The 72,089-nt window shown below is 40.3% G+C and overlaps 1 protein-coding gene and 2 pseudogenes across 1 annotated transcript; 1 reads left to right on the forward strand and 2 right to left on the reverse strand.

Moving 5' to 3' along the window:
• Nucleotides 1-41,494: 41,494 nt before the first annotated feature.
• Nucleotides 41,495-42,268, reverse strand: LOC141418815 (mitogen-activated protein kinase kinase kinase kinase 5-like; annotated as a pseudogene).
• A 1,215-nt stretch (nucleotides 42,269-43,483) lies between these two features.
• On the reverse strand, nucleotides 43,484-46,084 carry LOC141418816 (mitogen-activated protein kinase kinase kinase kinase 5-like; annotated as a pseudogene).
• Nucleotides 46,085-49,250: 3,166 nt separating this feature from the next.
• Vpreb1 (V-set pre-B cell surrogate light chain 1) lies at nucleotides 49,251-49,782 on the forward strand. The gene is made up of 2 exons (XM_074060824.1): nucleotides 49,251-49,296; nucleotides 49,382-49,782. The coding sequence occupies exons 1-2, from the start codon at nucleotides 49,251-49,253 to the stop codon at nucleotides 49,780-49,782; spliced, it is 447 nt and encodes a 148-aa protein (XP_073916925.1).
• The last annotated feature ends 22,307 nt before the right edge of the window (nucleotides 49,783-72,089 follow it).

Consider the following 72,089-nt stretch of genomic DNA (forward strand, 5'->3'; position numbering starts at 1 on the left):
CAGCAAAATGGAAAAGCACTCTGCTACTGAATTACATCCCTAACCCTAGTTTTTCATTGTGAACTCTTCTTACCCACCTATTAGATTTTAATTTTCAAAGATTTTACCCACATGTATTGAGTATTTTATTGTACACATACTGTACCCTTCAGGATCCTCAGAGACAGAAATAAGGTGGTGAGGATGACTCCAGTTACTTGTTTCCACAATTCCTGCTTCTTCCCAATTTCAGGATGATGATGTGCTCATCTAAAACAATTGCTGGCATATCTCATTAAGAATTGTGGTCAATTTAACCTGCTTATGCTGTCAAAAACAAATAATTTGTTTCTCTTTTCTACATAAATGTATCCAAATATGAGTAGACATTGGCTTTTACAAACTGTGTATTTGCAATTTCATCCTATTTTATAATACAACTAACATAAAAGAAATGGGGGAAGGGAGTCAAATATAAGACCCAGTTAGCTGGAGAGGGTAGAGATGATGAATTTTCAGCTCATTAGAAATTCTCCTATACTCATGTATAAGATTAGCTCTCCAAAGGCTTGAGCCACTATAAGTGTCAGAATCATATAACGTTTTAAACATTTTAATAACATTAGAACAAATTGTACTAAATGTGTAACTGGATATATGGTCAAAGATGCATAGACTATTTAAAATGTACCAGCAGGTTACAAAAAGAAACTATCAGAACTATAAGAGGTGGTAGAGCATGAGCTTAGCATGTGTACGGACCTGGGTTTGATCCACAGCACCAAATACATAAAAAAAAAACCCTAAAACACCAGAAGTGAACAATACAAAAACTGAAACTAACAACTCATTTATGAGTAAGACCAAAAGATAAGAGATAACTGAAAAAAAAAAGAAATACATAAATGGAAGTTGGTCTTGGCATTTACTCCACTCAGACATTCAAAGAAATGGTATATTCAAATGGGTTAAATAACATGAAACACAAATTGAAGTTCTGATAATCTTTTTTTGGTGGTATTGGGTTTAAACTCAGGGCCTCACACTTGGTAGGCATGCACTCTGCCATTTGAGCCACTCTGCCAGCCCTGATAATCTTATTTTATTCAAAGTAACAAATGAAGAGAACAAAATCATTTCACTAACAATGACTGATTTCTTATATTTGACAAAACATGCAAATCCTCAGCTTTAGAAAACAAGATAAAAACCATGGAGTATAAATAAATAAAATACCCATTTATGGATGTAAAGAAAACCAAATGGAAAGATAAGAAATACCTGATACCTACCTTCGAACCACCAGAAAAAGCAGAACCAAAAGAAACTGAAATAATTGCCCTTCTTGTTCTAAAGTAAAAGGGTCTATAGAATTATAGGCTTAAACTTTTACTCAAAATAACGGTCAGTCAGCTTTCCATCACTGTGACAAAATAACAGAGAAATTTTATTTAAAGGAAGAATAGCATATTTTGGCTCACAGTTTTTGAGTTTTCAGTCTATAGTTAGCTGGCTTTTAGACCTGTGACCACAAAGTGGCAGGGAGTGGCAGATAGATCAAAACCGTTCACCTCAAGGCAGCAAGGAAGCAGACAGAGAGAGAGAGAGACAGAGAGAGAGAGAGAGAGAAGGTTAGGTTCCCAATATCCCCTCCAAGAACATGCCCCCAACTTCCTCTCCTAGAGGAAAGTTTCCACCATCTTCCCCAATAGAACCAAAGGTGGCCAAGCCTTTAACACATGGACCTTTGGGAGACAATTCAACCTATAGCAAACAGTGAAAATTAAGATGACTCTTCAGATAAAAACTGGGGTAATTAAGGAAACTGAGGGAGAATGATCTCAGAATGAAAAGTTGAGATGTCAGAATATTCACTAAATGTCAGTGAATGAACAGGCAGACAGAAATGAAAAATTCAAAAATAAAGTCATACTATTTTCCACATGGGAAGGAAATAATCATGCTGGAAGGAAACTATGACACAAAAGGTAGTGCATGGGGTAAGAGGGATGGTGATAAGGCTAAGTGCCCTTTTTTTGGAGTAAGGTAAATACACTGATTATTTTCCATATTAAGTTAATTTTAAATGTTAAATTTTTAAGAGTAAGAAAAATGGCAGTGTATAAATTCCACAATATTATAATGATAAAAATTACAAAAATATTTGTAGTGGGTCAATTCAAAAGAAGCAAAAAGGAAATAGACATGAAACCATCAGGACAAATAGTCTAAGATACAGTTGAAATAAATGGAAACATTGTTGGTGTTCAAACAAAATTTCAGTGTATTTAACATAAGGTTAAGAAATTAGGATTGGATTAGACTCTAGAAGACATACCTAAGCATCAGTACACATAAATGCTTCCATTAAAATCTTGTGACTATGCATTGTGCAAACACTAGTGAAAAAAAGTGATGATGGAACTTTATTAGCAAACAGCAGACTTGGAGATAATGTCTTTGGAAGGTCAATTCCTAAGAATAAATTGCACTGCCTAGCTTTGTATCCTCAGAAAATCACTTCTCCACCCAGGCCTTGTTTTCCAGATACCTTTCATGGCGGATAAATAATATAAGAACACTGACTACTCAGTTGTGGTGAGAATTAAGGAAGACATCTGTATAGTTGAGCCCTCCATGATTGTGAGCTCCTGTGATTCAGGGTGAGTTCTCAGGGAGCGAGGAAGTGTCCCGTTTTTTCAACCCCACCTTTAGGACTTCACTCAGTGCCAGGAGTACATCAGGGGGTTGCAGATCACTGAAGATGCTAATACTGAATCTCCATTTCTGCAGCCTAAGAGCCAGCGTGGCTCCCAGAACACCCCCCCCCCACCACACACATGTTTTTCCATCTGTTTGCCAACTAGGAGACAGAGCAGAAGTCCTGCCACAGCCTTGTATGCTGAAGTTGGTGGAGGCCAGTAGCAGCTGCTCCTTCTGGAGAGTGCCTCCTGATAAAGACTGGAAAGGAGGTGATAGGGTATAAGGAGGAATAGAAGTTCTCTAAAATTGGCCAGAACCCCAAGGGTCCCAAGTTACTTAGACAGCAGAGCTGGAATTCAACCTTTCAGCACTACTTCTAGCTGTGTGACTGTGGACAAGTCACTCCACCTCTCTGAGCAATGCTTCCTGTACGTCGGGGCTATTGAAAACACTGGCAGCCCCATAGGGTTATTGGAAAGTAGGTGAAGTGTAGAGCACACAGCAAGTGCTCCATAAATGCACTGCCCATTGCTGCCCCTCAGAGTGGTTGCAGTATAGCATTTTTTCCACACATGAGGCCCAGAGAGGTGCAATGACTTATTTGAAGTCGCAGATCTTGTGGGTTCCAGCTGTGGTCTTAGCCATTCTCCCTGTCCAACACCAAAAGAATGGGCAGGGCTGGGTTTAAGGAAGCGTTGGGCTGAAGGGTGGGGTGGGGAGAGGCGGAGGCAGCTTCCCCACTGATAGCCCTGTGTTTTGCACACACCTTGGGGCACTGGAGGCACCGGAAGCCTCTGATTCCTCCAGCAAGAATTGGCCAGGCCCAGGTTCTGATAGGGGTGGCAGAATCTCCCACAGGAAAATGTAATCTTTGTAGTGATCTTCCCTCTATCAAACCCACAGTTTCCAGGCATGTTTTGTCTGGGGGATATCCACAGACCTGCATTCCAAGTATGCCACCCACTAATCCTGTGACTTCTGATGAATTCTTAGCCCTCTCTTATCCTCCCTTTCCTTAACTCTGCTATGAGGAGACTTAGATCTTCCACCCATGAAACTCACTCATATCCATGGGAAAAGGTTTCCACCTGTGGGATGATAATGACAGTATCTGGTCCATGCAAACCTTCCCAAGATGCCTTTGCCAACGCTTTGGGGATTTGCCATATCTAATTCCCACACTTATCCTCCCAAAGGAAAGGGCACTGTTTGTCATTCCCTTTTACTGATATGAAAACTGAGATCCTAAATGGATGCATGTGACAGAAATGGGGTTTCTTCCTGCACACCCAGGCCTGTCTAGGGTCCTTGCTCTTCTTGCTGGTCACCACACCTCAGCAGACGGAGGCCACCTTCCTGCATTACCCTTAGGAATCTCCAGGGAACATTCCTAGAGGACAGGCAGCCCATGTGCCATTCACTCACACATAAGGCCATGACCCAAAGCTTCCAAAGCACATAGAGGAGGGAGCACTCACAGAAGTCCAGACCCCTGATTTTGGAATGCAGAATGAGATGAAGAAGTGGGGATTGTGCAGGGATTTGGAGAAAGAATGTTTTTCTGGGGGAGGGAAGAACTAGTGCAAATGCCCTGAGGTGCAGGTAGTTTCCACAGACTCTAAGCGGACAGTGTAACAGAGAACCTGGCTAGGGCTGTGGATGGAACACAGTTCATGCAGAGTGGTACAGGTCATTGTAAGGAGACTGGACTTGATCCTGAGGATGTTGGGGGAGGGAGGCATGGAAAAGTTGCAAACTCTGTGAAGGTGTGATCTCAACATTTCCCTCTAGACCTGTGCTGTCAAAATCGATCAAATTAAATTAAAATTGAGTCCCTCGGCCACACATGCCTAATTTCAAGTGCTCATTAGCTACCTATGCCTTTGCTAGTGAACACACAGACACTGCACATTTCCACCATCAGGAAGGTTTTATAGACAGTTCTATGCTACTGTGCTCTCTAGTGAACGCCAGAGAGCACTCAAGGTTTGGGGTGGAAGTGTTTTTGCTGAAAAGGTAGCCAATGAGGACAAATCCCAGGGATTCAGCGAGATGCTGGTGGCCAGTGCCTGGTATGGTGCCTGACACACAATAGGTGTCCTCCGGCAATGGTCACCTATCTCTGAGGCAGCCCCCAGCAACCCACACTTCCAAATAGTATGGCCTCATGCAGTCGTTTTCCTTGCTGAAACATTGCTGGCCAAGAATGGTCAAAGTGAGGAAACGACAGTGTACTTTCAAGACCAGATCATCAAAGTCATTGTAGCTCCTCCCTTGGTCTCTTGAGCTGGCTTCCCAAGGTGGAAGCTTAGATATCAGATTTCAGAGCTTTCTTTTTTTTACGAATATATGCACTCAGTGCTACATATTTCCTCTAAGCTCTGCTTGTATCACATTTCACACATTCTGATATGTTGTACATACATTTCATTTAGTGAAAAACATTTTTCTCAGGTTTCTTTTCGATTTGAGTATTTTTTTAATGTGTTGTTTAATCTCAAAATATTTAGGGATATTCCTGCTATCTTTCAGTTTTCTCTACTTCGAAGCCCATTCTGGGGATGACAAGTAGCTCAGTAGAAGAGCATGAGGCCATGTTTATTCTGTCTGATCGTTACAATCACCAGTGCTCATGACAAGGACAGAACCCCAAAGACACAGTTCTGACACAGTGGATCAGAATGTTCAGGGGACTCAGCAAACCTGGACCACCCCCCCACCCCGCCCACCGCGTAATTCTTATCCTCAGTTAAATTTGAGGCCAGGCTGGGAGGTAAAGTTGTTTAGATGTTGCTTGCCCAAGAGGGCAGTGGAAGCTGGAACCCAATGTGTGCTGTGTTCACCAAGCCCTATGTCCAGGTGTCCAGGATGCACTTTTGGAAAATGCTGCACTATGTGGTCACCAAGGTCCAATCTCTGTCTGACATTCTATAATTTGAGGTGGTGGTTTCTAAACATTGCAAGTGTGAGAGCTCCTTACAATGTGCTAAAATGTAGGCTTGCCTGTAGTTGGACCTTCCTGATTACTCTTGGTGGTCATCTCCGTCTGCCAAGGGCACTGTAATGAAGACTACGTGTCTTAAACAACAAATATTTCTCACAGATCTAGAGGCTGGGAGATCCAAGATCAGGGAGCCCGCATAGCCAGGCTCTTAGTAAGGGACCTCTTTCTGGATCGCTGATGGCTTTGCTTATGCTGTGTCTTCATGTGGTGAAGAGGGGCAAGAGGAGAGCTTTCTTGTATCATTTTTTTTCTTGCGGTACTAAGGATTGAACTCAGGGCTTCATGCTTGCTAGGCAAGTGTTCTACCACTTGAGCCACAACTCCAGTCTTTTTTTTTTTTTTTGAGACAAGTTCTTGCTATGTAGCCCAGGCTGGCCTCAAACTCACAGATCTCTTGTGTCAGCTTCTGGAATTACAGGCATGTACAACCACACCCATCTTGTGTTTCTTCTTACAAGGGTGCTAACCCCATCATGAGAGCTCCATCCTCAAGACATAATCATCTCCCAAAGACTTCATTATATGAGTTGGGGAGGGGGGCACATTCAGTCCACTGAAGCACTAATCAAACTTTTGGTATTGTTAATTACAAAGTATGTAACAGAGGTTCCTGTGAAATTAATGATGACTTTAAATGATTATAGTATTAAACATTGCTTCTAAAAATGTAAGCATTCATGTGAAACCTTATAGAAAGTGCCTCGTGCACATGTGGATTTATGCTCTCTAGGACGTCATGACCTTGGGAGTTATTTAAAGACTTTCCCTTTTGAAATTGAATCCAGAACTAGTCGAGAACATTGATCTCATTTAGTTGGGGGCTGTATTTCATCTTTGGTGGAAACTAGTAACATCCAGGTTGGTTGCTAACTATGTTCACCCGGACATATTGCTGAATATTTTAAAATTACTTCCAAAAAGCTAAATATACTCTCAAAAATTAAATAATTTCAAGTAATTGAGAACTCTCTACACACAGAAACTGTGATACTTTTTTATCCTTCAGAGTACTTTCTCCAGTACCACAAAAACTTCAAAAAATGTTTATTCAATCAAAAAGTAAATACACAACACTACTAAATTGTACACTTAGAAATGGTTTAAGAAGAGGATAAATATTTGAAAGGGAAAAAAAAGAAGAGCATGAGGCCTAGTATATGTGACCTAGGATGAGCCATCCCTAACACCACACACACACACACACACAAGTTTGGTCTGAGAACGTGTTTTGTACATTTCTATCACTTTAAATTATTGAGATGTGGCTGGTTTATTGGGGATTTTGTGACTTGGAGCATTAGTTATCTTGGTGAATGTTCCACATGGGCTTGAGAAGAATGTGTATTCTGCTGGATGAAATACTCTGCAAATGTTAATTAGATACAAAAGCCACTCATTTCACTGTCGTCATTGCTTTTGTGCCTACTGTACCTATCAGTTACCAAGAGAACAATGTTTACATCTCCAACTCTTAATAGTGGATTTGTCTATTTCTTTTTGCAATTCCCTCAGTTTTGACTCACGCGTTTTCCTGTTAGGTGTGTATAGACTTACCACTGTTATGTCTTCTTAGAGAATTGACTCCTTTAACATCATGTAATGACCTCCTTTCTTACCCCTGATAATTATCCTTATTCTGAAGTCTGTGTTGTCTGAAGTTAATATAGCTTTCTTTTGATTTGAGTTAGCATGGCAGGCATGTTCTTCTCCATCCCTTTACCTTTAAACTGTTCTTATATTTAAAGCTTATTGTTGGGCATTATTGTTGTTGTTGTTTAATCCATCTTGACAATCTCTTTTAAATGGTTATTTAGACTAATATCTAAAGAGAGATTATTGGGAGGGGGGACCAGCTCAGTCCTGGATAGTCTACTTGTCAAAACAAACAGCCAATCATTAACTCCAATCTCTGTGTTGCAGTCTGAAATATTAACAAATGATGATAGGCTCAGACTGACAGATATGTAGACACCACTTAAGGAAGCTCCCATGTAAGCTGAGTTTTGAAGACTATCATGAACACTTAATTAATGTGTGAACCACAGAATGTAAAGCTGGAAAGACTATTAGAAACCACCGAGGCTCCCACTGTGCATCAAGGGAAAAGGTAGCCTTTATGACTTATAAACTGTAAAAGGTAAGAGTGTCACATGAGGACCAATATGAACTTTTACAACTTACAAATACACATTTTGGTGCCATAACTTTATATAAACAATGCTATATTAAAGAACAAAGAGATTGCTAATATGGTTGGGTTGACACCTATCATATTTGAAACTGTTTTCTATTCATTGTCCTTGTTCTTTTTTTTCCTTCCACCCACCCATTTTGCCTTTTCTGGTTTTAATTGGGCATTACATGTGATTTTAGCACAAACATTATACTTTTTTTTAATTTTTCCATAGTTTCCCTAGAGTCCATAATATAAATTTATGAGTAGTCTAAGTTCACTTCCTTTTTTTTTTTTTTTTTTTTCATGCATATTTTATTTTATTTTATTATTTTTTTTTTTTTGTATTTTTTCTGATGAGTATTTTTTTTTTCATTTTTCTTTTATTATTCATATGTGCATACAAGGCTTGGTTCATTTCTCCCCCCTGCCCCCACCCCCTCCCTTACCACCCACTCCACCCCCTCCCGCTCCCCCCCTCAATACCCAGCAGAAACTATTTTGCCCTTATCTCTAATTTTGTTGTAGAGAGAGTATAAGCAATAATAGGAAGGAACAAGGGGTTTTGCTGGTTGAGATAAGGATAGCTATACAGGGCATTGACTCACATTGATTTCCTGTGTGTGGGTGTTACCTTCTAGGTTAATTCTTTTTGATCTAACCTTTTCTCTAGTTCCTGGTCCCCTTTTCCTATTGGCCTCAGTTGCTTTAAGGTATCTGCTTTAGTTTCTCTGCGTTAAGGGCAACAAATGCTAGCTAATTTTTTAGGTGTCTTACCTATCCTCACCCCTCCCTTGTGTGCTCTCGCTTTTATCATGTGCTCATAGTCCAATCCCCTTGTTGTGTTTGCCCTTGATCTAATGTCCACATATGAGGGAGAACATACGATTTTTGGTCTTTTGAGCCAGGCTAACCTCACTCAGAATGATGTTCTCCAATTCCATCCATTTACCAGCAAATGATAACATTTTGTTCTTCTTCATGGCTGCATAAAATTCCATTGTGTATAGATACCACATTTTCTTAATCCATTCGTCAGTGCTGGGACATCTTGGCTGTTTCCATAACTTGGCTATTGTGAATAGTGCCGCAATAAACATGGATGTGCAGGTGCCTCTGGAGTAACAGTCTTTTGGGTATATCCCCAAGAGTGGTATTGCTGGATCAAATGGTAGATCGATGTCCATCTTTTTAAGTAGCCTCCAAATTTTTTTCCAGAGTGGTTGTACTAGTCTACATTCCCACCAACAGTGTAAAAGGGTTCCTTTTTCCCCGCATCCTCGCCAACACCTGTTGTTGGTGGTGTTGCTGATGATGGCTATTCTAACAGGGGTGAGGTGGAATCTTAGTGTGGTTTTAATTTGCATTTCCTTTATTGCTAGAGATGGTGAGCATTTTTTCATGTGTTTTCTGGCCATTTGAATTTCTTCTTTTGAGAAAGTTCTGTTTAGTTCACATGCCCATTTCTTTATTGGTTCATTAGTTTTGGGAGAATTTAGTTTTTTAAGTTCCCTGTATATTCTGGTTATCAGTCCTTTGTCTGATGTATAATTGGCAAATATTTTCTCCCACTCTGTGGGTGTTCTCTTCAGTTTAGAGACCATTTCTTTTGATGAACAGAAGCTTTTTAGTTTTATGAGGTCCCATTTATCTATGCTATCTCTTAGTTGCTGTGCTGCTGGGGTTTCGTTGAGAAAGTTTTTACCTATACCTACTAACTCCAGAGTATTTCCTACTCTTTCTTGTATCAACTTAAGAGTTTGGGGTCTGATATTAAGATCCTTGATCCATTTTGAGTTAATCTTGGTATAGGGTGATATACATGGATCTAGTTTCAGTTTTTTGCAGACTGCTAACCAGTTTTCCCAGCAGTTTTTGTTGAAGAGGCTGCTATTTCTCCATCGTATATTTTTAGCTCCTTTGTCAAAGATAAGTTGCTCATAGTTGTGTGGCTTCATATCTGGATCCTCTATTCTGTTCCACTGGTCTTCATGTCTGTTTTTGTGCCAGTACCATGCTGTTTTTATTGTTATTGCTTTGTAATATAGTTTGAAGTCAGGTATTGTGATACCTCCTGCATTGTTCTTTTGACTGAGTATTGCCTTGGCTATTCGTGGCCTCTTGTGTTTCCATATAAATTTCACAGTAGATTTTTCGATCTCTTTAATGAATGTCATTGGAATTTTGATGGGAATTGCATTAAACATGTAGATTACTTTGGGGAGTATCGACATTTTTACTATGTTGATTCTACCAATCCATGAGCATGGGAGATCTCTCCACTTTCTATAGTCTTCCTCAATCTCTTTCTTCAGAAGTGTATAGTTTTCCTTGTAGAGGTCTTTCACATCTTTTGTTAGGTTTACACCTAGGTATTTGATTTTGTTTGAGGCTATTGTAAATGGAATTGTTTTCATACATTCTTTTTCCGTTTGCTCATTGTTAGTGTATAGAAATGCTAATGATTTTTCTATGTTGATTTTATATCCTGCTACTTTGCTATAGCTATTGATGATGTCTAGAAGCTTCTGAGTAGAGTTTTTTGGGTCTTTAAGGTATAGGATCATGTCGTCTGCAAATAGGGATATTTTGACAGTTTTTTTACCTATTTGTATTCCTTTTATTCCTTCTTCTTGCCTAATTGCTCTGGCTAGGAATTCCAGTACTATGTTGAATAGGAGTGGAGATAGTGGGCATCCTTGTCTGGTTCCTGATTTTAGAGGGAACGGTTTTAATTTTTCTCCATTAAGTATAATGCTGGCTGTAGGTTTGTCATATATAGCTTTTATAATGTTGAGGAACTTTCCTTCTATTCCTAGTTTTCTTAGAGCTTTTATCATGAAATGATGTTGGATCTTATCAAAGGCTTTTTCTGCGTCTATTGAGATGATCAAGTGGTTTTTGTCTTTGCTTCTGTTAATGTGGTTTATTACGTTTATTGATTTTCGTATGTTGAACCACCCCTGCATCCCTGGGATGAAGCCTACCTGGTCGTGGTGGATAATCTTTTTGATGTGTTGCTGAATTCGGTTTGCCATTATTTTGTTGAGGATTTTTGCATCAATGTTCATTAAGGAGATTGGCCTATAGTTCTCCTTTTTGGAGGTGTCTTTGCCTGGCTTTGGGATAAGTGTAATAGTGGCTTCATAAAATGTGTTTGGCAGTTTTCCTTCCCTTTCTATTTCATGGAACAGTTTAAGGAGGGTTGGTATCAGTTCTTCTTTAAAGGTCTGATAGAATTCAGCAGAGAATCCATCAGGTCCTGGACTTTTCTTTTTGGGGAGACTCTTGATTGCTGCTTCAATTTCATTTTGTGTTATAGGTCTATTCAGGTGATTAATTTCCTCTTGGTTCAGTTTTGGATGATCATATGTATCTAGAAATCTGTCCATTTCTTTTAGATTTTCAAATTTATTTGAATATAGGTTCTCAAAGTAGTCTCTGATGATTTCCTGGATTTCCATGGTGTTTGTTGTTATCTCCCCTTTTGCATTCCTGATTCTACTAATTTGGGTTTTTTCTCTCCTCATTTTAGTCAGGTTTGCCAGGGGTCTATCGATCTTGTTTATTTTTTCAAAGAACCAACTTTTTGTTTCATTAATTCTTTGTATGGTTTTTTTGGTTTCTATTTCGTTGATTTCAGCTCTTATTTTTATTATTTCTCTCCTTCTATTTGTTTTGGGATTTGCTTGTTCTTGTTTTTCTAGGAGTTTGAGATGTATCATTAGGTCATTGATTTGGGATCTTTCAATCTTTTTAATATATGCACTCATGGCTATAAACTTTCCTCTCAAGACTGCCTTAGCTGTGTCCCATAGGTTCCGGTAGGTTGTGTTTTCATTTTCATTGACTTCTAGGAACTTTTTAATTTCCTCTTTTATTGCATCGATGATCCATTCTTCATTAAGTAATGAGTTATTTAGTTTCCAGCTGTTTGCATGTTTTTTGTCTTTACTTTTGTTGTTGAGTTCTACTTTTACTGCATTGTGGTCAGATAGTATGCACGGTATTATTTCTATTTTCTTATATTTGCTGAGGCTTGCTTTGTGCCCTAGGATATGATCTATTTTGGAGAAGGTTCCATGGGCTGCTGAGAAGAATGTATATTGTGTAGAGGTTGGATGAAATGTTCTATAGACATCTACTAGGTCCACTTGATCTATTGCATATTTTAGATCTTGGATTTCTTTATTGAGTTTTTGTTTGGATGACCTATCTATTGATGATAATGGAGTGTTAAAGTCTCCCACAACCACTGTGTTGGCGTTTATATATGCTTTTAGGTCTTTTAGGGTATGTTTGATGAAATTGGGTGCGTTGACATTGGGTGCGTACAGATTGATGATTATTATTTCCTTTTGGTCTATTTCCCCTTTTATTAGTATGGAATGTCCTTCTTTGTCTCGTTTGATCAATGTAGGTTTGAAGTCTACTTTGTCAGAGATAAGTATTGCTACTCCTGCTTGTTTTCGGGGGCCATTAGCTTGGTAAATCTTCTTCCAGCCTTTCATCCTAAGCATATGCTTATTTCTGTCGGTGAGATGAGTCTCCTGTAAGCAACAAATTGTTGGATCTTCTTTTTTAATCCATTTTGTCAAACGGTGTCTTTTGATGGGTGAATTAAGTCCATTGACATTAAGTGTTAGTACTGATAGGTATGTGGTGATTCCTGCCATTTAGTTATCTTAGTTGTTTGAAGGTTTGATTGTGTGTACCTAACTTGATGTTACTCTCTACTGTCTTGCTTTTTCTTATCCTGTGGTTTGGTGCTGCCTGCCTTTTCATGGTTAAGTTGGGTGTCACTTTCTGTGTGCAGGATCCCTTGCAGAATCTTTTGTAATGGTGGCTTTGTGGTCACATATTGTTTTAGTTTCTGCTTATCATGGAAGACTTTTATTGCTCCATCTATTTTGAATGATAGCTTTGCTGGGTAGAGTATCCTGGGGTTGAAGTTATTTTCATTCAGTGCCCGGAAGATCTCACCCCACGCTCTTCTTGCTTTTAATGTTTCTGTTGAGAAGTCTGCTGTGATTTTGATGGGTTTACCTTTGTATGTTACTTGTTTTTTCTCTCTTGCAGCCTTCAATATTCTTTCCTTAGTTTCTGAACTTGTTGTTTTAATGATGATATGTCGTGGAGTAGTTCTATTTTGATCTGGTCTGTTTGGTGTCCTGGAGGCCTCTTGCATTTGTATGGGAATATCTTTCTCTAGATTTGGGAAATTTTCCATTGTTATTTTGTTGAATATATTACGCATTCCCTTCGCTTGCACCTCTTCTCCTTCTTCGATGCCCATGATTCTCAAGTTTGGTCTTTTGATGGAGTCAGTGAGTTCTTGCATTTTCTTTTCACAGGTCTTGAGTTGTTTAATTAATAGTTCTTCGGTTTTTCCTTTAATTACCATTTCATCTTCAAGTTCTGAGATTCTGTCTTCTGTTTGTTCTATTCTGCTGGATTGGCTTTCTGTTTTGTTTTGCAGTTCTGTTTCGTTCTTTTTTCTGAGGTTTTCCATATCCTGGCTGTTTTCTTCTTTATTGTTGTCTATTTTTGTCCTGAGTTCATTTATCCATTTATTCATTGTGTTCTCTCTTTCACTTTGGTGTTTATACAGTGCTTCTATGGTTTCCTTTATTTCTTCTTTTGCTTTTTCAAATTCTCTATTTTTATTGTCTTGGAATTTCTTGAGTGTCTCCTGTACATTTTGGTTGACCCTATCCAGTATCATCTCTATAAAATTCTCATTGAGTACTTGTAGTATGTCTTCTTTTAAATTATTCTTGTAGGCTTCATTGGGTCCTTTGGCATAGTTTATCTTCATTTTGTTGGAGTCTGGCTCTGAGTTTCTGTTCTCTTCATTCCCCTCTGGTTCCTGTACTAATTTTTTGCTGTGGGGAAACTGGTTTCCTTGTTTTTTCTGTCTTCCTGTCATTGTCCTTGGTGTTGTTACTGTCCCTGTACTGTGTGTAATTAAGTATTTTCTAGCTTGTAATAATAACAATGGTAATATTGAGAACGGAAGAGTGAGCTGAGATGGAAAGCAAGAAGTTAAAGAAAAGGGGAAAACAAATATACAGACAAGAGGGAGAAAGCAGAACAAGGTATCAGACAAGAGAGTTTCAAAGGTATAAACAGGGAGTGTTAGTGTACTAATCGACAGTAAGGTGAACAGACAATAGAGAGACAGAGAGAGGATTGAAAATCAAAGATAAAAAAAATAAATAAGTATATGAAAGTAATATCTATTTATAAAAATGAATTAAAATAAAATGGAAAATAGGAAATTAAAAAAAAAAAAACCCAAAAAACTTCCAAGTTTATATGCAATGCAATTTCAGTCTTAATAATTTGGATGTCCGTCTTAATCTCCAGTCCTGGAGTTGGTGCCTCAGATGTTGTTCTGTAGTTGTCTCATCAAAGGGGATGCATAAAGTAGAACAAAACTACACTCACACACACACAGAAGAAAAAATAAAAAAAAAGCCCCACCAAGTGTCCCCAGTTCAAATGCAATAGTTTCAGTAAGTTTTTCGGCTTGCAGGTGTAATTCGGTTGTTCTCTCATCAAAGGTAGGGAGAAAAAGAAAAAAAAGCGTCTGGAGACAGTTCTGAGAGTGGTATCTGCAACTGTGGCTTGCCTGCCTGCTGCTCTCAGCCTGTAGCTGGCGGCGTTATTTATGCAGATCTCTGGGGTGAGCTTAGCACTCACCTGGTCCCACAGGCTTTGTTTGCTCAGAGTTCTCCTGTGCGGGGGAGGGGGGCCTCTGCTACAGGCTTTTCCCTTTCCAAGCACTGGGAAAGGCGACACTGCCCCGAGTTGTCAGGCCTGCGTGTTTATTTACAGTTCACGTGGGAAGTGGGTCTTCCCTCCTCTCACAAGCGTCCCTGCTCCTGGTTGCTGGCGCGCCCCGCTCCCGCCAGAGCCTCTCCGGCCCGCCCGGCTCGTTTATTTACAGTCCCGGGAAGGATTCCCTTCCCCCAATCTTCAGCGCTCAGGGCGCCCCACCCTCTTTCCAGCGTGTCTTAACTGTTCTTATTGCTTAGTACTCAGTTTCTCTTTTTTTCCCGGGTGGAGGTCAGTCTGTCCAGGGGGCTATGCTGCTCTGGCCCAGGCTTGTCTGTGGGGGAACCGCGGTACCACGAAGCTCACCTGGTCCGCGTCTTCCCAAGCCGTATGGGCGCCGGCCACTGGCGGCCCGGGGGCCTCCTCGGTTCTCCGTTTAACGTGAAGTGGAGATTCTCTGCGCCGGCTGGAGATGTGGAGGAGTCAAAGTTATGCCTTTTCTCGGTGATTATGCCTGCAAAGTGTGTCTCCAGCGTCTCTCCAAGATTTCACTATAGGAGGCTCGCTTTCTGCTTCCTACCTCTAGCCCCTAAGTTCACTTTCAAATAACACTATACTTTTCCACAATTAGCACAAGTGCCTTGTAAGAGACTATGTCAAATTATTCCCCGTCTTTTATAAAATTGCCAATACTCATTTCACTTATCATTACCAAAGGCATTCAGGCTATTATTATTATGAATAAAATAGTTAAGAATAAGAAAAGTAGATATTTTTCCTTCTCTATCTTCCTTTTTTTGTGCATATCCACGTTTCTGACCTATATCATTTTGCTTATCTCTGAACTTTTTAGCCTTTCTTGCAAGGCAGGTATACTCATAACTGATTCCATTTTTTAATCTTAGAAAGTCTTTATTTATTCTTTGCTTTGGAAGAATAATTTCAATGGATATAAAACTCTATTTCCCTTCTGTCTCTTCTTGATTGCATAGTTTCTGAAGAGAAGCCCTATGTAATTTGCAGTCTAGTTCCTCTACAAATAAGATGACTTTTTCTCCTCTGACTTATTTCAAGGTTTTCTCTTTGACTCTGATGTTCCAAAGCTTAAATATGATATACTGAGTTGCCTTGTTATTTATCCTGTCTAGTGTTCTCTGAAGTTCCTAGATCAGTATGTCTCAGAAAACGTATTATCCATGATAAGTTCAAAGACTTCCTCTGCCCCTTCTACATCTGGTATTGTCTTTACTGAGATATTACACCATTTGCAATTGTCTCACTCTTCTTGAATATTTTTTGTTCCCTTCAGTCTTTTTTTCTCTTACTATTAAAATAGTTTGAGAAGTTCCCAATCATGTATCTTCAAAGTCAGAGATTCTTTCCTCTACACTGTCCAGTCTCTTGAGGGCATTCTGCATTCATGCTAGAAGGTTTGTTGTTTCTAGCATTTCTTTTTTATTCTTTTTTAGAGTTTCTATCTCCTTCCATACAGCACTCCACAGTTCTTGAGTGCTGTCTACGTTTCTCATTAGATCCATCGAAATATTGACTGTACCCAGGAGTTGTGGCTCACACCTGTAATCCCTGCCACTCCAGAGGCAGAGATTGAGAGGATGACAGTTCAAGGCCAAACAAGAGACCCTGTCTGAAAAATAAAGCTAAAATGGCTAGGCGCCCATGCCTAGCAAGTCCAAAGCTCTGAGTTCAAACCTTAGTACTGCCAAAAAAATAAATAGATCATAGTCCAATATCTCTCCCATATCTGAGTCTAGTTCTTAGGCTTGTTCTGCCTCTTCATTCAAGGTCTTAGCATATGAACCACAGTTTTGATATCATATTTATGTCTGGCTCTTGTCTCTTCAAACTGTGTAGGATTTTTTTTTCTTCCTTTCAGTATGCCTGGTAAATTTTTTCTCTTTGTTGAAAGTCAGCCATGATGTAGTGGCTAGGAGTTGGGCTGTGTTCACTGTTTGCTACTAGCAGTAGGTGTCCCTGGACTTTCACCTTCACACGTGCTGCTCAGCTATTTTTTCCACTCCCCAGACAAGAGAATGCCAGAGTGGGCTGGAGCTGGCTATTGCCCTTTCTAAGTGTGGAAGGCTAAAGGCAGCTAGATCTAAATATTTTCCTTTGTCTGAGCAAGTACAATACCGGTATGTATAGCCAAAGATGGGCAGGCTCTAGTAACATAGTTTTCTTTGAGGGCAGGTTTCAATTCCCTGAGGGTGTTTCAAAAATGATTACTTCTCCTACCCTTCCTACAGAAGCGTGAAGGAATTTTCCTCTTCATCCTTACTCTGAAATAATGGTGGGGTTGCCAGGGGTAAAACTCTGTAACTTTCCCCTTCCTCTGGAGTGTTTAACTCTTACACTGAGCCTCCAGAAATCACGCATTTCCGTTTTGAGTTTTCCTCTGGAGGTACTGGCCCCAGCAGAGGCCTCTGCTCAGTTAAGCTGTTATTCTCAGAAATCTGCCTGTGGCTCCAGTTTTTGAAGCACTGGTTTGCCCTGTGATCGCAATCATCTGATGCATATAAGACAAGAGCTGATCACCACTTTGTTCAGCTCTCTTCTTGTGAGGATGGGAGAGACGGCCGCTAAGCTCCAGATGTATTGGAGGGAAAACTGGAAGTCTTTTAGCCTTTTATCCCCTTCCATCTCTACTTTTAGAAAAGGGAAGGGATGTGCTCAAGCATGTCAATTAATGTCTTCCTCAGTTACAAAGCAAAAATGAGTTTTCTTCCCTTGTTCCTCCTGGCCCAGGAGCTTTGATGCAAGGCCTAGGCTCTCTGGGTAAGATATTCATGAAGGTTATTGTCCTAAGAGTTATTAAAAGGAAAAAAGTCAAAACAGAAATCACTACACTAATTCTAAGCATAGAGTGTGTAAACACTTGGTGGACATGAGGAAGGATCTAAACCCTCCAGGTCACACAGATTGGTACCTGCTCAAAAGCAAGCACAGGTCTCCTATTTATCCTTTTCTTAGGCCCACATGACCTTGGGCTCCCATCACTCAAATTCAATATAATTTTTAATATGTAGGTAATCGGTTCTTGTAGACTTCAAGACTACCCCCATCAGATGGGTAAGCAGCGTCTGTAAACATTTACAGCATCTGTAAACATGCAAACTAATGCTTTCTCACTCTGGATCTGCTGAACACAGACATATAAGGACAACATAAAGGGCCAGAGCAAGGTTTCATTACAAATTACACAAGGGTTCTGGGAATAAAATTGGAAGGTCTGAGAGTCAGCTATAGGTAGCAAGGGATGTGGTGCCTGCTCCAGGACTGGTGGGAAACAATCTAAGAGCCTCTGTGTAATGGAATGAGGACTCAACCACTATAACTAGACAAATGTCCTGGCAGCCTCAAAGGACCCGTCTCTGAAAGCAAAGCTTCAAAGAACCATGTAGGGGTGGGATGGTGTGATTTAGAACCTCCAGTTAGTCCCAAGATCAAAGAGGCCAGGATAAAACCTTGGGATTTACATCTTAAATGGGGTTCTCACAAAATTCATCCTGAGGGGAAGTGAACTCTGGGTAATTCTCCAGGATGCTTTTCTCAGCTAGCATTCAGCTCTTGAACCCCAGTGGACTATGCCCCAACTCAAATGAAGATGACGTGGTGGATGGCCCAACAGTTCTGTGTCCAACAGAATCTAGGAAAAGTGATAGAGGAGCCCTACAGCCTGAACTCCTCCTCCCTGTGCCCACCCAAAAATCTGGATTGCTAGGGTTTGATATCTGCATGAACTTGCGCCTAGAGGCAGCTTTGCCTGCTATGATACTAGGTCCCTGAGTAGAAATTAGGGGTTTCTTTGTGGGTGAACCACCAGGAATGGGAAAAAGAAAGGAGTAGCAGTGGCTCCAAACAGAATTATTTTTAGTGTGGCATCCCATTATCATGACTGAGATGACTAAGGGAAGTGTGGTGTTTAGGCCCCTAGCTTCTCCCATAGTTTTGTGTGGTGCTCAAGATCACTGTTTATTCTGCTATTATGCTCAGTAATCCGAAGGTGGAGATCTGAGGCCACCTCTTCCTCCCAAGGCTCATTGGTGCTTCTGAAACTGCTGACGTTGAGGGGGCTAGCCTTACCTTGCCAAATGTTGAGCAGGGCTAAAAATTGTTGGACCACCAAATTCAGGTGACAGCTCTAGGCATGTGGGTAGCAGCTGCAGAGCCAAAAGAAGTGAATATGCAAAGGGGAACACAGCCTGGGTAGCAGCAAAGGCCATCTAGGTGCTGCCATGGGTGCCCAGTGTGGAACCTGTGTGTAACAAAACCTCAGATGTAGAGTGTGTTGTGCTGCCCAATGCTGGACTGGGTTGGGACCAGGGTTAGATTGTTGCTGCCAAGTCCTTAAACTGAAGAGAGTTGTCAAAGGTGAAATTCCATGCAGCTACCCATCAGAGGCCCCAAACACAGGCTGTGTGTGACTCCAAGTTTAAGGATAAGTTTCCCAGTTTCTATGGAGGCAGAGGTAGAGATGTCAGTGGCTGAGGCTGTGCTGACACTCAGGGACATTGAAGCTCCTAGGCAAAGGGGAAGAAGCTCCCACAGAAGGTAACAGGAAACCCTAGGAGGAAAGGCTGACAAGGGGGAGTAAGGTCTGTGAAGTGATCCCAAAGTCAGATGCTGGCTTGGGAGTGAGCCAGGTCTGCCAATATGCTGGCCAAAGGGCTGGAATTGAGGTCAGAGACAGTGACTGACAGGTTAGTGGAGAGGATCTAAGGTGGGAGGTGGTCTGAGAGGAGGGGACAGGAGAGTCCACACACATAGATCTGGGACTGCATCTTGAAGGTGCTGGGGTGGCAGGGAAGACAGAATTGTTACTGTTTTGGCTGAGGTCCTGAGATGCAAAAGGTCAGGTTCCTCCTGATGCTGAGTCCCCCAGATGGGCTTTGACAGGATGGAGAAGCACCCTCCAAGGGAAGGAACAGGCAAGGTAGGTGGTGGTCCAATGATGCAGTTCTTGCCTGGAGCAGGACTATTAGGCTGTGGTACTTTAGGGAACAAGTTACTTCTGTATCTTCTTGGCCATAGGGAAAAAATGGGGTCAACAGGGGGCTTGGGCTGAGGACAGGAGTGTGCAGAGGGGCCGCAAGTGACTCTGAGAAGGGAAAGAGGGGGCAGGGAAACATTTCCTCTCAGATAAGGGATGCACAGACATCCGCTGCAATTGGTCTCAAGAGTCACTGAGCCCAGGAATCCTGCTCCCTCTTGCAGCTCCTCTACTGTGAATGTGCCAGGCAATGGCAGGGGACACCTGGGACTCACCCTGAATACACTGTTGGTGCACTGGAGCCCAGTCTTCTCCTCCCATCTTGGATTGGTGTAGTCACAGGAAAAATCCAGCCCAGTGGTAGTGGCACTGTAGATGGTCCCCTGAAATATATGGTACCCCAGGAATGTTGCTTTCTCAGGACCTAGAACTATCAGTGGTGAATGTATGATTCCTCAAGTTTGCTGTCTGCCCCTTGTTGCATCTGCCTCTTTCTCACACCTGATCATCTTCTGGGATAATCTCACAGCAACAAAGGAGACCAATGCTGTCCTCATTGACATTGTTTGAGTACCCAAAGGACAGCTAGAAGTGGGATGCACTAGAACTCCTCCTCTACAGTGACAGAAAACCTCAACTGGGGCTGTGTGACCTCATGATGGTATTTTGGGGGGAGGGTAGTAGCTCCCACATGAGGTCTGGGGGTTCTTATTGGCTATGTCATTAGATCTGGTGGATTTTACACCAACAGATGACTTATAGGTATGAAGTCCCCAATATCTGATTTGTTGTAGAAGACCTAGGTTAACACTGCTCCCATGACCCCTTCCAGAGACAAAGACAGAATCCCTAAAAAGACATTGGCATAAGGACAGGTGGCAAGTACTAATTTGGGAGTTAGTGCATTCACATGAGATAAAATGATGGGAATAGGAAATAAGGAGTTATGGTGGGGGCAGTCACTAGGGTGATTGCTTTATGATCTATTAGGTTCCACCTCTATTTAGGGTGTTTTCATATGATGTTTTCTGCTTTATGGGAAAAAAGTGTTAAAAACTGGTAGCAAGTGACTATTATTTAATGCAGTAGCATCCAATATGAAATACAGAACATATTTATAAAACTAATCTTTTAGCTATACAATTAAACATAAATTAATGACAGAGGACACTCGGAGAGACAGCTCCTGTCCTTTAACCTCATATCTGAGTTGATCTTCCACTGCTCAGGAAACGGAAGCTCCTTTGAACCCCAGGACTGCAGGTCACTGCCCTCACAGGAATCTGCAACACAGAGATATGGGGTCACTGGAGAGACACAGAGCTAGGGAAAGAGGGGCTCGCTGGAGAGGGTGTGCAAAAAATCATAAATGTAAGAAAGAGGGAATGGGGAACTGCTACAAAGAGGAGTTTATAGATAAGAAATTGAGCAAATAAGAAATACATTATATGCCCATTGCTGGTCCCTATATCCTAATCCTTAGTATCTGTGGAACAGATGCATAAGGGTGGTAGTAATGGCGATGGGGTGGCTTTGAGAAAAGGAAGGGTAAAGTCAAAGTCAAGGTGAAGCATGGATCCCTGCTACTCCGATGTCACAGAACTCAACCTCAGAGCTCAATTCCTCCTCATCTCTGTGCTCCTGTCTCAGGGACTTGACCAGCTCCCCTCTGAAATGCAGAAAGGTTCTAGGACATCCAGGTCTCTTCTCCTGTCCAATTTCAACCACTGTACTAAGGTGCAGATTTCTGCTTTGTCATCCTCTTTTTCCAAGAGGTCACTGACTCTGCGACTTTCTGTGTGTGATATTGACTCGCCTCTCCATCTTGCCTCCCTCATAGTGTCTGTCTCTTTTTCTCTCCTCCTTTCTATTTCCTTTCTCCTTGACAACCTTCACCACCATAGGTTTCTCCAGTGTGGGAACATTGGTGGAAAGATCAAGAATATATTGCCCTCCCAAATTAATCAATTAATCAACAAAACAATCCATCCAAACCCAGAAGCAACTGTCATGGGCCTAAGGTTTTGTTGCATTCTGTGTGGGAGAATTACAAACAACCCACAGGTCAAGAGAATTTTCTGGACCTGGGATGGCCTTAGGGACTTGTGAGACATTGGCTCTTTACAACAACTCCATAGCTGACTAGAAAAGATTAACACAATTTAGAGGTGAAGTCACTTGGTCAAATCCCCCTCGTCTGCAAGTGAAATCTACAGCAGGTGGATTTGGGGCCATATAAATAAATAAATGGCACTTGCCAAGGTTTGCACTGACCTGTGGAGGCACTGTAAAGGAAAACACCTGGCAGCTCTGAAGGCAGAGAGCAGGGTGAGGGGAGAAATAGGGCAGCACCCTCTGGCAGGAGCAATTAGGACTGAGAGAAGTAACCCCTGCTGCCCAGAAGTTCCATTCTGAATCTGGATGATTCCAGGAGACCAAGCCAATGGGACTGTGAGGGCCAGTGTATGCAGCCCTTTCCCTCATATCCTCTAAGATTCCTGCCTTTCCATGGAAAGGTTCAAGGTGCAGCTGGACACAGGCCTATCATTCAGAGAAAATTCAGGTTTAATTCCTTATCCCAGGATTTAGGAAGCAGATGAAGAGTGGAGGTGAGAATGAGATGGGGGACATGATTCTTCACTCTTCTGCAGAAGGACCTGGAAGGAGGTGCAGGAAGCCCAGAATGATGTCTGTAACTCATTCCACCTGGACAGTGAGTGTTCACAATATTCCTTTGCTTGTGGATCAGTACCCAAAACCCAAATCCAGACCTGTTGTGCACAATTCCCAGCAGATGCCAACCAATCAAGGAAAATTGTTGTGCCATCTGGCAGAGGCAGAAGTAGGAAAGGGCAGGTCTGGTGGAAAGTACTGTGTTTATTTAGCAAAGCAAGAAAAGAGGTTACACACTATATATTCAACACCAGTAAACACACTCCTCTTATCCATATGTCATTGAAATATGAAAAGAACTCCTATTTTCTGTTTCTATTTCATATCCCTGCCTCAGTCTCCAGAGTAGCAGCTATAAACAACTCCTCCCGGGAACTGTTTCAGAGAATTCATCTTCACCACTAGAATCCCATCTTCTGCCTACGATCCAATCTTTAGAGACACAAACATCAGTAAGAAAGTTGTTTGAGCGAGTCTCACTCATTTCTTCTACACCAGTTGTCAGAGAGGGTGCTATAGGTTGGATGTGGTTTGACTCCAGATGTTCATGTGCTGGAAGCTTGGTCCTCAGAGTAGCAGCGTTTAGAGGTGGTGAATTTTTCAGAGGTGGAGCAGGTTGGAAGGAAGATTGTTAGGTCATTAGGGCACTACTCTTAGAAGGGATTAGTGTAGTTTTCTCAGATTCCAGTTAGTTCCCTTGAGAGCAATGTGTTACAAAAAAGGGCAAACCAGGCCTCTGAATCCTTCTGGCTTCCTGTATCACCATGTGGTCTCTCCCTCTCCCGCACCTACCCACCATGATGTTACCTATCATGCTGTGATGCACCTGCTGTGAGGGCCTTCATCAAAGTCAGGCAGATGCTGGCACCATGCTCCCGAACTATGAGCTACACACACCTCTACTTTATATATAAAATACTCAGCCTCAGGCATTTTGTTATAGCAACAGAAAGCAGAGTAAGATAAATGATTACACAAGATCACACTGCTCTGGCCTCTCTGAGTTCTCTGTGGGTTCAGAGGTCTTCAGCAGTTACTACAAACAGTTGCAAGTGAGAGAAGAACTGAAATATGATAGTATGACGAGATTTTGAGTGCTTATTTAAATAAATTCAAATATATACAAACACATCTGTGTAATGGCTGCTACGATTGATAGCAAAGACCTAGAGATATAAAGGTGAAGAAGACATGACCTTCCTCCCTTAGTGTGACCTCCCTCCCCTGCATAGTTTGATAGTCAGTTCCAATTGCTTATTTATATATATTTCCTGGGAACATGCAATAGGCCTGTGCAGGACATGAGGTCCTGGGAACACTTAACACCCTGAGACAGCATCCACCCAAGGGGATTTCCAGAAGAGCCATATGTACTTAGGACACAAAAACCCTAGCTAGACATGATCACAGCCACACAGGCATGAGGGACAGCATAACACTGACTTTAGGAGCCCGCTCTCATGTTTCTTACCATGGAGCAGAGCCTGGGCAGCCACCTGTCTAGGTAGGGGGCCCAATACACTGAAAGAGTTGAGAAGAAAACCTTCATACAAATAAGCACAATACCATCCCATAGTGGATTCACCAGACACTCATGGGGCCAGTTGTGTTCTGGGAGGACACATACAATGTATAGTACTCATGATTTTTAAAACATGTCAGAGATACCCTCAAAGTGACATTCTCTGGACGATACAAAGGAGCACAAGGGCCACCTGGACTGGGGAATCAGTGCCCACCACCCTCCTGAGCTCACCCTGCACTAGACCCCTTCGTCTCCTATCCCCATTCCTGCCCTGCAACTATAATGTGCTGTGAGACTCCCTATAGTGTTTCTGAGTCAAACAAAAGTCACAGCAGAGACCAGTTGTCAGGTGATTTCTAATAACAAGGAAAATGTACAAATTCACTCTTGCTCCAGCCCTCATAGATAAGGTGACATCCATATCTTTGCTGAATTAGGTACTGCCCATCTGGGACATAGAAGTGGGCCCTTGACTCCTGCTCTCTTCCTATCAGCAACTTCAGATGACATCACTGCCTCTGTGACATGATTGTCACAGAGAGAGATGGAAAAGACATGGACAGGACTAAAGTGCCTCTCTCCAGGCATTAGGCAGATAGTCCACAGAGCTTTTGCCAGCCATTAGGGCCATGATCTACTCAGTCCCACTCAGAAGGGGCCTAAGTGTACTTGGTTCACTCAGGTGAAGATAGTGAACTGATTCCGATGACCTGAAACCTGGTAATCTACCTCCTACCCCAAGGCCTGGAAACCCTTCATATCTTCCTCCTGCTACTAGAAATATCATCCCTCTTAGGTACACCCAAGCTTCTGACCTGGTGTCTCCATTAATTCCTGGATCCTCAGTGTTGGTAACAATGAGTTTCATCTCTAATCACATATACCAGGGTCTCCTTCAGAGCTGTGGGGAAACTATGCTCTAGAGATGCAAAATTTCTAGAACACTCTTATTTCAAGTGCAGAGTTTTTAAGATAAACAGGTGGCATTTTAAATCTAGCATTTTCATTTTCTTTTGTGGGGAAAAAGTAATCCATTTTTACTAAATTACAATGTGTTTCCACAGAAAACTAGTTGCAAAAGGAAATTCTGATCACCATTTTGTGTATTTTATACTCATTTTAACTTTACAGAACTACCATGAAAAAGACCTTCCAAAGACCTACAGAATCAACTAGAACCAATTTCAACTAGGAGGCTCAACAGGGACCTTATTGAGATTCTCCTGTCCTGTGGCTGCACTTCTCTCTCCCCAAATTGCAACACACAGCCTACCTTTGATTGATTTGGATGAAGCCACAAGCCCATCCCGAGGCTTAATCTCTCAAACAAACCTCTTGCTTCTCTGCTCATTTTACAGTGTTTCTTGGCAAGTGCACAGAAACCATGACCAGGCTCAGTGATGGGAAACAGATTTTCCACAAGAGCATGGCATTTCCTGTTTTTAGCCATGTTATCTGAAGGTTAACATTGGACCTTCATGGAGTAAATTCCCCCTATTTTGTCCACAGAATTTCCTGTCCCAAATACAATTCGATTGATTTACATATATAATTACACTGCAGTGATTGCTGCATTTTTGTTAAAAATGTTGTTGACAGTGGCAACTAAGGGAATATACGTCTAGTGAAACAAACACAGAAAAACTCACACAGAAACATGCAGAATTAAACCACATGGATGCAAACATAGATATCACCCTATACACACATCATCTACCACCTAAAGTGGACACAGCTGCTTTCAGGATCTAGAGAAAATGTCCACGTCTCTTTACCTGAAAACTGAATTTCTATCACCGCATCCCAACCCTCATTCACAAAAGTAAGCTTGAATCAGGGTGGCTGTACACACTAACGCCACTAAGACATCTAGCCATCACATCATTTTAGATGATTCATGAGCAAGTAAAGGACTCCACAGTACACACCATTTTCTATTTCTATGGTGTCTGCCTGTAATTACAGAGAAGTAATCAGAATGAGGATCCAACCATACCATGTTGTGTGTTCATAGGACTTTTGTTCAGTTGGTAACATTAGGAAATCAGGAGGGAAATAGTAGTCAACAAAACAGGAAGACAAGAAGAGAGCAAACTTATTCATGCCAAAAGACACAAGCTCTGAACGGGGTGAGGGGAGTATGTCTCAAATCTATTTTTCTTGGCAATTGCAAAATGCATTTCCATAGAATTAAAAAATGCTGCCTAGGGAAATGCTTACTACCACACAGTTTGCAATAAGGTTGCCATTTTTAATGTGGTCTTGAATCAGCTATCAGTTAATAAGAGAGCTGATTCTCTCTTATCTCCTTTGAAATTCTCCCTTCTAGGAAATTATACATCTCATTGGTAATATACAAATTCATATTTTGATAATTTAATTGGAAAAAACAGATACCAAGACAGCGATCCTTGTGTTTTAGACAAAGAAAAATGACATTATTGGGACATTCAGTAGACCCTCCTCATCTCTGATGTCACTAGCAAGTGACTCCAGAAACTTCTTACAGGTAGCTAGGAGGACACAGAGTGAGTGTCAATCCACTGATTGTGTTTCCCATGAATTATTAAGGAACATGAATTAACATGGACACAGGGTAAGAATGTAACACAGAAGCAGAGCAAGAAAAAAAAATGAGAAACAGAGCCTTTTGCTTTCTAGCCCAGTCAGTGTGAAATAGTCTTAACAATGGCCAAGTCCCAAGCCTCCTCCTTCCCTTTAGGGGCTGAGCTACATTGTCACTATCTCCTTGATATCTCACAAATCCTATCTTCCCCAGGTTCCAATTAGGCGGCTACTATTCCTATCAACTCTTCCATTAAATTTTGTGCTTGATTAAAGCAAATTTCTTGGAGACTGGATTCAATTCTAGGCAAAAAAATCTTACTATATTTATTTGTTAATTGTTAAACATAATTTATAAATATTTTAAAATACTGAAATCCTATCATATAAACCATGTGACATTTTTCCTCTTTGTCTTCTATTCTACAAAACGTGTGTGTGTGTGTCCATAGTTGCCCATTCTCACACTAGCCTCAGTGACATGGCTCATCCTGGAGGTCAGCTGTAGGTCAGTCTGACACACTCTAACCCAGCTATACTGAAGATTTGCAACACGAGTGATAGACAGCAGGCTAACAATCAAGTTGGACTTTGAGTTCTCCTATATCACTGTCCCTTGGGTGTTTGTTAATGAATTTGAATATTTCTATGGCTGTGGTAATCATATAATTAAACACAAATAAATCCCTGGTTATTTTTTTGTTTTTGTTTTTGTTTTTGTTATTTTATTATGATTCATATGTGCATACAAGGCTTGGGTCATTTCTCCTCCCTGCCCCCACCCCCTCCCTTACCACCCACTTCGCCCCCTCCCTCTCCCCCCCACCCCCTCAATACCCAGCAGAAACTATTTTGCCCTTATTTCTAATTTTGTTGTAGAGAGAGTATAAGCAATAATAGGAAGGAACAAGGGTTTTGGCTGGTTGAGATAAGGATAGCTATACAGGGCATTGACTCACATTGATTTCCTGTACGTGTGTGTTGCCTTCTAGGTTAATTCTTTTTGGTCTAACCTTTTCTCTAGTTCCTGGTCCCCTTTTCCTGTTGGCCTCAGTTGCTTTTAAGGTATCTGGTTTAGTTTCTCTGCTTTAAGGGCAACAAATGCTAGCTAGTTTTTTAGGTGTCTTACCTATCCTCACCCCTCCCTTGTGTGCTCTCGCTTTTATCATGTGCTCAAAGTCCAATCCCCTTGTTGTGTTTGCCCTTGATCTAATGTCCACATATGAGGGAGAACATACGATTTTTGGTCTTTTGGGACAGGCTAACCTCACTCAGAATGATGTTCTCCAATTCCATCCATTTACCAGCGAATGATAACATTTCTTTCTTCTTCATGGCTGCATAAAATTCCATTGTGTATAGATACCACATTTTCTTGATCCATTCGTCAGTGGTGGGGCATCTTGGCTGTTTCCATAACTTGGCTATTGTGAATCGTGCCGCAATAAACATGGGTGTGCAGGTGCCTCTGGAGTAACAGTCTTTTGGGTATATCCCCAAGAGTGGTATTGCTGGATCAAATGGTAGATCAATGTCTAGCTTTTTAAGTAGCCTCCAAATTTTTTTCCAGAGTGGTTGTACTAGTTTACATTCCCACCAACAGTGTAAGAGGGTTCCTTTTTCCCCACATCCTCGCCAACACCTGTCATTGGTGGTGTTGCTGATGATGGCTATTCTAACAGGGGTGAGGTAGAATCTTAGTGTGGTTTTAATTTGCATTTCCTTTATTGCTAGAGATGGTGAGCATTTTTTCATGTGTTTTCTGGCCATTTGAATTTCTTCTTTTGAGAAAGTTCTGTTTAGTTCACGTGCCCATTTCTTTATTGGTTCATTAGTTTTGGGAGAATTTAGTTTTTTAAGTTCCCTATATATTCTGGTTATCAGTCCTTTGTCTGATGTATAGTTGGCAAATATTTTCTCCCACTCTGTGGGTGTTCTTTTCAGTTTAGAGACCATTTCTTTTGATGAACAGAAGCTTTTTAGCTTTATGAGGTCCCATTTATCTATGCTATCTCTTAGTTGCTGTGCTGCTGGGGTTTCATTGAGAAAGTTCTTACCTATACCTACTAACTCCAGAGTATTTCCTACTCTTTCCTGTATCAACTTTAGAGTTTGTGGTCTGATATTAAGATCCTTGATCCATTTTGAGTTAATCTTGGTATAGGGTGATATACATGGATCTAGTTTCAGTTTTTTGCAGACTGCTAACCAGTTTTCCCAGCAGTTTTTGTTGAAGAGGTTGCTATTTCTCCATCGTATATTTTTAGCTCCTTTGTCAAAGACAAGTTGCTTATAGTTGTGTGGCTTCATATCTGGGTCCTCTATTCTGTTCCACTGGTCTTCATGTCTGTTTTTGTGCCAGTACCATGCTGTTTTTATTGTTATTGCTTTGTAATATAGTTTGAAGTCAGGTATCGTGATACCTCCAGCATTGTTCTTTTGACTGAGTATTGCCTTGGCTATTCGTGGCCGCTTGTGTTTCATATAAATTTCATGGTAGATTTTTCAATCTCTTTAATGAATGTCATTGGAATTTTGATGGGAATTGCATTAAACATGTAGATTACTTTTTGGAGTATCGACATTTTTACTATGTTGATTCTACCAATCCATGAGCATGGGAGATCTCTCCACTTTCTATAGTCTTCCTCAATCTCTTTCTTCAGAAGTGTATAGTTTTCCTTGTAGAGGTCTTTCACATCTTTTGTTAGGTTTACACCTAGGTATTTGATTTTGTTTGAGGCTATTGTAACTGGAATTGTTTTCATACACTCTTTTTCCGTTTGCTCATTGTTAGTGTATAGAAATGCTAATGATTTTTCTATGTTGATTTTATATCCTGCTACCTTGCTATAGCTATTGATGATGTCTAGAAGCTTCTGAGTAGAGTTTTTTGGGTCTTTAAGGTATAGGATCATGTCGTCTGCAAATAGGGATATTTTGACAGTTTCTTTACCTATTTGTATTCCTTTTATTCCTTCTTCTTGCCTAATTGCTCTGGCTAGGAATTCCAGTACTATGTTGAATAGGAGTGGAGATAGTGGGCACCCTTGTCTGGTTCCTGATTTTAGAGGGAATGTTTTCAGTTTTTCTCCATTAAGTATAATGCTGGGTGTAGGTTTGTCATATATAGCTTTTATAATGTTGAGGTACTTTCCTTCTATTCCTAGTTTTCTTAGAGCTTTTATCATGAAGTGGTGTTGGATCTTATCAAAGGCTTTTTCTGCATCTATTGAGATGATCAAGTGGTTTTTGTCTTTGCTTCTGTTAATGTGGTTTATTACGTTTATTGATTTTCGTATGTTGAACCACCCTTGCATCCCTGGGATGAAACCTACTTGGCCGTGGTGAATAATCTTTTTGATGTGTTGTTGAATTCGGTTTGCCATTATTTTATTGAGGATTTTTGCGTCCATGTTCATTAAGGAGATTGGCCTATAGTTCTCCTTTTTGGAGGTGTCTTTGTCTGGTTTGGGATAAGTGTAATACTGGCTTCATAAAATGTGTTAGGCAGTTTTTCTTCCCTTTCTATTTCGTGGAACAGTTTAAGGAGGGTTGGTATCAGTTCTTCTTTAAAGGTCTGATAGAATTCAGCAGAGAATCCATCAGGTCTTGGACTTTTCTTTTTGGGGAGACTCTTGATTGCTGCTTCAATTTCATTTTGTGTTATAGGTCTATTCAGGTGATTAATTTCCTCTTGGTTCAGTTTTGGAGGATAATATGTATCTAGAAATCTGTCCATTTCTTTAAAATTTTCAAATTTATTTGAATAAAGGTTCTCAAAGTAGTCTCTGATGATTTTCTGGACTTCCATGGTGTTTGTTGTTATCTCCCCTTTTGCATTCCTAATTCTACTAATTTGGGTTTTTTCTCTCCTCATTTTAGTCAGGTTTGCCAGGGGTCTATCAATCTTGTTTATTTTTTCAAAGAACCAACTTTTTGTTTCATTAATTCTTTGTATGGTTTTTTGGTTTCTATTTTGTTGATTTCAGCTCTTATTTTTATTATTTCTCTCCTTCTATTTGTTTTGGGATTTGCTTGTTCTTGTTTCTCTAGGAGTTTGAGATATATCATTAGGTCATTGATTTGGGATCTTTCAGTCTTTTTAATATATGCACTCATGGCTATAAACTTTCCTCTCGGGACTGCCTTTGCTGTGTCCCATAGGTTCCAGTAGGTTGTATTTTCCTTTTCATTGACTTCCAGGAACTTTTTAATTTCCTCTTTTATTGCATCGATGATCCATTGTTCATTAAGTAATGAGTTATTTAGTTTCCAGCTGTTTGCATGGTTTTTGTCTTTACTTTTGTTGTTGAGTTCTACTTTTACTGCATTGTGGTCAGATAGTATGCACGGTATAATTTCTATTTTCTTATATTTGCTGAGACTTGCTTTGTGCCCTAGGATATGATCTATTTTGGAGAAGGTTCCATGGGCTGCTGAGAAGAATGTATATTGTGTAGAGGTTGGATGAAATGTTCTGTTGACATCTACTAGGTGCATTTGATCTATTGCATATTTTAGATCTTGGATTTCTTTATTGATTTTTTGTTTGGATGACCTATCTATTGATGATAGTGGGGTGTTAAAGTCTCCCACAACCACTGTGTTGGCGTTAATATATGCTTTTAGGTCTTTCAGGGTATGTTTGATGAAATTGGGTGCGTTGACATTGGGTGCATACAGATTGATGATTATTATTTCCTTTTGGTCTATTTCCCCTTTTATTGGTATGGAATGTCCTTCTTTATCTCATTTGATCAATGTAGGTTTGAAGTCTACTTTGTCAGAGATAACTCCTGCCTGTTTTTGGGGGCCATTGGCTTGGTAAATCTTCTTCCAGCCTTTCATCCTAAGCCTATGCTTATTTCTGTCAGCGAGATGGGTCTCCTGTAAGCAACAAATTGTTGGAAATTCTTTTTTAATCCATTTCATCAAGCGGTGCCTTTTGATGGGTGAATTAAGTCCGTTAACATTAAGTGTTAGTACTGATAGGTATGTGGTGATTCCTGTCATTTAGTTGTCTTAGTTGTTTGAAGGTTTGATTGTGTTTACCTAAGTTGAGGTTACTGTCTACTGTTTTGCTTTTTCTTTTCTTGTGGTTTGGTGTTGCCTGTCTTTTCATGGTTAAGTTGGGTTTCACTTTCTGTGTGGAGAATCCCTTGCAGAATCTTTTGTAGTGGTGGCTTTGTGGTCACATATTGTTTTAGTTTCTGCTTATCATGGAAGACTTTTATTGCTCCATCTATTTTGAATGATAGTTTTGCTGGGTAGAGTATCCTGGGGTTGAAGTTATTTTCATTCAGTGCCCAGAAGATCTCTCCCCACGCTCTTTTTGCTTTTAATGTTTCTGTTGAGAAGTCTGCTTGTTGTTTTAATAATGATATGTCATGGAGTAGTTCTATTTTGATCTGGTCTGTTTGGTGTCCTGGAAGCCTCTTGCATCTGTATGGGAATATGTTTCTCTAGATTTGGGAAAATTTCCATTATTATTTTGTTGAAAAGATTATGTATTCCCTTCGCTTGCACCTCTTCTCATTCTTCGATGCCCATGATTCTCAAGTTTGGTCTTTTGATGGAGTCAGTGAGTTCTTGCATTTTCTTTTCACAGGTCTTGAGTTGTTTAATTAATAGTTCTTCAGTTTTTCCTTTAATTACCATTTCATCTTCAAGTTCTGAGATTCTGTCTTCTGTTTGTTCTATTCTGCTGGATTGGCCTTCCGTTTTGTTTTGCAGTTCTGTTTTGTTCTTTTTTCTAAGGTTTTTCCATATCCTGGCTGTTTTCCTCTTTAATGTTGTCTATTTTTGTCCTGAGTTCATTTATCTGTTTATTCATCGTGTTCTCTGTTTTACTTTGGTGTTTATACAGTGCTTCTATGGTTTCCTTTATTTCTTCTTTTGCTTTCTCAAATTCTCTATTTTTGTTGTCTTGGAATTTCTTGAGTGTCTCCTGTACATTTTGGTTGACCCTATCCAGTATCATCTCTATAAAATTCTCATTGAGTACTGTAGTATGTCTTCTTTTAAATTATTCTTGTGGGCTTCATTGGGTCCTTTGGCATAGTTTATCTTCATTTTGTTGTAGTCTGGATCTGAGTATCTGTTCTCTTCATTCCCCTCTGGTTTCTGTACTAATTTTTTTCTGTGGGGAAACTGGTTTCCCTGCTTTTTCTGTCTTCCTGTCACTGTCTTTGGTGTTGTTACTGTCCCTGTACTGTGTGCAATTAAGTATTTTCTAGCTTGTAATAATAACAATGGTAATATTTAGAATGAAAGGGTGAGTAGAGATGGAAAGCAAGAAGTTAAAGAAAAGGGGAAAACAAATACACAGACAAGAGCAAGAAAGTAGAACAAGGTTTCAGACAAGAAAGTGTCAAAGGTATAAACAGGGAGTGTTAGTGTACTAATTGACAGTAAGCTGAACAGACATTAGAGGGACAGAGATAGGATTGAAAATAAAAAATAAAAAAAAATTAAGATAGGAATAAAAATAAAAAATAAGTAAATGAAAGAAATATCTGTATATTAAAAATGAATTAAAATAAAATGGAAAATAGAAAAAAAAAACTCTCCAAGTTGAAATGCAATGCAGTTTCAGTCTTAATAATTTGGGTGTCCATCTCAGTCTCCCATCTTGTAGATGGTGCCTCAGATGTTGTTCTGTAGTTGTCTCATCAAAAGGGACGCATAAAGTAGAACAAAACTGCACACACACACACACACACACACAAAACAAAAACAAAAACAAAAAAACCCCACCTAGTGTCCCAAGTTCAAATGCAATACAGTTTCAGTAAGTTTTTCCACTTGCAGGTGTAATTCAGTTGTTCTCTCATCAAAGGTAGGGAGAAAAAGAAAAAAAAGAGTCTGGAGACAGTTCTGAGAATGGTATCTGCAACTGTGGCTTGCCTGCCCACTGTTGTCAGCCTGCTGTTGCTGGAGGCATTGTTTATGCAGATCTCTGTGGTGAGCTTAGCACTCACCTGGTCCCGCAGGCTTTGTTTGTTCAGAGTTCCCCTGTGCAGGAGCCTCTGCTACAGGCTTTCCCCTTTCCAAGCACTGGGAAAGGTGACACTGCATCTGCGTTGTCAGGCCTACGTGTTTCTTTACAGTTCATGTGGGAGGTGGGTCTTCCCCCCTCTCCTGTGAAGTTTTCCTCCCACTGCCACTTTCACAAGCTTTCCTGCTCCTGATTACTGGGCAGTGCTGCTCTTCCTGCCAGCTACCATGTTTGTTTACAGTTCACATGGGAAGTGGGTCTTCCTCCTCTCCTGTGGAGTTTTCCTCCCTCCACCACTCTCACCAGCTTTCCCACTCCTGGTTGCTGGGCGCACGCCCCCGCTCCCTCCAGAGCCTCTCTGGCCCAACCGGCTTGTTTATTTATAGTCCCAGGAAGGGTTCCCTTCCCCCAATCTTCAGCACTTAGGGCGCCCCACCCTCTTTCCAGTGTGTCTTTATTGTTATTATTGCTTATTACTCAGTTTCTCTTTTTTCCCTGGGTGGAGGTCAGTCTGTCCAGGGGGCTATGCTGCTCTGGCCCAGGCTTGTCTGTGGGAGTACCGTGGTACTGCAAAGCTCACCTGGTCTGCGTCTTCCCAAGCTGTCTGGGCACCGGCAACTGGCAGCCCGGGGTCCCTCCTTGTTTCTCCGTTTAACGTGAAGTGGAGATTCTCTGTGCCGGCTGGAGGTGTGGAGGGGTCAAAGTTATGCCTTTTCTCAGTGATTATGCCTGCAAAGTGTGCCTCTAGCGTCTCTCCAAGATTTCACTATAGGAGGCTTGCTTTCTGCTTCCTCCCTCCAGCCGCCATCTTGAAATCCTCCAATTCCCTGGTTCTTATCTGCTATGAGCAAAGAACTGAAGAGAGACCCCTACACTGGCAGATGTTGACCTAGTGTGTCCTACCAGGTGCCTCACAGCTCTCAGTCTGTTAGCTGAATTAGAACCATGTGGGCTGTGTGTTGCACATTAATGACTATACTAAAGTCTACTGTTAAATGAACCTACTCTCACCATGGATTGTGTGACCACTGTGGCTACCTCACAATGATGGACATCCTTCTAGGCATATGCATAGGGACTGTAACTCCCAGGAGTAGTGACTAGTTATCACATAGCTAAGCAATGAATACACCTCTGTAGCACAGATCATCAACATGAAGACTATGCATGGCTTCACATTTTCCTCTTCCATTTACAGGAATACAGAACCTACATAACCTCCTTCTATGGAGTGGGGATATTAAACTAACCAGAACTGGCTGTGGTGAAGGTTGAAGAAATTCATTTGGGTGAAGTGTGCAGTGGTATGTGTTTTTTAAAAGAATTTTTGGCATTTGTACTATGCATGAAGGGACATATTATCTCTGGAAATACATGCGCACACACAACACATTACAATCACTACACATAACTCAGACATAGGTACTTCCCAACCCTCACGAACTCAAATTCACACCACTGAAATGACAAAGCTTCTTTCTGAAATTGTAGTAGATGGCCTTAAGTCGACATTGGATTACCAGTTACTTTCACCACAACCCCAGTCTTTTTTTCCAGCAGGAAGATGGAATCAGCTGACTTGCTAGACAAAAAACAGCAAGAAAGTCCAATCTTTCTCAGCACTTAGGTTTTTTTCCTCCTCATGTGAGCTGGGAAAACATGTGGTTTTCATGGCTGTGGGTTCCACTTGTAGTTACAGAAAAGAAAACACTATGAAGATCAAGTCATGCTGAATTCTGTTTGCACAGATCTATTGTTCACTATAGTGACAGCAGAAAACTAGGTGAGTCAATGGCCCCAAAATAAAGCACCAAGGGCACTTTCAGAAAAGACATGAAGTTTGCATGGAAGATCTCTCACTTTGTTTGGCACATACAGAACTCTTTCTCAACCAATAAAAGTGATTCTGAGGAAAATATTCACTTCCCTACAGTTGGTAACCATTGCTGTCATGTGTGAACGCCTTCTTGAATCAGGTATCAGTTGGTAATAGACTTGCACTTGACATTCCTCCACAAAGGAAATGGTGTGAGTCATCTATGATATACTTGGTCAAATTTTCATATCTGAAGTTGATTGAAAAAGAAAGAAACCTAGCTGGTGGGGTGGCTCAAGTGGTAAGAGCACCAGCCTAGCAAGCATGAATCCCTGATTTCAAACCGCACTACTGCCAAAAGGAAGGAAGGGAGGGAGGGAGAGAAGAAAGGAGGGAGGAAGGAAGGAAGGAAGGAAAAAAAATTCTGTCCCAAAGAACAACCTTATCTTGGCAATAGATCTCATCTCCACCTAATCACATGAAACCACCTCCATCAGGATCTCAGGACAGTGTAGGAGAACACAGAGTAGTGGTCAGTACACTGGTGTTGATGAGAATGACTTAGGGAGCTCCCATGGTAGGGACATGGGGCTCCATGGACGGAGGTGGCTTATTATCATGCATAGATTCAGTTGCTGCTATGACATGCTCCTTGGTAGATAATACAAGGAAAATGAGTGGAACAGGAAAGGAAGGTAAAACAGAGACAAAAATGTGTGGAACTGCAATAAGATACTAATCCACTAGCATAGTGGAAGATTTCAATGTCTGTTTATCAGTGCTTGACAAATGCAGCAGGAATAAAATAAATAATCACTATCAATAAACTAGATCTAATTTCATTCAACAAGAACAGAGTACACCTCAAGGTCACATGAGATAGTCACCAAGATAGAGCACATTACGGACCATATATACCTGGATATTCTTTAAACAATAGAAATCATACAAAATATGCTCTCATACCACTACAGAATTAAATTAGAACTCAACAACAAAAAGAGAACTGTAAAGCTGCTGAATTCTTGGATATTAAACAATACACTCTACAAAACACAATGTGTCAAAGAAGGAACCTCCATGGAAATTTTTTAATACCTTAAACAAAATGAAATGAAAATATACATTGTAAAATTTGTGGAAGACAGAAAAAGCATGTGTGCCCAGAGAGGAAACTATAACATGCATGTAGCATTTTAGAAAATAAAGGCCTAAATTCAATAATCTAACTTTCTACCTTAGGAAACTAGAGGGGGAAAAAGCAGTGTAAAGTAAAGCAGACACATTAAAAGAAAAAAAAGGGCAGTACTGCAAAAAAAAAAAAGGAAAAATAGCAATTATTGCAGGAATTGATGTAATGGAAAATGGCAAATCAACAAACCCAAAATCTAATTCTCTGAATCATCAACAAAATCAAAAAGCCTCTAGCCAGGGTAACCACATAGAGAAGACAGACGACACAAAGGAGCAATATGATAAATGGAAGGGAAGTTATCATTACTGGATAATAAGGAACTATTAAATGGGTAATAAGGAACTATTTTGAACAACTCTCTATCCACAAATTTGATAGCTTGGAGGAACTAGAACAACCCTTCCAAGGAAGAGACTACCAAAACTTACCCAAGGAGAAACATAACCTGAATACTATTATATCTATGACAGAAATTGAGTCAATAATCACTTCAATAAAAGCATCAGACCCCAATGGTTTACTTAGTGTTTTTTACCAAATGCTTAGAAAGGAAAACATAGTATTACATACAATCAGGTAATCATAATCTTAGGTTTGCCCAGTTAAATAAAAACCTGCATAGGAATGTCTGTGGTAGCTTTCCTCATACTTTCCCAAACTGGAAGCAACCCAGATGTCCCTCAGTAGGAGAATCTACTAACAAATATTAGTACATCTAGCCAATGGAATATTGTTCAGTGGCCAAAAAATCATTGTGCCATCAAGATACAAAAACATAAGAAAGACATCTTAAATGTATATTGCCAAGTGAAGTAAGTCAATTTGAAAAGCTACATACTCTGTGATTCTTAACTACATGAAATTCTGGGATATGAAAACTACTGTAGTGATAATAAAATTTGCCAGAGGTTCTGGGAAAGGGCAGAGGAATTAATAGATGGAGCAGAGGGAATGTTTAAGAGAAGGAAACCATTTTATTATGATGATAAGTGACATTAGGCATTTTTTAAACCCCATGGAACTGTAACACTGAGAGAACCATAATGCAAACTCTTGACCATACTTAACAATAACCAATCAATATTGTTTCAGTCTTTGCAACAATTGTACCACATTAACATAAAATGTTATTTTTAAAAGGATACTAGGTGGGGGAAGGAAAGGGATTTAAGACTTCTCTTACTATTTGTTCAATTTTTATGTTCATCTCAAATTGTTCTAAATGTCTCATCTGGAAACTGTTGCAGGAAGAAATCTAGTTCAAGTAGTGTTCAACAATCAGTTAAATGTGTAAACATTTACTTGAGGTACTGTTTGTTGTTAAAAGTGCACAAAACTTACATTGTAAATAGCTCTTCATTTCCATAGTTGTAAAACTACTGAATCACTTAATGAACTTAAATTTGAACACATCAAATAATATAAAAATATGGCTTAATATGTTTAGAGTTTTCTCTTAAATATGGGACACTGAATAAACTAGAATCGTTATTGATGAGTGGACTTAACAACTGAATTTGCACAGTATTTTCATTTGAATTTTTAGTTGGCTCCACACTATTGTGTGGTCAGATGCATATTTTTCTAACCTACTGCTTGGAACACACAGGATTGTCTTGGCCTCTATGTTAATCGCTTTTTGACACTGTGACAAAACACCTGAAAAAAACAACTTAAGGAGGAAGGATTTATTTTGACTCTCAGTATCCTTGTTCCTTAGGTGATACAGAACATCATGGTGGAGAGACATGGGAGAATAAAACTTTCACCTCATGATAGCCAGGAAGCACAGAGGGATAAGATATATTCTTCACAGACGTGTTCCCGGGGACCTGCTTCCTCCAACTAAGGCACCACTTCCTAATAGTCCATTCATCTATGAGACTTACTGATGAAGTTGACATGATCTTGATTCAGTCACTCCTCAATAATGCCACTAGCTTGGGACCAAGACTTCAACACATGAGTCTTTTCTGGGGACGCTTCACATGCAAACCATAACAATCTCTGAGCAGCCATTGTTACATATGGGAGGCAAGACCCTGGGAAATGTATTCGGACAGAAGCGGCTGTTGATATCTTGGTGGCAGAAGACCATAGACTAATTAGTAATAATTTATTAATAGTTCAAGCTTTCTTTTAATTGACACAGTAATTGTGCATATTTTAGGGTACAATGTAATATTTTGATACATGTATAAATTTACACCTTAAAAATTCCTGTTTCTTAAATCATTAGCATTTCTATACACTAACAATGAGCAAACGGAAAAAGAATGTATGAAAACAATTCCATTTACAATAGCCTCAAAAAAATCAAATACCTAGGTGTAAACCTAACAAAAGATATGAATGACCTCTACAAGGAAAACTATAAACTTCTGAAGAAAGAGATTGAGGAAGACTATAGACAGTGGAGAGATCTCCCATGCTCATGGATTGGTAGAATCAACATAGTAAAAATGTCGATACTCCCAAAAGTAATCTACATGTTTAATGCAATTCCCATCAAAATTCCAATGACATTCATTAAAGAGATTGAAAAATCTACTGTTAAGTTTATATGGAAGCACAAGAGGCCACGAATAGCCAAGGCAATACTCAGTCAAAAGACCAATGCTGGAGGTATCACAATACCTGACTTCAAACTATATTACAAAGCAATAACAATAAAAACAGCATGGTACTGGCACAAAAACAGACATGAAGACCAGTGGAATAGAATAGAGGACCCAGATATGAAGCCACACAACTATAAGCAACTTGTCTTTGACAAAGGAGCTAAAAATATATGATGGAGAAATAGCAACCTCTTCAACAAAAACTGCTGGGAAAACTGGTTAGCAGTCTGCAAAAAACTGAAACTAGATCCATGTATATCACCCTATACTAATATTAACTCAAAATGGATCAAGGATCTTAATATCAGACCACAAACTCTAAAGTTGATACAGGAAAGAGTAGGAAATACTCTGGAGTTAGTAGGTATAGGCAAGAACTTTCTCAACGAAACCCCAGCAGCACAGCAACTAAGAGATAGCATAGATAAATGGGACCTCATAAAGCTAAAAAGCTTCTGTTCATCAAAAGAAGTGGTTTCTAAACTGAAGAGAACACTCACAGACTGGGAGAAAATATTTGCCAGCTACACATCAGACAAAGGACTGATAACCAGAAAATATAGGGAACTTAAAAAACTAAATTCTCCCAAAACTAATGAACCAATAAAGAAATGGGCAAGTGAACTAAACAGAACTTTCTCAAAAGAAGAAATTCAAATGGCCAGAAAACACATGAAAAACTGCTCACCATCTCTAGCAATAAAGGAAATGCAAATTAAAACCACACTAAGATTCCACCTCACCCCTGTTAGAATAGCCATCTTTAGCAACACCACCACCAATAGGTGTTGGCGAGGATGTGGTGAAAAAGGAACCCTCTTACACTGTTGGTGGGAATGTAAACTAGTAAAACCACTCTGGAAAAAAATTTGGAGGCTACTTAAAAAGCTAGACATCGATCTACCATTTGATCCAGCAATACCACTCCTGGGGATATACCCAAAAGACTGTGACACAGGTTACTCCAGAGGCACCTGCACACCCATGTTTATTGCGGCACTATTCACAATAGCCAAGTTATGGAAACAGCCAAGATGCCCCACCACTGACGAATGGATCAAGAAAATGTGGTATCTATACACAATGGAATTCTATGCAGCCATGAAGAAGAACGAAATGTTATCATTCGCTGGTAAATGGATGGAATTGGAGAACATCATTCTGAGTGAGGTTAGCCTGGCCCCAAAGACCAAAAATCATATGTTCTCCCTCGTATGCAGACATTACATCAAGGGCAAACACAACAAGGGGATTGGACATTGAGCACATGATAAAAGCGAGAGCACACAAGGAAGGTGGGAGGATAGGTAGGACACCTTAAAAATTTGTTAGCATTTGTTGCCCTTAATGCAGAGAAACTTAAGCAGATACCTTAAAAGCTGAGGCCAATAGGAAGAGGGGACCAGGAACTAGAGAAAAGGTTAGATCAAAAAGAATTAACCTAGAAGGTAACACTCATGCACAGGAAATTAATGTGCGTCAACTCCCTGTATAGCTATCCTTATCTCAACCAGCAAAAACCCTTGTTCCTTCCTATTATCGCCTATACTCTCTCTTTAACAAAATTAGAGATAAGGGCAAAATAGTTTCTGCTGGGTATTGAGGGGGTAGTGGGGAGAGGGAGGGGGTGGAGTGGGTGGTAAGGGAGGGGTTGGGAGCAGGGGGGAGAAATGACCCAAGCCTTGTATGCACATATGAATAATAAAATGATTAAAAAAAAGAACACATACACATGGTAGTTACACTTACATACACACCTCTTTAAGGATATTTCAGCTTTCAATATCTTTTGCATGACTCTTTACAAGTTTTTATAGTAGAAAACACAAAACTTCCTTTTAAGTCAATCCTGCATGAAATTCTGTTATAAAATATTTTTGTTAAATGAAATTACCTACCTGTTGAATTCTCACACAAATTGCCCTTGACTCCCAAAGTACTACTCTGAAAAGGTAAACAAAATTTTTATACATTATAAAAAAATTTAAGCTGCTCCACACTTTCCTTTTCTAAAATTTAGATACATTAAACACTCTAGCAAGAGGTTAATAAATAAGGATTAAATATTCTATTTTGCAAAGAAATACAGAATGGCCTATGAAAAAAGAAAGCTTGTCTGATGATTTCTTTATCAAGTTATGTTCATTAAAAAAGAATAAAACATGGTAATAAATGGTCACTAAATTTATCTGAAGATAATCATGAGTTGTCTAAAACTACTATGGCACCCTTGTTATAAACATTATTTGTTTTTTTTTTAAGACTGCGTTTCCTGGAACTAGAGGACTATTCATCTCATAGGTTTTATTAAGCAAACTTGATACATGTACCACACAATGGCAAGAGATAGACTGGCTGTTTCCAGCTACAGAAAGTATTGAATCTACCCTAATGTACAGACCATTTGAGATATAACTCATGATGGTTAAAACAAATTATATTGCAGTCTGTATTGAATTTCCTTAAAACATTTTGCTTTCAATGGAATATGTTCATTTTCCTGTCATCTGACGTCAGTTTCTGTTGCTTAGTAACTATTTTTGTGTCCAGCCAAGATGTAGAGATTGCTGTGTGCAGTTTGATTTATTGTTGGCCTACTTTCCAAAATGACATCCCTGTCTGATCCCAAAAAGCAGAAAACTCTTGTTTCCTCTGAAATCTCCCAAGTAACCTCATCTGACTTGAAGCTTTTACCCTGCATCCCACATTTCCAGAAAGCCAACACACTGTCTTGAAGGGATACTCCAGATTTAAACGTGAAAATCGAAACTTAGCACAGAGGCTAGTTTCTTACTCGATTTTAGTTTTCCTTATAGATTTAATATTGTACAAATTTATCTAAACACACTAAAACTGTATCTTTCTCCAACTGTGTCATATGAATGGAATCCAACTATTGGCTGCTTGCATCAATTTCTGTAAACAATGAAGATGCAGAATTCAAATTGATTGACTCAAACAAAACTACTTGATTCTTTTTGGTACTTTTGCTGATAGTTACACAGGCCATGGAGCATTCTTGTTCTGGTATTACCAGCATTTCAAAAACATTCAAAGGATGTGGTAAAGGAACATCAAAGTGTTTTATTAATATGAATTTCTGAATTGGCTCATACCATTGAAGTAAAACAATTCCAGACTGTAAAGCTCTGTAGAGATATTTATGTTCTGTGTAAGGATTTAAGACTATGCAACATTTGTGGCAACCTTTTGTATCAATTGACATGGTCATAAAGATATTTTCAGTATGCTAATTTAATGAATCATATCTATTGATTTTTGCATGTTGAGCCATCTTTGCATTTCTAGGACTAAATTCCACTGAATCATAATGTGTAATCATTTTCAGAGGCCATTGAATTGTATTTGCTGGTATTCTTTTGATGATTTGAAGCTTTAATGTTCATGAAGAAGAGTGGCTAGGGAATACTGACCTCACAGAATGAGTTAGGAAGTGTTCCTTCTTTAATATTTTTTCCAAAGAAATTGAGAAAATTTTTCTTATTCTTTAAATGCATCACAGAATTTATCACTATATGTTTCCTAGAATTTACAATTGAAGCAATTGGATCCTGGGGTTTTTTTATTTATTCATTTATTCATATGTGCATACATTGTTTGTGTCATTTCTCCCCCCCAACCCTACCCCCCTCACCCCAGCCCTCTCCCCCCCTGCCCTACCCCACCCCCACTTCTAGGCAGAAGTGCTCTCCGCTTATCATGTGACCCAAGTGCAACCACATTGCTGTATTTGCCCTTGATCTAAAGTCCGCATAGGAGGGAGAACATACTATTTTTGGTCTCCTGAGCCTGGTTAACCTCGCTCAGGATGATGTTCTCCAGTTCCATCCATTTACTTGAGAATAATAAGATTTCATTCTTCATCGTCGAGTAAAACTGCATTGTGTATAAATACCACATTTTCTTAATCCATTTGTCAGTAGTGGGGCATCTTGGCTGCTTCCATAACTTGGCTATTGTGAACAGCACTGTAATAAACATGGGTGTGCATGTGCCTCTGGAGTAACCTGAGTCGCATTCCTTTGGGTATATCCCCAGGAGTGGGATTGCTGGATCATATGGCAGATCTATGTTTAGTTTTTTAAGAAGCCTCCATGTTTTTTTCCAGAGTGGTTGCACTAGCTTGCATTCCCACCAGCAGTGTACGAGGGTTCCTTTTTCCCCACATCCTCGCCAACACCTGTTGTTGGTGGTGTTTTTGATGGTAGCTACTCTAACAGGGTGAGGTGGGTGTACTGATCTTTTGTACCAGGATGTATCCAGGATGTTGCACAATTAATTTTCAATGGGCAGCCATCAAAAACTTTTGAAAAACATGCTCCCATCAGCATTTTTGTAGTGGGTAGAAGGCCATTGATGGCTGTTTAGGGAAGTCGCCGTTGTTCTTTTCTTGTGGCAACTGTTGTGCTTATGCTGATCCTTATATATTTTCACTAAGCAGTTTGGAAATACCATCTCCATTTCCCACAGAAGACATCTCTGCTACGGGAAAACAACTTGGACTACTCTGTCTTCTGAGAACTTGGGGTGTTCTGTTCTCTGAGTCAGAACAATGTTTTACAGTTGATGATTTTTCGTCATCTGGGAGGTTGACTTCAGGATAACTGTTTTTCCTTGGCATTTCATCTGGTGCTTCTGTTTCTTTTCTCAGAGGAGGTTCAAATTGTAGTTTGCCAAAATTTATTTCTGAAGCTGTCAGTTCAGCTCTGGCATTCCTGTTTGTAGAGCTAATGGTATGACAAATGATTGCATGGGGCTCAAAGTCCTCTCCCTTAGTGTAATGTGCATGGTTGTCTGGGTTCATTCTGTCCAGTAGCTCACCTCCTAGTGCCCTAGAAAGATCTGGCTGCTCAACAAAAGTATGAGTCAGAAGTATTTTCAGCAGTTGGTCTTTTTTGGGGGGTTTTAGTTAGTGCTATTTTGACAAAATAGTGGAATGTTGATGACCATTTTGTTTTGTCCTTTAGTTTTGGAGGTTGAAAATTACTTTTTGACATTAAGAAGAGAGCCCTCATTGGATGAAGATCAAACATAGGTGGTTGAAGTACTCCAAGTTTGATTGTTATTGTTCCTACTGCCCAGATGTCACAGAATTGATTGTAGCCACCATTCTTCTGCACTGCTGCAAGTTCTGGAGCCATCCAATAAGGGGTGCGAATGAAAGACTTTCTCTTTGCAATGATAGCTGTTACTTTTGCAGCCACACCAAAATCAGCTAGTTTTACATCGCCATGATCTGTCAGTAAAATATTTGCACCTTTGATATCCTTATGCATTTTGCCTTTAGCATGAAAATAGGCAAGGCCCTGTGAAGTGTCTCTGCATACATAGGTTATTTGTAATTCTAATAAGGGTCCAGTAACATAGCAAATATCTTGAAGTGATCCACCATCAGAGTATTCCATACAAATCTACAGTTTTTCCCTACTGAGATAATGTAGCAGGGAGGAGGGGCAGAAAAGAAGCAAGCAAATCTGTGTTCGGATAATGTAGCAGTGGGGAGGGGATGGTATAGTAGGGAGATAAATAGAGTTGCATACAATCACATATGGATTAAACCTTACTTCTTGCTTCTGTAACCTGCTTGCCAGGGTGTAGAAGGTGAGACTCCTTTGTTCTCAGGGCTCAGCCTTTGGACACGAGTCCACTGAGTCTGTGCTGGCACAATAAAACATTGCTTCCTGCTGAACTGCCTCAGTGTCCTTGAGTATCCTGCAACAATAGCTCCCCAAATAGGCAATAATGTTGCAGTATTTACATTCTTTCACCATAAGTAGTTCTGGCTGAATCAAAGAAAAATCATCACCAGGCTCCAACTTGATGATTTTTACTGCAGCTAACTCTTCTGTATGCACATTTCTGGTCACTGTCGACCCTTTGAAAGAGCTCTACAGTCCTGTGGGTTCTGCCTCAGGATGTCCATGGCAGGCTGCAGTGGGGCCTCCATCCTGAAGTAGAATGGAGAATGGTAAGGATCCTCAAATGAAGGAAAAGGAAAAGAAATGAGAACAGGTAACCAGAGGGACCACTGGGTGGGGGTGAGAGGGTCTTTTTGAGATCAAAGCCAAGTGCAGGAGGATGAGGTGCCATTTTGGTCCAGCCATGATCATGTACACGATTCCAGGTGGAATAAGAAACACTTGGGCATCCCACAGAATTGGGGAGCTAATGAGCCACCATTTTAAGCCACTGTATTTGGATGGTTTGCTAGGTAGCAATGGATAACTACAACAGTCTATGCAAACATCTGTAGACTAGGCAGGAGTGTTGAGTGGGTTCCTGGTCATCTTGAGGTAGGATCTGATATAAAACTCAACAACCATGTTTTGGTCTAGAACTACCTGAAAACAATTGGGTGTAGCCAGGGAGAAGGATGGAATGTATCAACTTCTTCTAGCTACCATGCCTTACTGATAATCCATGAGTCTAGATACTGGGAGTTTAGGACAGGTTGAAGGGACAGTTATACAGGGTCAGGAGAAGGCACAGTTCACAGTTTGTAACCCCCATCTAAATCCAGATGTTCCAGGAGCCAAGACCATCTCCTGCAGGGTCTGGAAGTTCTCAGAGATTTCCCCAGCACATGTGGTGGCCACCAGGTACCAATTTTTCCAGGTGGGTGATGCAAAGGTCCTGATCAGTGAGGTTAAATCTGTAGAAACAAAGTTGGATCCCCAGTATGTCTATGGTTGAAGGTGGTTCTTGGCTTATTCATTGTCTAAGTATAACTACATGTAGAACCATTTATACTTTCTGAGACTTGTAAGGATCCAAAAGCTCTAATGGTGTGAATGGTAGGACTGGTTCAAAAGGGTGTCACATTGCTGATGCTCACAAGTAGGACTGTCTCCTGCCCTGATTCCCCAGATCTGGGCAGAAAATACCATTTCCCTTTCCCAAATACATGTCCAGCACAGGGATGAGCTACTGGAATGAACAAAGCTTCCTTTCTCCTTTCCAAGAACGAGGACTCACTGTGGTTGCAGGCACGACTGTCTAGTGGGTGGTTAAGATGCTCCATGTCTGCAGAGGCCCCCTCCCACCCTCACCTGGGAAGTTGGAGATGCTGGCCAGAGAGGCAACAGGAAAGACAGTGCTCCCAGAATGGGCATAGCCAGCTATGATGGGTGCAGTCTACTCCACGTTAGGGAAAGGATGGGGCACAGCTCAAGACTGTTGCATGAGACTTATCTGAGATGAGGCTGTGCCTACTTTATCACATGTTCATGAAAGAAGGAGGCCTGGAGATTGCTCAGCTTCTCAATGCCACATAGTGCAATGGGGTCATCTCAACCATAGTTTGATTAAACCTACACTCAAGTTTTTTTTTATGCAGCCTTTTAAAAAAATTTTTATTTTCCACGCTAAGATTCCACCTCACCCCTGTTAGAATAGCCATCATCAGCAACACCACCAACAACAGGTGTTGGCGAGGATGCGGGGAAAAAGGAACCCTCTTACACTGTTGGTGGGAATGTAGACTAGTACAACCACTCTGGAAAAAAATTTGGAGGCTACTTAAAAAGCTAGACATTGATCTACGATTTGATCCAGCAATACCACTCTTGGGGATATACCCAAAAGACTGTGACACAGGTTACTCCAGAGGCACCTGCACACCCATGTTTATTGCGGCACTATTCACAATAGCCAACTTATGGAAATAGCCAAGATGCCCCACCACTGACGAATGGATCAAGAAAATGTGGTATCTATACACAATGGAATTTTATGCAGCCATGAAGAAGAATGAAATGTTATCATTCGCTGGTAAATGGATGGAATTGGAGAACATCATTCTGAGTGAGGTTAGCCTGGCCCCAAAGACCAAAAATCGTTATGTTCTCCCTCATATGCAGACATTACATCAAGGGCAAACAAGGGGAGAGAAATGACCCAAACATTGTATGCACATATGAATAATTTTATATGCATACAAGGCTTGGGTCATTTCTCCCCCCTGCCCCCACCCCCTCCCTTACCACCCACTCCGCCCCCTCCCTCTCCCCCCCACCCCCTCAATACCCAGCAGAAACTATTTTGCCCTTATCTCTAATTTTGTTGTAGAGAGAGTATAAGCAATAATAGGAAGGAACAAGGGTTTTTGCTGGTTGAGATAAGGATAGCTATACAGGGAGTTGACTCACATTAATTTCCTGTGCGTGTGTGTTACCTTCTAGGTTAATTCTTTTTGCTCTAACCTTTTCTCTAGATCCTGGTCCCCTTCTCCTGTTGGCCTCAGTTGCTTTTAAGGTATCTGCTTTAGTTTCTCTGCTTTAAGGGCAACAAATGCTAGCTAGTTTTTTAGGTGTCTTACCTATCCTCACCCCTCCCTTGTGTGCTAAAGCTTTTATCATGTGTTCAAAGTCCAATCCCATTGTTGTGTTTGCCCTTGATCTAATGTCCGCATATGAGGGAGAACATACGATTTTTGGTCTTTTGGGCCAGGCTAACCTCACTCAGATGATGTTCTCCAATTCCATCCATCTACCAGCGAATGATAACATTTTGTTCTTCTTCATGGCTGCATAAAATTCCATTGTGTATAAATACCACATTTTCTTAATCCATTCGTCGGTAGTGGGATCTTGGCTGTTTCCATAAGTTGGCTATTGTGAATAGTGCTGCAATAAACATGGGTGTGCAAGTGCCTCTGGAGTAACCTGTGTCACAGTCTTTTGGGTATATCCCCAAGATACACTCAAGTTTTAAAAAAGAAATGGACAAATTCTTTAGGGCTGGGGCATGGCTCAAGTGGCAGAGCACACGCTTAGCAAGTGCTAAGCCCTGAATTCAAACCCCATTACTGCAAAAAAGTTTGTTTTTTGTAGGAGAATGAAGACATGGAATGAGAGACTCTTTGGGGCCACCTTGGAATAACTTTTGGCTATGGTTTGAATGTTTTCATCCCCAAAATTCATATGTTGAAATCCTAACCCTCAAGATGATGTTATATGAGGTGGGGCTTTTGGGAGGTGATTAGATCATGGGGGCAGATCCCTCATGAATAGGATTAGTGTCCTTGTAAAAGAGGTCTAAGAGAGCTCCCTTGCCCTTCTACTATGTGAGGTTATAGTGAGAAGGAGCCATCTATGAACCAGGAAATGGGCCCTCAGCAGACACAGAATCTGCTGGTACCTTGAACTTGGACTTTCCAGCTTTCAATCTCTAAGACATTAATTTCTCTTGTTACAAGCTACCAAACTCATGGTATTTTGTTTTAGAAGCCTGAGTGGGCTGTATTAGTTTCCCAGGGCTGCAGTAACAAGGTTCTGTTTAAACAACAGAAATTAATTTTCTCAAAGTTCTGGAAGTCAGAAGTACATTCAAGTAGCTGGCAGGATGATTTCTTCTGAGGGCTCTGAAGGAACGGTTTTGTCCAAACATCTCTCTTGGTTATCACTTATCTTCTTCCCTCTGTGCATTTCTGTTTCTGAGCTCAGATTTCTTATTTTGATTAGGGACACAAGTTGTACTGGATCAGGACTCCATCTTTCGGGCTTCATTTAATCTTAGTTACCTCCTTAGAGTGCCTGTGTTAAAATAGAGTCACATCAGAGCTTATGACTTCAATACATGAATTTTTGTGGTGGGGGATATAGTTTAGTCTATAACAGGGTCAAGATGTGGCTGCCTAGGAGCCGAGTAAGGAGGGATGATGCTGGGTCCCCTGGTGCTTCTGCCTTGATGGGGGTTGCTCTACTTTGTTTTAGGAGAGAGTGTGGAAACAAGTCAAAGGCATTGCTGGAGTTTGGAAAGGGTCAGAGCATTAACCTCAAAGTTTTTTTTCTGTACAAAGCAGGTGTTTTCACTACTCTGAGGATATGTCCTCTATTCACGCCAGTCATTTAAATTTGGACAAGAAACCGATTTCTGTGGGGCTCAGCATCCTCAGGGGGAAATTGGGGCCCCTCTCCCTCTGGGACCCAAGCCCACCAAAAAGTCTCCTGGGCTTTGGCCTCAAAGCTTCCAGCAGGTGCTTCCTCTGCAAACACTTCCACAGGCAAAGTCATAGCCACAAAGAGTACCACCAGACTCTTCTGGAAACCGAGACTGTGAACTCATTGTAGTGATTCCTGCTCACTGCAATGGCCCCTCCCCTCTGAGCAGGGAAGAGGATGCTGCTCTGTCTGCGAGGATCCTAGGAGCGGTGGTCGTGGAAGACAGAGCCCTGCAGTTCCTGCACTATGTCTTGGACTCCTTTCCTGTTCATGCTACTGGCTCACTGCACAGGTGAGGGACCTCTTGGGGCCCAAAGCCCCTTACCCTTTCTCTTGCCTTGTTCTGTACTGGGACCCACTTGCTTTTGTTTTCCCAGGATGTGATCCTCAGCCTGTGCTGCATCAGCCACTGTCTGTGTCCTCATCCCTTGGAACTACAGTCCGCCTCACCTGCACCCTGAGCAGTGATTATAATATTGGTGTTTACAGTACCTACTGGTACCAGCAGAGGCCGGGCCAGCCTCCACAGTTTCTGCTGAGATACTTCTCACAATCAGATAAACACCAGGGTCCTAAAATCCCGCCTTGCTTCTCTGGATCCAAAGATGTGGTGAAGAATCAGGGATATCTGAGTATCTCTGAGGTACAGCTGGAGGATGAGGCTATGTATTACTGTGCTATGGGAACCCAGAGCTTCGAAATGGAGAAAGAGATGGAGATGGAGATGGAGAGGGGAAAAGAAAAGGAGCCTGCTTCTTCAGGGTCCGAGGCACCCTAGGATATGCATACCTTGAGCCCAAGGCAGGGGTTCACTCAGAGAGGCTGATGTGGGAATATGAGGAGGGAGGAACCTCCAGGCTGTACAGAGTGGAACCTGTTCAGCTTCTCTTTGTCCCACAATGTTGCTGTAAACTCTGCTAGAGGTTATATTACAGAATTAAAGTTGTTTGTGTCTTGGGAAGTTGTTTTACTGAGTTTGGCCTGGCTGATGAGTGATCTCAGAAGACAAATCCAAGTACCAGTCTAGGGCGAAGATCCCAGGAAATTGACCAATCACAGCCTGCTTGCCTGAGGCACTATGGACAGTGCTCATTTGACCCCCTATTCTAGGGGGTAATGGGGGGCAAGGGGGTGACAAAAGCTTCTTTGAGGTAGGACATCCTTGCCAAGGACAGGCAAGGATGCCTTTTATTGTCACCTGATTGTGCCCCAGAGTTACAGGGTAAATGACCTTAGAAAACATTTTCATTGAGCCTCTGGTGTGGTGGGTATGTGTCAGGTCAGGAGTAGATTCCCCTCATTGGTACTAGTGACATTTTGGGCTGGACAACTCTTTATTGTGGGGCTTTCCGTGAATCATAGGATGTTCAGCAGCATCCCTGGCCTCTGCCCACCAGATGCCAGTACACACCAGATACTTTCCTCATTTGTGACAACTCCAAATGTCTCCAGACATTGTCAAATGACTTGAGGGTGGCAAAGTCAATGGAAAAAAGGCATTTACTTTTCTGTCAGAAAGTGGTAGGGGCCACAAACATTTTCTGAATAAGGTCATATCGTAACTGTTTTTGATTTTGTGCATCATTCTGACTCTGTTGAAACTACTCAGTTCTGTCCTTATAGTAAGAAAGTAGCCACAAACCATATGTAAATAAATGGGCATGACTGCATTCCTGTTAAAATTAATTTACAGAAACAGATGGGATTGAGCAGGATGCTGTATTCTGGCTGTAGTTGGCCAACCCCTGCTCTAGGGAAGCAATTTGCCTCCTGCCTCTTGGTATCAACCAAGCCTTGCTTGGCAGGGTCATCAAAGTCCTCTTCAACTCTTCCTGACTGATGGCCCAAGGGATCCTGGACCCCTGAGCTGTGGACAGACCTGGAAGCATGAGGGGCCATGCTCTGATGGAGGTCACACTGGTCTTGCTGGATGGAAGGGAAAGGGGAATGTCCCCTAAACTCTGTTCCACTGTAGTACCATGAACTTTTGGATGGTGGGTCAAAATGTGACCTACGAGGAGAAACCCTGTACGTGGGGCATCCACACAGTGTATGAGCTTCACCTCAGGGAGTTTCCTTTCAAATCATCTTCTTCGTGACTCCAAACTTGGCTGAGAACATCCATTTGCTGCAGATAAAAAGACCCCAAAGGATCCCCCCAGAGATATTGATATGTGTCAATATCAGCTCTGCTTCCTGTGGCCTATGAATCTTCTGCAAAACAATGGTCTTAAGTCATGTCCTGGGGACCCTCTAGCTTCCACTTCCTTAAATGTGTCAGGATCTTCCTGTATCTGGCTTTTTACCCCGGGCCGGGGGCCTCCAGGAACATATTTTTAAAGGTCAGCTAGGTGGTCTCTGAAGAACTCTGTCTTTTGCTTATAACCTGCCCCTCTCTTGCTTTCATTCTTTGTGATTCTGAGATTCCATGCCATGACAAGAAATCTACAAAGCAGGAAGTAGTTTGGACTCTCTTATCTCTCTTGTCCAGCCAGCTCAATGTAGGTTTTAGTCTGATTGGCCTTGGAGGGGAGTCATTTGAAATCTAGGTCTACATTTTCAATGTTACATGGAAAGGGGATAATAATAGCACTGGTTAATTTATATAGAGTGCTTAACCTGGGCACACAACAAAATAGTTGTTCTCATCATCCTCATGAATCACCATGCCTGTCTTTCCTCTGGTCCAATTATTTCCTTTCACCTGTTATTTCTAACTTCAACCATTATCTGGTTTCTGACCCATCTCCCTGCTGCAACTTTAACCTCCACTCCATCCTCATATTCTTTGATCAAGCCTTGCCTGCACTCTTCGTTACAAACTCTTAGCTGTCTTTCATGCTCTCTCTAAGTCATGTTGGCAAGTCACAACTGTAATTTCCAATTTTCTCATGGCTACATTAAGAAAGTGATCAGGCACGGCGATATGTTCCTTTAGTTCCAGCTAACTTGGGAAACTGAGGAAGGAGGATTGCTGGAGTTTGAGGCTAGCTTGGACAACATAGTGAGAACCCATCTCAAAAAAAAAAAAAAAGCAAAAAGATAAAAGCCTGGAGGCATGGCTCAAGCAGTAAAGCAACACCTCTTAAGTACAAAAGTCCTGAGTTCAAACCCCAATTATCACCAAAAAAAAAAAAAGAATAAAAGAAACAGGTGAAATGATTTCTAATGATATATTTTATTTAGGATAATATATCTCAAATATGATAATTTCAATGAGTAATCAATATAAAAAGCAGTTGTGAAAAAAAACCCAAACCAAAAAACCCATAAGCTATGAGGCAAGGTGTGGGGTGAGGATGGGGGCTGATTGATGTGGTTTCCACTAGAAACACATCTGCTCTTCATAGCCCTGACTCCCTTCTCATTAAATTGTATTTTTCCTGTTTTACATTAAATGTATTCATCCTTTCAAAAAAAAAAGCAGTTATGAAAAATCAGCAGTTGTGAAATCATTTACACGATTATTTTGGTACTCAGTCTTCAAAATTCAGTATGTGTTTAACACTTATGGCTCATCTCAGTTTATACCCCCCCACACATTTCAAGTCGCCAACAGCTGTGAAAAGTCAGCCAGCACAGTATGGCTTGGAAAAAGACAGCACAGGTTGAAGGAACAAAATTCAGACTCCTTCTCATGACACATCCTTTGGAGGCTGGCTCAGATTCCATCCTAAGTGCTATTTTTTATACACCCCTTCTTGTCTGTTTCTGCCACATTGGGCCAACTGTAATGGATCAGGGACATGATTCACTTGGTTGCCTCCAAACCTTTACTCAAGCTGTTTATGTGTCAGGAGGACTTCCTGTCCCCTAGTGTCATCCTCCAGCTGGCTGCACTGACACAGGGCTCCACAATGATCTCAACTTTCTTGGGCAAGATGTCCCTGGCCTCTTTATTCAGTTATTAACTTCCTCCACTGTGCAAACACCTTGTTTTTTAAAGCTATATTTAGTGCTTACCAGACAACTATGATTATTTAGCATGACTCCTTCCTCTACTAGTCTGCAAATTCCCAGTGGGCAGGATCTGTTATGTGTCTGCTAAACACTAGGTAATAAAGGACTTGACTGTATAAATTAATGAGTAAATGAATGCATGATTGAGTGAATTCTTGTGTTCCAAGGAACCTGCCATTCTGGGATCCTATTAGATGACTCGAATCATTGTGATTCCTTAGGATATCACATTTGTGACTGGCCACATTTTCTCACTGTCTCTAAATCTGTCTCTTTCACACACACACACCCCTTCTGATGCCTGATCAGAAGCTAGTGATTGTATAACCAGTTTGAAATAGGCCAATGAAGGGAAGGGAAGGTTTGAGGAACTTTCTGAATCTTAAACAGAGGGAGAGGTGGTGGAGAGGACAGTGTCCTAGATTGTCAGGATCTACTGCCCAGCTCCACAAAGACCCCTGTCCCCCAAGGAACCAACAGGATTTCTGATGGTAACACAGAACAAAGCCATGGGATGCTAAAAGAGTAATCTGTGCACATGAACTTTGACTCAGCTTTCAAGTACTACAAAGAAACACAGAACCAAATGAGTTTGGACATGTTGCCAGAAGCCACCATGAACCAAAGACCAGGGACCCAAACATTCTGACCCGAGGAGCACTCTGAGACTCTTAGGAAAAAGGATTGAGGAAGACCTAGGGGCCTTAGATGATGAAGTGTGCCTGCCAGTCAGACTTAGTATGAAATGCAGAGGCTCTCTCTATATACAGAAAGCCAGTATACATGCAACATTGCTTGAGAAAGTGAGATATGGAAGGAGGTTGGAATCAGCACATGGAGGCTGTTAGGACACTCTAAGTCACATGCTTGTGATATACGGCCCCTGTCCAGTCCATTTGTTCATTATGGAATACAAAATGGGTATGATTTCATTCTAACATTCTTCCTTCACATGTTAGTTACAAAACTTCTATAAAAAAAACTCCCCTCCTCAGCCAGGCATTGTAGTGAATGCCTGTAATCCCAGCACTTGAGAGGCTGAGGCAGGAGGATGGAGAGTTCAAGGCCAGCCTGGGCTACATACCAAGACCATGTTTCAAAACAACAACAAACTCCCCTTCACCAATGACTTAGTCACTTTGACAGACTATTCAAACAGTACGGGCAGGATCAGAATATTTGATTTTCTCCCTTCATTTATCAGTTATCAAAATAATGAATCAATATATCAGTACCATTCAATTTTAGCTGGTTAGTATTATGAGCTCATGGATGTTTAAGTTTACTGCAGTTATTATAAATTTTCCAATTTTTGGAAGGGCAAGTCTATCCAAATTGGTATCTAATCAGAAACTTCTTGTGATGCAGAGTAAATTTAATTTTTTATCATTTAAAAAGCATGAACAAAGGCGAATTCTTAAAAGAATAATAATTTGTAACACAGTGTAACATACTGAATCAGCACCTGGGTGTGTGATATAAACATCCAAAGCAATGTTTCACAAAAGAGAGGGATTAAGAAAAGATGTGCTTTGCAGAAGAATAGCAGCTTACACATGGAGAAGAGCATTAGAACTGGAAAACCATTATTCTGCATCCTTCAGTGGGACAAATAATAGCTGTTAAGGCCAGGATCATAAGTAGGCATTGAAGCTCCCACAAATGCTAGTCACAAAAGGTACATGGACTTCTCCATTGTTAAGAGCTGGCTGTCAGTCACCCCTAGTGAACCTGTGAAGCCTGCCTTCTCTGATGGTGGACAAAGGGGATGGGTGCCTCTAAGGTGTAACAAGAAGTATTCCATAGCTATGGAGCAAAAAACATTTCACCTGGGGCGTAAGTGAAGCCATTGATTCCCCCAAATCATTTTCCTGCAAATGACATAATTTCGTTTTTCTTTACAGCCACATAATATTCCATATATATTCCATATATACACACATGGTATGTGTGTATATATATATGTGTATATATATGTATATATATATATACACATATGTATATATATGTATACACACACATAAAATATTTTTCTATCCATTCATCAGTTGTTGGGGACCTTGGATGATTGAACAGTTTGGCTATTATAAACAGAGCTGGAACAAATATGGGTATACTACGCCCAAAAGTGAATGACAGGGTCATAGGTAGGTCTACTTTTAGATTTTTGAGGACCCTTCATACTGACTTCCATAGTGGTTGTACTAGTTTATATTCCCTCCAACAGTGTATGAGGGTTTATTTTCTCCCATCCTCTCCAGCATTTGTTCTCTTTCTTCTCTTCTCTTCTCTTCTCTTCTCTTCTCTTCTCTTCTCTTCTCTTCTCTTCTCTTCTCTTCTCTTCTCTTCTCTTCTCTTCTCTTCTCTCCTCTCCTCTCCTCTCCTCTCCTCTCCTCTTCTCTTCCCCTCCCCTCCCCTCCTCTTCTCTTCTCTGCTTTCTCTTCTCTTCTCTCCTCCCCTTCCCTCTCCTCCCCTCTCTTCTCTTTCCTCCTCTCCCATCCCCACCTCTTCTTCCATCCCCTTCCTTCCCCTCTCCTCTTCCTGTCGTTTCCCTCTCCTTTCTCTCCTCTGCTTTTCTTCTTTCTTTTTGGTGGTACCAGGGTTTGAAAATGGGGTTTCTGTGCTTGTAAAGCAGATCTACTGCTTGAACCATACTTCTAGTCCTGTTTGTTTTCTTGATGACTGCTAGTTGGGCTGGGGTGAGATGGAATCTTAGTGTAGTTTTGATTTGCATTTCATTTATGGATAAGGATGTTGAACATTGATGAATCTGATGTATTTATTCGCCATTTGTATTTCTTCTTCTGAGACTATTTGATTTATTCGATCACTTATTAATTGGATTATTTGTTCTTTTGGTGTTTAATTTTTTGAGCTCTTTGTATATTCTGGATATTAATTCTTCATGCACTGAATAGCTAGTGAAAATTTTCTTCCATTTTGTGGGTTGTCTCTTGATCCTGGTAATCATTTCTTTTGATGTGCAGAAAGTTTAATTTGATGCAATCTCATTTGCCAATTGTTGATCCTATTTCCTGGGCAGGTGGAGTCCTAGTCAGAAAATAATTGCCCATGCCTGTATTTTCCAGACTCTTCCCTGTAAAAGTTTTAGTTTCAGATCTTACATTGAGATTTTTTATCTCTTTAGAGTTGATTTTTGTACAGGGTGAGAGATAGGGGTCTAGTTTCAGAGTTTGGCATGTAGGTAGCCAATTTATCAGCACTATTTGCTGAAGAGGCAGTTTTTGATTCAGATATGTCTTTAGTGCCATTGTCAAAGATCAGATGGCTGTAGCTGTGTTTATTTCTGGATCTTCTTTGTGTCTGTTTTTGCACCAGTATCCTGCTGTTTTTGTTAATTTGGCTGTGGGGTATAATTTGATGAGTATTGTGATACTTTCAATGTTGCTCTTTTTACTTAGCATTGCTTTTGCTATTCAGTGTCTTTTGTGCTTCCATATGAATTTTAGGTTTGATTTTTCTATTTTTTCTGGAAATGACATTGATATGTACTCAGTAGTACAATTACTAAGTTGTATGGTAAATTTATTCTTTTAGTTTTATGAGAACTATAACTTCCAAACTATAAATTTTAGAATAATCTTGTCTATGTCTATATAAAACCTTGTTAGGACATTGATAAGAATTATATTAAGCCTCTAGATCAAAGATTAACATCTTTGCTGTGTTTGTGGCATGCCTCTTCCAATTATTTGGCTACAGAATGGCTGTAACCACTTTACATTTCCACCAACAATGTGTTAGTGATCCAGTTTCCTCACAGCTATTTGGTGTTATCACTATTTATTTTAGTAATTTTGATATATTCAGAGTAATATCTCATTATGCCTTTAATTTGAATTTTTTTAATGGCTGATGAAGTTGAACATTTTTCATGTGTTCATTTGCCCTGTATATTTGAGGGGTTCTTTTGGCTATCCAGCAGTATTTTTTGAGAGATTGGTCACTTTACCATGAGACTGAACTAGACTTAATGGGGGTGACTAAGAAGAGAAGGGTAATTTTCTCCTTTGTGACACGTAGACATTCAATTTGCACATATGAAAAAGTTCCTGTTGGTTACGAACAATGTACAAATGAAAATAAACATAGTACACATATGCTTGTTAAATAAGGCATGGTGGCTGAAGCGCCATTCAAAGTAGAATAATTCCTAGAAGAAGCTGAATGTTAAGCCAGGATTTAAAAAAAGACACAAAGATGGATGAAGATGAAGTAGAAAAGAAGGGTACTTGCAAAAGCAAATGACAAATACATGAATCTAACTTCATTAGCTATCAGGAGTTTATAAAATGAAAAATCATGAATTTGGCTTCTGGTATTTCTTTACTTTTTTGGTGATATTGGTGTTTGAACTCAGGGCTTTGAACTTGCAAGGCAGGACCTCTACCACTTAAGTCATACCTTCAGCCCTAGGCTTCTTTTTTTCTAAAAAAACAATTTTATTAGCATATAATAGTTGTACAGGGGGATACATTGTAACATTTACATATGTGCTTGCAATATATTTTAGTTAGATTCACTCCGTCCATCATTCTCCCTCATCCCCCTCCTCCTTCTTAGAACAATTTCAACAGGTTTCATTAATATATTTTCATATATGAATACAAAATACATCCACCATATTCACCTTCATTAACCTTTTCCTTATGGCCACCCCCTTTCACTGGAACCCACTCCTAGAAAAGACCCATTTTACCCTTCTTTCCTTCATTTTAAGTGTATATTACATATTATTTTATTACTTTAAAAATTGTTTATACATTTATTCAGATGTGCATACATTGTTTGGGCTACCTTTCTCCCCTGCCCCCCACCTCATAACCCCCCCATCCCCTCGCTTCCAGTCAGAACCTGTTCTGCCTTCTTCTTTAATTTTGTTGAAGAGAAAACATAAGAAATAATAAGAAAGATATAGCATTTTTGCTAGCTTGAGATAAAGATGGCCATACAGGGAGATTCCTAGCATTGTTTCCATGCACATGTGTATTACAATCTGAATTGGTTCATCTTTTCCAGACCTCTTCACTACTTCCGGGTCACCTTCCCATAGTGGCTTCTGCCAGTTTAAGATTACTTTATTCACTCCTCTACAGTGGGCACATCAACCACTTTTAAGGTTTAGGTTTCCTTCTGTTGTCCTATTCCTCCTGTATCCGATCCTCTTAGTGTGTGACCCATGTCTAATAATATTACTGCATTTGTTTGAGGAATAAAGTCCGCATATGAGGGAGAACATATGATTTTTGGCCTTCTGAGCCTGGCTAACTTTGCTTAAGATGTCGTTCTCCAGTTCCACCCATTTACTTGAGAATGACAAAATTTCATTCTTCTTTGAGGCTGAATAAAATTCCATTGTGTATAAATACCACATTTTCTTGATCCATTCATGGGTAGTGGGGCATCTTGGCTGTTTCCATAACTTGGGTATTGTGAATAGTGCTGCAATAAACATGGGTGTGCAGGTGCCTCTGGAGTAACCTGAGTCTCATTCCTGTGGGTGTATCCTTAGGAGTGGTATTGCTGGATCACGTGGCAGATCTATGTTGAGTTTTTTAAGAAGCTTCCATATGGTTTTCCAAAGTGGTTGTATTGCTTACATTCCCACCAGCAGTGTATGGGGTTCCTTTTTCCCCACATCCTCACTGACATTCGTTGTTGGTGGTGTTTTTGATTATAGCTATTCTAACAGGAGTGAGGTGGAACTTTACTATGGTTTTGATTTGCATTTCCATATGGACAGGAATGATGAGCATTTTTTCATGTGTTTTTTTTTTTTTGGCTATTTGGAATTCTTCCTTTGAAAAAAGTTCTGTTTAGTTCAGTTGCCCACTTCTTTATTGGTTCATTGATTTTGGGGGGAGTTTAGTTCTTTGAGCTCCCTGTATATTCTAGTTATTAGTTCTTTGTCTAATGTATAGCTGGTAAATGTTTTCTCCCACTCTGTTGGTGGTCTCTTCAGTTTAGAGACCTTTTTTTTGTTGTTGTGCAGAAGCTTTTTAACTTCATGTAGTTCCATTTGACCATTCTTTCTCTTAGGTGCTGGGCTGCTGGGGTTCTACTGAGGAATTCTTTGCCTATACTATTGCTTCCAGACTATTCCCTTATTTTTCCTGTGCTAACTTCAGAGTTTTGGGTTTGATATTAAAGTCCTTAATCTACTTTGAGTTGATAATAGTACAGGATAATAGACATGAACCTAGTTTCAGTTTTCTGCAGGAAGATAACCATTTTCCCAGCAATATTTGTTGAAGAGGCTGTCTATTCTCCATTATATGTTTTTGGCACCTTTGTAAAAAATAAGGTGGGCATAGCTGTATGGCTTCATATCTGGGTCCTCTATTCTGTTCCACTGGTCTTCATGTCTGTTTTTGTGCCAGTATCATTCTATTTTCATTGCTATGGCTCTGTAATATAGTTTGAAGTTGGGTATTGTGATACCTCCAGCATTGCTCTTTTTGCAGAGTATTGTCTTGGCTATTCACGGTCTCTTGTGCTTCCAAATGAACTTTAGGTTATATTTTTTTATGAATGTCATTGGGATTTGAATGGGAAATGTGTTGAACCTGTAGGTTGCTTTTGGTAGTATAACCATTTTTCTATGTTGATTCTACCAATCCATGAGCACGGGAGATCTTTCTATCTTCTATAGTCTTCCTCAATCCCTTTTTTCAGGGGTTTTTAGTTTTTGTAGAGGTCATTCACCTCCTGTGGTAAGTTTACTTCTAGGTATTTGATTTTCTTGAGGCTATTGTAAATGAAATTGTTTTCCTGTATTCTTTCTCAATTTGTTAATTGTTGGTGTGTAGAAAAGCTACTGTTTTTTTGTAAGTTGGTTTTGTATCTTGCTACTTTGCTGAAGCTGTTTATGGTACATAAGAATTTTTGAGTAGAGTTTTTTATGTCTTTGAGGTACAGGAGCATGCTGTCTGCAAATAGGAAACTTTGACAATTTTCTTACCTATTTGTATTCCTTTCATTACTTCTTGCCCAATTGCTCCGGCTAGGAATTCCAGGACTATGTTGAGTAGAAGTGGGGAGAGTGTGCACCATTGTCTTGTTCCTGATTTTAGGGGAAATTGTTTCAGTATGATGTTGGCTATAGATTTGTCATATATAGCCTTTATATGTTGAGGTACACTCCTTCAATTCCTAGTTTTCTTAAAGCTTTTATCATGAAGTGTGTTGAATCTTATCAAAGGCTTTTTCTGCATCTATTGAGATGATCAAGTGGTTTTTGTCTTTGCTTCTATTAATGTTCTGTATTACATTTATAGATTTGTGTATGTTGAACCACCCCTGCATCCCTGGGATGAAGCCAGCTTGGTCATGGTGAATGATCTTTCACCATGATCTTTTTTATGTTTTTGGATTTGGTTTGCCATTATTTTATTGAGGATTTTTGCAATGATGTTCATTAAGGAGATTGGCCTATAGTTCTCCTTTTGGAAGTTCTTTGTCTGGTTTTAGGATGAGTGTAATACTGGCTTCATAGAATGAGTTAGGCAGTATTCCTTCCCTTTCTATTTTGTGGAAAAGTTTAAGGAGGGTTGGTTATTAGTTCTTCTTTTAAGGTCTGGTAGAATTCAGCAGAGAATCCATCATGTCCTGGACTTTTCTTTTTGGGAGACTCTTGATTGCTGCTTCAGTTTTATTTCATGTTATAGATCTGTTCAGGTGGTTAATATCTTTGTCCAATTTTGGATGGTCATAAATATCTGGAAATGTGTCCATTTCTTCAAGATTTTCAAACTTATTGTAATATAGGTTCTCAGAGTAGTTTCTGATGATTCTCTGGATTTCTTTGTTGTTTGTGGTTATCTCCCCTTTCTCGTTTCTGATTTTATTGATTTGTGTCTTTTCCCTCCTTATTTTAGTCAGATTTGCGAGGGGCTTGTTAATCTTGTTTATTTTTTCAAAGAACCAGTTTTTTTGTTTCATTGATTCCTTGTATGGTTTTTTTGGTCTCTATTTCATTAAATTTGGCCCTTATTTTTTTAAAAAAATATTTATTTATTTATTCACATGTGCATACATTTTTGGGGCCATTTCTCCCCCTTGCTCCTCATCCCCTCTCTCTCTTCCTAATCCCTCTCGCTTCCAGGCAGAAACTGTTCTGCCCTGTCCTCCAATTTGTTGAAGAGAAGACATAAGCAATAATAAGAAAGACAAAGCGTTTTTTCTAGTTGAGATAAGGATAGCTATACAGAAAGATTCCTAGCATTGCTTCCATGCACAAGTGTGTTACAACCCAAGTTGATTTATTGCTACCTGACCTTTTCACTAATTCCTGATCCTCTTCTCATATTGACATGAGACACTTTCATGTTTTGGGTTTCCTACTTATCCCCATACTTTCTGTATGTGCTCTCTCTTTAGCATGTGACCCAAGTCCTACAACATTGCTGTATTATTTCTCTCTTTCTGCTTGTTTTTGGTTGTTCTTGTTTTTCTAGGAGTTTGAGGTGTAGCATTAGGTCATTTATTTGAGATCTTTCTGTCCTTTTAATATAGTTTATAGCCTATAAACTATAAACTTCCATCTTAGGACTGCCTTTGCTATGTCCCATAGTTTCTGTAGGTCATGTTTTCATTTTCATTAACTTCCAGGAAACTTTTTTAAAAAAAATTTTATTATTCATATGTGCATACAAGGCTTGGGTCATTTCTCCCCCCTGCCCCCACCCCCTCCCTTACCACCCACTCAGCCCCCTCCCTCTCCCTCCACCCCCTCTCCAGGAACCTTTTAATTTCCTCTTTTATTTCACCTAGAACCCACTGATCATTGAGCAACGTGTTATTCAGCTTCCAATTATTTGTGTATTTTCTGGTGTTGTTTTTGTTGTTGAGTTCTAGTTTTAATGCATTGTGATCAGATAGAATGCAAGATCGATAGAATAGGATTATTTCTATTTTCCTATATTTTCTGAAGCTTGCTTTGTGCCCTAAGATATGATCAATTTTGGAGAAAGTTCAATGGGCTGCTGAGCAGAATGTATATTGTGTGGATGTTGGATGAAAAATTCTGTAGACGTCAGTGAGGTCTATTTGATCTGTGGGGTGATTTAGTCCTAGCATTTCTTTATTGATTTTTTGTTTGTATGACCTATCTATTGATGATAGAGTGGTATTAAAGTCTCCCACCACCACTGTGTTGGAGTCTAAATGTGCTTTTAAGTCTTTTAGAGTATGTTTGATGAAATTGGGTGTACTGACATTGGCTGCACATAGGTTGATAATTGAGATTTCCTTTTGGTGTATTTCACCTTTTATTACTATGAAGTGTCCTTCTTTATCTCCTTTGATCAATGTAGGTTTGAAGTCTACTTTGTCTGATGTAACTATTGCTACTCCTGTCTGTTTTGGGGCCCCATTGGCTTGGTAAATCTTCTTCCAGCCTTTCATCCTAAGCCAGTGTTTGTTTCTGTCAATGAGATGGGTCTTTTATAAACAACAGATCGCTGAATCTTCATTTTTAATCCAGTTTGCCGAATACTGTTTTTTCATGGGGGAGTTGAGTCCATTGACATTCAGTGTTAATATTGATAGGTATGTGGTGATTCCTGCCATTTAGTTTTTTTTGTTGTTTAAGGGTTTGATTGTGTGCAGCTGAATCAATGCTACTCTCTGATTCCTTGTCTTTTCTTCTCTTGTGGTTTGGTGCTGCCTGTCTTCTAATGGTTTTGTTTGCTTTCATCTTATGTGTGCAGAATTCCTTGGAGAATCTTTTGTAGTGGCAGCTTGGTGGTCATATATTGCTTTAGTTTCTGCTTATTGTGAAGATTTTTATTGCACCATTTATTTGAATGATAGTTTTTCTGGGTAGAGTATCCTAGGGCTAAATTTATTTTCATTCAGTGCCCAAAATTCCTCACTGCATGCCCTTCTTGTTTTTAAGGTTTCCTTTGAGAAATATGCTGTGGTTTTGATGGATTTACCTTTATATGTTGTTTGTTTTTTCTCTCTTATAGTGTTCAGTATTCCTTCTCTGCTCTCTGTGCTTGTTATTTAATGATAATATGTTGTGGGGTAGTTCTGTTTTGCTCAAGTCTGTTTGGTGTCCTGGAGGCTTCCTGTACCTGAATAGGCAAAACTTTCTTAGATTTGGGAAATTTTCTGCTATTATTTCATTGAATATATTATGAATCCCTTTTGCTTCCACCTCTTCTCCTTCTTCAATATCTGTGATTCTCAGGTTTGGTCTTTTAATGGAGTTGGTGAGTTCTTCCATATTCCTCTCACAGACCTTGAGTTTTTAAACTAAGGTTTCTTCAGTTTTTTCTTTAATTTCTATTTTATCTTTGAGTTCTGAGATTCTGTCTTCCATTTGTTCTAGTCTGCTGGAGTGGCCTTCCACTCTGTTTTGTGTTTCTGTTTGATTCTTTTTTCTGAGGTTTTGCATATCTTTGGTCACCTCCTTTTTAATATTTTTTAAATTTTCACCTTTAATTTATTTATCTCTCTTATTAGTGTCTTGTTTCAGTTTGGTGTTTGCTTAGGTTGACTCTGAGTTCATTTATTTTTGTGTCTTCTCATGCTCTTTATTTTTGGTGTCTTGAAATTTCTTGAGTGCATTTTGTACATTTTTGTTAACCATGTCTAGTATCTTCTCCATGAAATTCTCAGTGATATTTCACAAGATTTCTTCTTTGAGGGTGTTTTTGTGGGCATTGCTGGGTTTCTTAGTGTCATTTATCATTGTTTTGTTGAGGTCTGGAACTGGGTATCCATTTTCTTCATTTCCCTCTGAATCCTGTATTGAATTATTTTTTTGAGGAGAGTGGTTTCCATCCCTTCTTCTTTCCATTGCTCCACTGGTGCTGTTCAACTATGTTCTTGGTAGGCTAGTTGGTGTTTTTAATTTCCTGTTTTCTTTCCCTTGATTTAATTTTTGTGTTGTGATTGTCTTGGTTTTTTGCTAGGTTGGTGTGCTATTTCTGTCCCTGTCTGGAGATGTAATTTTGCAATAACTAATTCACAGCTTCTATGCCTGACCAGTTGTTTATACATTATATAGAAGACTCCCTGGTGCTATTATCTATAAACAGTGGGAGTTGGTGGTTAATGTTTGTTAGGCTAGCTATAGAAATTTGGGGAGTTGCATAGGGTGGCACTAAAAGGGGAGGCAAGAATTGGGGTGGGTGAGTGGGAGAAGTGATGTGGGGGCTGCTGGTTTTTGTGGTCCTGTGTGTGTTTGGGTGTATTTCTATTGTTGTAGTGTAGGGTGCTTGTGTTAGGGATTGCAGGTGGTTGGGGCTGTGTAAAGGTGGTATAGTAGGTTGGTTAGCAGGTGGTGAGTGTGTAGGAGGGAGGGGTAGTGTGCCGACATTTTGGGGTAGGATGAAAGGGGGTGGTGAATGCATGGGGAGAGAATGGATGAAAGGGGCAGAAAGAGTAGTTGGAAAGGAGAACAATGTATTGCAGCATAGGAGAAGGAAGGAAAGTTAAGGGGGTGAGAATAGGGATGAGAAGATAGTGATGGTGAAGTTGATAATACAGAAAGAAAAAAGGAAATAGGAATAAAAATAAAAATAAAAAACCCACAATAATGCAACAAACAAACAAAACAGAAAAAACCACAAGAAAAAAACGAAGTTCAGGAACAATAGAATTTTAGTCTTAGTTTAAGTTCTGGAGTTATTCCTCCAGCATCCAGTCCTGGTATTGGCATATAAGCAGAAGCTCTGCTGTGGTCTCACCAGGTGACTGGCTTGTGAGTAGTGTTTTGTTCTTCTGCCCACCAGTTTAATTGAAATTGTGGGGTTGGTGGAGTGGTTCAAGTGGTAGAGCACCTGCCTAGCAAGCATGAGACCCTGAGTTCAAACCCTAATACTGCCAATAAAAAAATTGTAAAAAATTGTGAGGTGAGGTATATTTGCCAGATCATGCAGAGTGGTCAGAGTTGTTTTCCCCAGCCAACAGCTGTGTTATCCTTCAGCTGCAGCTGTTTGGTCATTTCCTCCCCCAGTGATGTGGGACAGTTCAGTTTTGAATGCTGCCTTCTGGTTCAGGAGATCAGCTCTGCCATCCACTACCTGCCCTGCTTTGGGAGGTGGCTTGTTGCCCTCCCTTGCTCTCAGCCTTTCTTGTGTTTATTTACTGAGAGTTCAGGGCTGAGAGTTTAGTTCTTTACCCCTCCTCTACTTTCTCCAGGGCAGGTTCAGTGTTTCATTCACAACCCTTTGCTCTCTCTGTGTTTTATTACAGTTTGCTCTTTGTTTTTGTTTGTTTCAGTTTTGTTTGTTGGGGGTGGGTTCATTCTGCCCAGGGACTGCACTGGTTTATCTTCCTGGGGGGTGGGTAGGGTTGTCCCATGTGGTCTGTGGTGTGCACCTGTTCGTTCTGCCAATTAACACACAGGCAGGGTTGGAGCCAGCAGTGGAGGTGGGGAGAAATGGCACCAACTTTTCTCAGTACTGTGCAGTGTAGGGAGGCTTTCCATGGGCTAGGATGTTGTAGAATTTGATTCTGGTTGATGCGCTGTTTCTGCTTGATGAGGTAAGAAGAGGAGGAAGAAGGAAAAAAAAGAGTGAGAAATTGTTGTGATGGAGGAGGGTTTCCCTGGGGCTGGATCTGCCTTGCTGGTTGTGCCACGGGTCACAGCATTTAGGTGCAATTAAAGGCTGACCCTAGGGTCAGCCTTTGAGTTTTTTTCTGCGCCTAATGTGATGGCAGTTATTATTCTGGCTAGAAGTAGTCAGAATTACCCAGGTGTGGCTCCAGTGTCTCAGGGAGGTTTTCGGAGTCATGGAGCTAAGACTTTCTGCTTTAGTACTCTAGTCACCATCTTGGTTCTCCTTAAGTTGATTTGTATTTTTGATTAATATTGATAGCCCAAGCAGATTTCACTTTGGTGTTTCAGGCCTGAATATATCATGCTTCAATCCCATTAACTTCCGCATTACTTACTGTTTCTCTATCACCATGCTCCCCTAATATTCAACAGTTTGCAGTGTGGTACCTTATATTGTATTCATTTAGAGATGGGTTGTTTCAATATTTTTCATTCTGTAACATTTTCTTTCCCTCTCTGCCTCCTGTAGTCCTCTTAGACAGACTCACTGATACAATTTTGTTCTCTCTATCAATATATATATATAGGATCGTATATGTATTTATATATACATTTAACTTATAGGTCTTCCTTCCATGTATGAGGGAAAACATGAAATCTATGCTTATCACAGTGACTGGCATTCAATATATATCTGTTGTAATGAAATTAAATAGTCCATGTTTCTGTGAGGGCCAGAAATCCATACATAACACTGATTTTCAAACCCAAAATGATTTTATTTTAAACATTTACTGAATTTAAGTTGTCTTAAATTCTTTTACTTTTTAAAAGTTACCTTGATTTCTGAATCATAGAAAAGTACATCAATCTGTACATACATGTGTATATACATATGTACACATGTATATAAATCAGATACATGCTAATATCTGAACTATACCTATGAAATTAATTTCAATTTAGATCAACCATTTCATCTTTTTACAATAAACTTAACTTGCTCATGAATATCATTAATTCATCTAAAGTCAGGAATATAACCTGTAGTAGGACTGGAATATAAAGGTGGAATGATCAGAGCCAACACTAACCCATAGTAGGTGTCTTGGGATAAATTAACAAAAAACCCCCCACTTTCTGAGTGGATGCAGCAATTCCTGAATTGACATTGCTTGGTGATCAGAGTCTGGGCAAGAGTTCAGCTCCCGCTCTAGGTGCCCTGGGACAGGGCATGACTTACACATAGGTGGCTGTCTTGGAGGATGAGGCTCAGTGGTTGTGCGAACAGATAATGGAGAACTGGTCACACTTGTGTAGCTCCATTCCTTGCTGTAGGCCTTATTTGATTCATCTGGATGAGTTTTGTCAAAGCAGGTCTTTTCTTGTCATTGCTTTTGAAGGATTGACTGAAGAGGGACCTCCCTGGTAGAAGATACTGTTACTGGAAAGCTGAATTGGCTGCAACTTCAATTCACAAATAATGAAAGTAAGATTTCTGAGGAAAAGAAAAGAAGGTTTATTATTCATGAAAGAGGAAGACAGGGAGAGTCAACCCCAAATCTCTGTTGTTTCCAAGAGAAAATGTCTACTTTTTAAAGGGGAGTTCAGGTGCTCAGCTTGACTACATGACAAAATGTGTGTCCCAGAATGGGTGCTGACCTTGATTCTCCAGGTGTTTGGCCCCACATGTCTGAAGCTGTATGTCTGTGCTGACAGGTTTATTTCTCTGGTGGTAAGACCAGATGAAGACTGTCTGATTTAATTGAAGAGTAAAGATTTTTTTTGTGGGACTGGGACTTGAACTCTTGACTTTGTGTTTGCAAAGCAGGTACCTGAGCCACACTCCAGTCCATTTTGCTATGGTTATTTTGGAGATGGGGTCTTATGAACTATTTGCCCAGGCTGGCCTCAAATCGAAATCCTCCTGATCTCAGCCTTCCAAATAACTGGCTAGAGTAAAGGTTTTTTTTTTAAACCCTGGTCTCTCTAGCATGTAGATAAAGAGGAAAAAAGTGCCAGTTTAATTAACAGTAGAGTTAAAATTGGTCAGCATGGAAGCTGGCTACACCAAATTTTTCCCTTTTGTAGTTCCTGTTATATTTTCCCCACTGTCAATTTATTCCTCCATTTCTGGAAAAGAGGCACTGCAAGCATCTAACTCTTTCCTGTCTTTAGTTAATTTGTGGGGCCAAGAAAGGAGTCAGTGCTCCTCAGCAAAAGCAGCTTTTAATCCCCTGTTACAATAGTTTCCACATTCAAGTGTGAGGATGGCTGTGCTCCCCTGTGGCAGCCTCTAAATGGTCTTTCAAATCTTAATCTGAGCTGGTGGAGTGGCTTAAGTGGTAGAGTGCCTGCCTAGCAAGTGGGAGGCCTTGAGTTCAAACACCAGTGCCACCAAACCAAATCTTAATCTGAGGAACTAATTCTTATTTCTTAGAAATTTGCCATCGATCTGTTTGGGTGAGGTTTACAATTTTCCTTTCTCAACCATCACCAACTTTCACATGAGTTTGGCAAAATCTGTGTTCAAGAAGTGAAGCAAATTCAGATTTTGTGAACATTTTTCCATTGGCTAAGTGGGAAAAAAGTTTTATCTTCTCATCAAAACCTATCCACCAGCAGATCAACTCCTTCTCTCAGAGCCTCAGATTGTTCACTTGCTCTGAAATCTCCCAACTGCTCCTTTGCCTGGGTTGGTGGCACTGGACCCCCAACATGGGAGCCCAGTTCCACACCTTTAAGGCTGGCTCACTAGTGCTGGTTTTTGGTTTTATATATTTTTTAAAATTAAAAGAACATTTTATTGGCGTAGATGAGTTGTACAGGGGGTTTCATTGTGACATTTCCATAAATGCTTATATTGTGTCTTGGTTAGATTCACCCCCTCCATATTCTTTCCTACCCCTTTCCCCCACTTAAAGTTAACAGGTTCCATTGTTCTATTTTCACATAAGTATATAAAATACATCGACCACAATCACCCTCCTTCACTCTCTCCGTTCACCTTCCCGCTTCCATTAGTACCCACACCTGAACAGGACTTGTTTTACATTCATTCCTGATGTTCATTTTTAAGTGTGTATTCATTGTTCATCGGGGTTTCACCATGGTATTTCACACATGAGTATATTGTGCTTTAATCATACTAACCTTCTCTATTATTCTCTCTTTCCCTATCTCCCCTCCCCCCTATTATTCAACAGCTTCCAGTGATTTTCTTATGCCATCTTTACACTTGAATGCAGTGTATTTCCATATTATTCACTCTCTATTCTTCTCTTCCACCTCTTGCTAGTGCCCTCAAACAGTCCGAGAATTACAGACATGTTTTATATACATGTGTGTATATGATCATGCATGTATTTATGTATATTCCATAGCTTGCCTATTATGAATAGTGTTATAATAAACATGGGTGTAGTGCTGAGTTTTGAGAGTTATTTATGCATTTTAGATATAAATCCTTTGTTGAATATATGATTTATAACTTTTCTCTTTCCTTCTGTGGCCTTTCTTTTCATTCCTTTAACAATCTTTTTAACAGAATAAAGTTTTTAATTTGATGATGTTTGATTTATTGACTTTTATAAATTATGATTTTGGTATCAAGTCTAAAAAATTTTTTTTCTTTTTTTTTGGGTTATATCAATTTTAATGATTTATTTTATCTAATCATGTTTATGTAAAATATAATCATTCCAACATACAGTCAACATAAAAGTATTAATACTTTTATGTTAATCATTAGAATATTAATTATTAACATTCTTTTTTCATAAGAATCCTTTGAAATCCAGTATGTATTTTAGACTTACAGGACTAGCCACATTTTTTTTTCCTTTTATTATTCATATGTGCATACAAGGCTTGGGTCATTTCTCCCCCCTGCCCCCGCCCCCTCCCTTACCACCCACTCCGCCCCCTCCCTCTCCCCCTCCTCAATACCCAGCGGAAACTATTTTGCCCTTATCTCTAATTTTGTTGTAGAGAGAGTATAAGCAATAATAGGAAGGAACAAGGGGTTTTGCTGGTTGAGATAAGGATAGCTATACAGGGAGTTGACTCACATTGATTTCCTGTGCGTGGGTGTTACCTTCTAGGTTAATTCTTTTTGATCTCACCTTTTCTCTAGTTCCTGGTCCCCTTTTCCTATTGGCCTCAGTTGCTTTAAGGTAACTGCTTTAGTTTCTCTGCGTTAAGGGCAACAAATGTTAGCTAGTTTTTTAGGTGTCTTACCTATCCTCACCCCTCCCTTGTGTGCTCTCGCTTTTATCATGTGCTCATAGTCCAATCCCATTGTTGTGTTTGCCCTTGATCTAATGTCCACATATGAGGGAGAACATATGATTTTTGGTCTTTTGAGCCAGGCTAACCTCACTCAGAATGATGTTCTCCAATTCCATCCATTTACCAGCGAATGATAACATTTCGTTCTTCTTCATGGCTGCATAAAATTCCATTGTGTATAGAGACCACATTTTCTTAATCCATTCGTCAGTGCTGGGGCATCTTGGCTGTTTCCATAACTTGGCTATTGTGAATCGTGCCGCAATAAACATGGATGTGCAGGTGCCTCTGGAGTAACGGTCTTTTGGGTATATCCCCAAGAGTGGTATTGCTGGATCAAATGGTAGAGCGATGTCTAGCTTTTTAAGTAGCCTCCAAATTTTTTTCCAGAGTGGTTGTACTAGTCTACATTCCCACCAACAGTGTAAGAGGGTTCCTTTTCCCCAGCATCCTCGCCAACACCTGTTGTTGGTGGTGTTGCTGATGATGGCTATTCTAACAGGATATAAGACCTATATCCTGAACACTTTCTCCTATGGTTTTTCTAAAATTTCATAGTTTTACAATTTTACATTGTGATCCATTTTGAGGCAATTGTATAAGATGAGATTTAGGTCAAGGGTTTTATTTTGATTTTTTGTTGTTGTTGCTTATGAATATTCAATTGTCTAGCACTATTGAGTTGTTTTTGCATTTTTGAAAGATCAACTGTGAATACTTGTGTGGGTCTTTTTGTGTTCTTTATTTTGTTCCATTGATCTGTAAGTCTACCCATATTATCTTGACTGTGTAACTGTATAGCAAGGCTATTAAGTAGATGACCAGTACAGAGGTCTAGCCTGGCTTCTGCTGGCATCAGTGAACACATCCATCTCCAGGTTTTCTGCAGAGGTGGTGGTTGTGGCTGTCTGTCCTGGGACCATCAATGCCAATGGCAGAATCTGTGAGGAGAGAATGGCAGGGGACTTGAGAACGAAGGACCCATTCCCTGGGTCCCATCCCTGAGGCTGAGCTTAGAGATGGGCTGGGTTGCTAGGCCTGGGTTGCTGCACCTGTACAGAAGGTGAGAGGGGTTCAGGCCTTGGTGGAGAAGTCCCAGAGCTCTGTCTATTGAATGAAGCTGGGCAGTGCTCCTCCTTGGCCCAGTTATCATTGGCTCTAGTCTCATGAAAATGTGACCCCTTCTTGTCAGAGGGCTCCCAGTAACTCTGACCATGGCTGATCCCAAAGAAGTCATTAAAGGAGAGTCATCTCCTCAGGCTCTAGACACCCCTTAGAACCTCTCTTTCTGCCCTTCCACCTCAGGGAAGGTGGGCTCTGGACTTCAGGATCTGCTGTGTTCAGTGTCCCACAGACTTTATCATTTGGCTGCAGCTGTTACAATATGGCTTCAAATCCTGCAGGTCTAGGCAGGCACTGAAGTGTGTTATTCTTTATAAACTCCTAAGTGACAGGGCGGCTGCTGGTCTGCAGACTGTACTTCGAGTAACAAGGTACAAATGCGACTCTGTACAGCAGACTTATTAAAAGGTGTTCGTACTTGCCAGGTAGGTGATGAAGGCCAATGGTGGTTACTAGCGTCATGGTGAATTGACATACTGGGATTCCTTTTCCCTTAGAGAGGAGGTCCTGGAGGACATGAAGATATGTGTACCTCCCACCCCCAGTCAGGAACCCTGCAGGATGATGAGAGTCCCATGATGTAGAGGAAGGAAGAGACTTAGGAGGAAGACAAATCCGAGATGCAATTCTGTTTCATTTACTTATGTGTTCATTTGAAAGCCAATTGAACACCTGTTGTGTGTCAGGTTCAGGGCTAGGCACCAGGGAAGCAGTAATGAACAGGAGAAGCCCCTCATTTACTCGCTAAGCTACAAAGTCGAATGCAAGTATCTTATCATGAAACCTCAGGGGTCATGACCAACATGATATGCAGGTGGGAGATGGAGCATTTTTCTGGGGGAAGTTTTCTGTGGCTTTCGTCATGTTTTCAAGGATATCCATGACCCATAAATTGCTTAGCATCTTTGGACCTGGGAAGCTTTACTCCTTTCCAGCTCTGTTACCTTGGACAAGAAATGCACCTGTATAAGTCCTTAAATTTCAGTGTCTCCATCTGTGAAGTGGACATTGCAATGATCACTCTGTGGTCATAAAGATAACTGTACTATTGACAAGTCTCCAGAGAAACAGAAAAATTGTGCATGCGTGCGTGTGTGTGTGTGTGTGTGTGTGTGTGTATGTATGGAGAGAGAGAGAGAGAGAGGGAGAGAGAGATTTTAATGAGTTGGTGCACACAA

Source organism: Castor canadensis, chromosome 18, assembly GCF_047511655.1.
Source record: "Castor canadensis chromosome 18, mCasCan1.hap1v2, whole genome shotgun sequence".
Taxonomy (NCBI): domain Eukaryota; kingdom Metazoa; phylum Chordata; class Mammalia; order Rodentia; family Castoridae; genus Castor; species Castor canadensis.

Coding starts and splice junctions, on each gene's coding strand:
- Vpreb1 (XM_074060824.1), top strand. CDS start 49,251: ATGTCTTGGACTCCTTTCCTGTTCATGCTACTGGCTCACTGCACAG. Junction 49,297..49,381: donor GCTACTGGCTCACTGCACAG/GTGAGGGACCTC, acceptor TTGTTTTCCCAG/GATGTGATCCTCAGCCTGTG.